The sequence below is a fragment of the Macrobrachium nipponense genome, chromosome 20 (assembly GCF_015104395.2).
Source record: "Macrobrachium nipponense isolate FS-2020 chromosome 20, ASM1510439v2, whole genome shotgun sequence".
Taxonomy (NCBI): domain Eukaryota; kingdom Metazoa; phylum Arthropoda; class Malacostraca; order Decapoda; family Palaemonidae; genus Macrobrachium; species Macrobrachium nipponense.
The window spans coordinates 21,773,450-21,842,537 of record NC_061089.1 but is presented as its reverse complement, the minus strand read 5'-3'; the positions used below and the strand labels follow the sequence as shown (position 1 = coordinate 21,842,537).

Sequence of the window (69,088 nt, the reverse complement as noted above, 5' to 3'; positions counted from 1 at the left end):
ATAAAAATATAATATGTAATGAGATGCAAAAGTCGCTCTTTCTCTAGTAAGATAACGTCTTCCCTGAAAGTCTCCATACAGAATAGATTTCGATTTCTAAACTTGATCCTAGAAATATAGTCCTTGACATTAGGATGAGAAAATACATTGAATAAATACAATCCGTCATGAATTCATTTCAGTTACAGACTAGAATCTTAATGAGAGAATATTTAACCTTGTGCAGCCTTGGCAGCCTGCTCTGCAGCAGCCTTCAGTTCTTCTGGTGTTGGGTACTGAAGGGTGGCACCTGGCTGGCACTCGTACACGGGGCAGCAGGCTGGGTATGGCTTAGCTTGGTCGGCTTCGTTCTTGACTCTGCAGCCGGGAGATGGCTTGGGCTCAAAGCCACAGTCTTCCACCTTTTCGAAGAGTTTGCCTTCATGTTGAATGCAGGTGGCTCTTCCACAGAAGGGAGCCAGGGGCCACGACTGGCCAACAGGGAAGGCCTTTTTGGCAGTGAATCCGTAGCATTGACCTGGAGCCTCTGTTAGAACATAAAGATATAAAGAATGTTTCAGAAGAATATCCATTAATTTAATAAGGACCGCATTTTTTTTATACTCGTTGAATGAAGTGACTAGTCAATTTATAAATCGAATGAATAATTACTCAGTGATTTCGCTTAACTAATGATTATATTTCCATATAAAGGGAAGTATGTATTTCTTAATACAAGATTGATTTGGTTGAAACTGACCTTTGCGGACTTCAGCAGGCAGATTTCGAACATTTGGTTTTGGCTGAATCACATTCTGGCTGAGAGCAACTGCCACGCAGAATGAGGCGACGATGAAGAATTTCATTTTGGCTGCAACAGAAAGACATTAGTGATTATTAGGTGGAAATTCATGAAATCGTATGGTTGTCAGCTGTGGTTATTCATTAAAAATGTCTTCATATCGAAAATATACTTTTGCGAAACGTAACAAGTAGAGTTCACAACGAGAACTTGCCAAATAAGCTGGCAACAAAATTTCTTCCAAAAGTTTTATCAGAAACAAATAATGGAATCGTTGGGCTTTCGAATGCTCACCTCAGTTGACTGTAGTGTTGATGCTACACTGAAGGACGTTGGGTGTGATCTGTGCTGACCGACGTTCCTGTGACTTTATATCTGATGAGCGAAGATCTTGAGAGATGCCAGATACACCAATCTTTACGCTTTTCCTAAATTCCCAGGAATCTTAGTGACGAAACTGTCGAACTAACCTAAGTCGGAAGGTGGAGCAAAATATTATGTTGGCAAAACAGGTCTAGTTGCTCCCTCCCCGCCTGCCCTAGCACCCCTCCATTCCTTACCTGGCGTGGCCCGTAAAAAGTTGAGTGGTCTTGCGTTATGGGAAATTGTCGCGGAAATTCGAACTTTCTTCATATCTGTTAGGTGATTCACTTTATTGGCTTTCAGATATTCTACCTTCAGTTACATGCAGTTCTCAAGTTGAAATGAAATGGGTACAAGAAAAGCTACAAGAGTCGTACCTAGTTAAATGAGAAGTGTTAGATTGGATGGTAGTCATGAGTGCCCTTTGGAATATATGCAAGAAAAAAAAAACAGCCCCTTTGCATTACTCGTGTTGAAGGCGACGATGATGACAATGATGCTGATAACTTAATACATACGTGCACGTACATACACACATTATATATAAATATATATATGATATATATCTATATATATATATAATATTGTATAATATATATATATATATCTTACATTACCGCTGGTGTATATATATTTCATGAAGTTTATTTCCATGGGATATTATTATTATTTATTAATAGGTGTTAGTTTTTTCCAGACCTCTGAGTCTCAAAAGTAAGACTCTTCTCCGGGCTGGGACCGCAGATGTTATTGTATTTCGATGTCTCATTACCTCATGAATCATAATTGTGAATGCGATTGAGTCTTTTATTCTCGTCGTTAATGTACTAATCTAGTAGCCGGGTGTCACCTTTGCAAAGGAACAGATTTAAAATCTCTGCAAATATTATTAAAAATTATATACCGATCATCTTCAAGAATTGAACTGACGAATTTCGTATCGCGATTCAAATGCCAAAAATAGAGGATATCTTAAGTTATCCGTCGGTATGACGAACACCCATCTTTCCAGACGTCTTTCTCCCCTTCTACAGGAGGACATATATTTAAACAATTCAGAGAAAAACATCAAAACAGCTTGGGCCTCATACACCATTAAAGTAAAGTCACTTGAGATCTTAGTTGCTACCTGTGACCACCATAGTGCATAGAGTCACTGAATATACAAAATTTACCTCCGACAATGAGAATGAAGGATAAAATTCTCGCCCATCCTTCCGTTTCCCGACTGCAGTAAGCGGCGCAGTATCTGACGAGAGGAATATGTCACTTTCTCTGCATCTCCTAATCATGAAGGTAAAAGAAGAGGGCACATCGCCTTCCACGTAGCCGAGCTGAAGCAATTGTTCCATTTCAGAAGCCGTCACCAAGAAATGGTTTAGTGGGTCGAGTCGTACAACCCATCGACTTTGGAGATTTCGTACACAAGTTTTAGACCTGCCACAGAGCTATCCCGTACGCATTCTGTAACATAAACTTTATATACGTCCAGTGTAAATGATTATCAACTGTAGATGAATAACATCATATAAATATATGAAATTCGGAGTTCTACCAGCGCCACCATCCACGTCGATTATTGCCCATGATTCACGTACAGTAAAATCGAAATTTTGTGGAACACATATTTTTCTTTCTTTTTTCACTGAAGGAAACGAAAGCGGGAAATGTCACGGAAGAAGCAGCTGATGAACTTCTGGAGGAGTTTGTGGGAAAATACAGTTGAAGAAATTTTCACTTGATATTATAATCAATATGAAACAAAAGCCTTCTCTAACAGTCATATTTCTCTCAATGTTTTCCTTTTTATCCTTTTCTTCTTCTCACACCGAATGTAAAACCTCTCTCTTCATTTTACCGTCCTTATCCTTACTCTTGACCTTCCCTGATTCCGAAAAGTGATGCAATGATACACTTTTTTAATGATGGGAGATCAATCAAAATTATTCTGAAGAATTCTTCATTTTTTTTCTTTTACTGAGATCTTGGACAATTTTGTGATACACAATCAGTAACCCATAAACCTTGAAGTACTCACATTATTGTTGTTAATGAAGCCATTTACTACTACTATTGTTGACTATGCCATGAAATCGCTGGCATTTGTCACTAACCCTCAAACTTTTCACCGTAATAGATATATCTCGTCTGTTATGTATGTGTAAGACATAGGGTTTTGATTAATAATATATTGTTCGTGCATTCTCTGTAACCTGTGGAATGTGGAGGACAGGGCAGAGTAACGACCTGAGAATAGCTGATGAATGAGTTTCTAGGGGATGGCGTGAGATAAAAGTGCTTAGTTCAGGAAGTCAATGTACGACAGTTTATGAACTCTTCCCAAAGTGCCTTTGTGAAACTAGATGCAGCTAGAACCGCGAGGTGCTAGCGAACTGTGTGTTCGTATGTGCGTGTGCGCCTCTTTCTGTTAAAAGCGTTCATACCCAAGCCTATGGGAGGGATTTTGACAGAGGGCTTCGAGTCATAGGCAAAGATGCCGTGGCGTTCGCCGGGGGAGTTTTTTGTGACATAGTGTTTGGTGTCCGGTTGGAAATGGGTAAGTGTTACCTTTACTTTAGCTAAAGGGGTGGCTTGTTTGATATCTTGTAAGATGTTCCATTTTATTAACTTTGTCTTTAAACTTGTGTGTGTACTTACCGGGATGTGTTCTGTATCTTTGGCAGACGGTTCTGGATTTCGGTGGGACAGAGTTCCCAGGGAAAGGTGTGGACCTTTTGGGGTGACTTGACAATGAGTAGTTTTAAGTTAGTCTGTAAGACTGGATTACTTAGTTAATTGATTTATTCTTGTAAATAAACGTTATGTTATGATGCAACTCTCTCATTTTCATTACCTGTTAGAATGGAGAGAGAGAGAGAGAGAGAGAGAGAGAGATGGGGTGATTGCCGGGAGAGAGAGAGAGAGAGAGTTGTGTGTGTAATGGAGTTATGGGGTCTGCCTTCCGTTTCGTGTCCACGCTTACCTTATGAATGACTGGAGGGATAATCCCCCCATGTTTATATATGCATATTGCCATAAAGTCTTAATATACTTTCAAAAGATTTGTAAATATATTTGATATAAAGAAATGCTTTTGGGTGATAACTATTCATTCTTCTGTATCATCGAAGCAAAATATTTTGTTTTTAATGATTTTTGGTAATAATAAAAAAATTACTTGAAATGATCGCAAAATATTCGGTATAAAATTTCACTTTCTTACTCAGTTCCATTACATTGGAATTCGAAAATTTTGAAATAAATATTGTATTATAACTTAAAAATTATTGTTATAGGGAAGGGTCGCAGTGATGCTATGATAATTATCAAATGAAAGAGAGGGTTTCACGACCCACCACTATGCCCTTCGCTAACTTCATACGTAGTGCATCAAATTCTCAGACCTGCAGCACATCCACAATTCGGTAGTTAACTTATAATTGTGCGTGTGTACTGAGAAGTGGCGTTATATTCATATAAACTTGTTGCCAAGAGTTTTGGAACACGTTTTCTTTATATATGGTAACAAAAGTACTTTTTTTTTCATATGCCCTCTTGCTAGTTTGTCATTTGGTTAAATGATCAGAAAAACTCAAAAGTCAATAACAGTTTCTTTTTATTTTCATAAATGTATAAAAATATATATAATGAGATGCAAAATTCACTCTTTCACTAATAAAATCATTTCTTCCTTGAAAGTGCCTTTACAGAACTGATTTTGATTTTTAATTTCATCGAAGAAATATAATCCTTGACATTAGGATGAGAAAATACATTGAAAGAATACTTTACGTCATGAATTCATTTCATTTACAGTCTAGAACCTTTACGAGAGAATGTTTAACCTTGTGCAGCCTTGGCAGCCTGCTCTGCAGCAGCCTTCAGTTCTTCTGGTGTTGGGTACTGGAGGGTGGCACCTGGCTGGCACTCGTACACGGGGCAGCAGGCTGGGTAGGGCTTAGCTTGGTCGGCTTCGTTCTTGACTCTGCAGCCGGGTGATGGCTTGGGCTCAAAGCCACAGTCTTCCACCTTTTCAAAGAGTTTGCCTTCATGTTGAATGCAGGTGGCTCTTCCACAGAAGGGAGCCAGAGGCCAAGACTGGCCCACAGGGAAGGCCTTTTTGGCAGTGAATCCGTAGCATTGACCTGGAGCCTCTGTTAGAATGCAAAGATATGCATGAATGTTTCAGAAAATTTTCCATCAATCTAATGAGGATCGTATTTTTTTTATCTTCCTTAAATGAAATGACTATATTCTGTTTTTTTTATCTGTCCATCCGTCTGTGGTGTTTTTGTATGGCAACACTGCGTCCCAGGCTTTAGATAATTACGCTATGTGTAAGTTTTAGGTAAATAAAAGGATATCTGGGCGTACGTTTGCAACTGAAAAGGGTTTTAATGATTTACTGTATGTGAATTACACCGTTAATATTCGAAATAGGATGTTACTATAATCGTTGAATGTAAGCTGAATACAACTATCTAAAGCCCGGGACGCAGTGTTACCATACAAAAACACCATAGGCGGATGGACAGATGGAAAAAAAACAGAGTATAGTCAGTTTATAAATCGAATGATTATCTTTCCGTATAAAGGAAAGAATGTATTTCTTAACACACGACAGATCTTGATGATACCTACCTTTGCGGACTTCAGCAGGTAGATTTCGAACATTTGGTTTTGGCTGAATCACACCCTGGCTGAGAGCAACTGCTACGCAGAATGAGGCGATGATGAAGAATTTCATTTTGGCTGCAAGAAAAGAGAATGGTAATTATTAGAATGAAATTTTCGAAATAGTATCGTTATCAGCAGTGGTTATTCATCAGAAATGTCTTCATTTTGTTATACTCTTTTAAGAAATATTCCATAATGAAATGTTACACTTTCTGACTTTATTACAAATAATTTACATGATATGGAATTTGTGAAACGTAATAAGAAGAATTCACAACGAGAACTTGCCATTTAAGTTGCCCTTAAAATGTCTTCCAGAAGTTTTATCGGTAACAAATAACGGCATTGTTTGGTCTATGGAATACTCACCTTAGGAGACTGTAGTGGTGATGCTACACTGAAGGGCGATCTCTTTCTTCTGTGGTGAACAACGTTCCTATGACTGTTTATATCCAGTGGGAGAAGATCTAGAGAGATGCCAGACACCCCAATGTTTACGCTTTTCCAAATTCCCACGAATCCTAGTGACGAAATGTCTCGACTTTAAAACCGGTAGGTGGCGTGCTTGCAAAAAATAGGACTACTAGTTGCTCCCTCCCCGAAGTCTACCCGTTAAAAAGTTGATTTGGTTTTCGTTTCGGGAACATTTGCGTGGAAATTTGAACTTCTTTAATATTTGTCAGGTGATTCAGCTGACAGACAACCTTTCATGAATTCTGTTTTCAGCTTCATGCTTTACTTAAGTTCAAATGATATGGGTACCAGAAGAGTTGCAAGATTCTTGCATACTTCCATATGGAACTATTAGAACATTAGATGGATATAAGTAATTTATGGTACACAAAGTAAAAGAAAGGGAGGAGACTTTCCCTTTGTATCATATGGCGTTTGAGGCGAGTATAAAGATAATGATAACGATAAGTATAAATATGTATATACATATGTACACACACATACATACATACATAAATACATATATATATATATATATATATATATATACATATATATATATATATATATATGTATATATATATATATATATATATATATATATATATATGTGTGTGTGTGTGTGTGTGTGTGTGTGTACTATGTATTTTGAAATTTCTTTCTATAGGATAAGTATAAATTAACACTCCATAGAAAAAAATACAAGCAATGTAAAATCTACTAACGATTTGTTTTTGTTTCTTACAGTTCATTGTGGTTTTTTATTAATAATCTGAAGGGGATTGGGTCTTTACTATCGTTGTTAACTGATATAGTCAACTGATATAGTTGTAAAAGTAGCAGATTTAAGATATCTACAAATATTATATAATAGAATATATTCTTCCGCTCTTCCCGAAGATTTGAAGATTCGACTGTCGTAGTAATTTCAATGCCAAAAACAAAGGATACCTTCAATCATACATCGGGATGACGACAACTCGTCTCTCCAGATGTTTCTCTTTTCATTTATAGGAGGATCCAAAATGAAGCAATTCAGGGAAAAACATCGGAACAACTTGGGCTTTATACACAGTTGCAGTCACTTGAAATCTTAGATGTCACCTTGACACTATAGCTACAGTTCTTAGACGCTGAGAATATACAGAATTAACCACCGACGATGAACACAAATGACGAAATTCTTACTCATCCTTACGTCTCTACAGCAAAACGCGACGTTAGACACATGAGCAGATCTCTCCTAGATAAGGGGTGAGCGAAGATGACACGCCCCCTCCCACCCGAGGCCAGCTAAAGCAAAGCAGAAGTCGATTCCAAGAAATGGTTTAGCGGGCCGTTGCACCCACCCAAAGACACTAGAGAATACATTCTAGTGTAAGTCATTGTGAACTGTAGCTGAATAATATTGTATAAAATATCTGAAGTCAAAAGTTCCACAAGTGCCATCATCTACGTCACCATTATTTTTCTGTTTCTCTTTTTCTCGTGAATAATGGTATTGTTTTCGTATTGTTTGCGTAACTAACCCTTAAACTTTTAATCTTTTATGTGTACTGTTCCATAGTCTTAATATACTTTCAATAGATTTACAAATATGTTGGATATGAAGAAATGCCTTTGGGTGATAGTTATTCGTCCTTTTGCTTCATCGAAGCAAGGTTTCCTTTTTAATGATTTTGGGTAATAACCAAAAGATTCCTTAAAATCATAGAAAAATATATCCTACGAAATCTCATTTCCTTATTCAGTGGCTTTATATCAGATTATATTTCCTTTAAAATAATTATTGATATTATAAATTAAAAATCTTAGTTATTGTAAGATTTACTGTGATGATATACTAATTTTCAAATGAAAGAAAGTAGATAAAGAAATAAGAGGAAAGGTGTAAGACGAGTCATTTAATTAAAAAAATTCTCAGTTAATTATAAGCATTTATTTCATAATGAAATGTTTTTCAATGTTTTGCCTTTGCAAATCAATTTTAGATCGTTGATAATCTTGAATTTCATAAACATTTCTAAATAAAGTGATTTGTAATAAAGGATTTAGAAAAAGGTGATTAATTTGAGTATCTTTTTTATTTTCATTATTAATACAAATATATATTCTCTGTTTCGTAATCGTAAATGCCTGTTCTCTTTCGAAGGTAATTTTTCTTTTCATTCATTTTCAGGACATGCTTACTGGCACTTCATTTATTCATAACTCCTCGAATTCTTGTTAAGTTATACATTTATTCATAAATTATTACGACGGATTTCTCTTTGGTAAGTGGACTGGATCGACTCTGAGAGACCTCTTATCCCTGGGCGCCTTGTGCAGCCTTGGCAGCCTGCTGTGCCGCAGCCCTCAGTTCTTCTGGAGTTGGGTACTGGAGTGTGGCACCTGGCTGGCACTGGTACACGGGGCAGCAGGCTGGGTATGGCTTAGCTTGGTCGGCTTCGTTCTTGACTCTGCAGCCAGGAGATGGCTTGGGCTCAAAGCCACAGTCTTCCACCTTTTCGAAGAGTTTGCCTTCATGTTGAATGCAGGTGGCTCTTCCACAGAATGGAGCCAAGGACCAAGACTGGCCAACAGGGAAGGCCTTTTTGGCTGTGAATCCGTAGCATTGACCTTGAGCCTCTGTTCAATAGGAAAATTAATCATTAGTATACGATAATTGTAGACATTAATTTTCTATCTTTGACTGCAACATAACCAAATGTTGATTCACTATTTAGGAATAAAAAGCTAATTGCATTTGATTAATAATGATATTCCTATTTATGTTAAAAATAAATTTATTTTAAAAATTAGATATTGCTGATAGATACGAACCTGGACGGACTTCAGCAGGTAAATTTCGAACATTTGGTTTTGGCTGAACCACGTTCTGGCTAAGAGCCACAGCAACGCAGAGGGAGGCTACAATCAGGAATTTCATTTTGGCTGTAACAGAAAAGGAAAAATCTTTACTAATGAATGATTTAGCTTCATATTGTAATCGTTGGCAAATTATAATGTTACTTCTGAATGTTTCTCATCCCTATTGAAGTACTCAGTAAACTCATTTCTATACAATATTATTGAATGAAGACGGTCAGAAATGTCTATTATAATTTCCATGATATCAAGAGTAGTTGCTCAGAATCATCAGGTAACAATGTTTTCAAATATAGAATAAAATAAATGTATATTCTGAACATATTAATTGTTTAGGGTTGAAACAATATATGAAAACAAATATTCAAAACTTCTGAATTTAACTACCTATTAGCGATCCTTTTGACTACCTACCTAGGGTCACCGTAATGTTGATGCTACACTGAAGGGTAGTTGTCTTGTTCTGTAACGACTAAGGATCCTGCGACTGTTTATATCCCATGTTGGACGATCTTGGGAGATGCCAGATACTCCTAAGTTCACTCTTTTTCTTACGCCATCTGTGCATCCATGTCCAGTTCATATCAGAGCTTGAGAAATTTTTCATTCATTTTGTAATGCAGTATACAAACAGTTGGATTAATGCATTAGGTGTTATTAAAGACAAGCTTTTCACGAAGTAGAAATTAACGACGTTTCGGCTCCAGCAACGTTCAGTAAATTCCCAAGACCGTCAGTTACGAAATAGCATACAGAAATGCAAGTCAAAGTCCCACTGGCAAGAGCTTGCAAAAACCGGCAGAGGAGCTGCCTCCCTGCCCACTAGTCTTATCACCGTACCGCATGCCCCAGTAGAAGAATCTTTTCCTAGAATGACTAAAGTTTTTATTTTCTATCTTAAAATCAAAATCTTCGACTGATTCATTCTAATAGCAAATTATAATAAATTTTGGTGCACTCTCTTTACAACGTATGAATGTAATACTTCATATTATATTATAATATATATATATATATATATATATATAGATATATTTTATATATATATATTGTATATATAATATATAATATTAATATATAATATATAATTTATATTATCTTCATATATATATATTTATATATATATATATATACGTATATATATATATATACGTTATATATATTATATATATATAAATATATATATATATATATATATATATATATATATATATATATATATATTCATCGCAGTAAGAAGTGATATATGATAATTTGCTAAAATATCAGTGGCACATATACCAAATCACACTAAAAGTAACATATCTGGGATTTGCTTGACTAAGGTTGGTTATCTAAGGGGCGTTGATGGACAAAGCACTTTTTCGTATCCAAGAACCTTACTCTTTTACTCTTATAACCATTAACATTTGCTAACCATATATAGATACTATATATATATATATATATATATATATATATATATGTATAATGTATATATGTGTGTGTGTGTGTGTTTGTGTTTGTGTGTGTGTATAAAATACACACACACACACACACATATATATATATATACATACATACATACATAGTATATTAGGAAAAATATTCAGTAACTTACACTGTGATAGCTGTCTTTGTTATCGTAACATTACCCTCTTATCATTCGAGTTTTTTAAACATATAATTTTTAATTCACGTTCAAGCGAAAGTATTTCAGACAAGCTTTCTTATCCTTTAATTTCGCGATAACAAAACTATAGACCAAATGTTGTTGAAGAAATTCATGAATAATTCGGGTAAATCTGATGGCAAAATTCCAAATTTTAAATCAAGTGCCTCAAAGTAATATCATCGCTAAACCAGTTCAATTCGTCTCGTTCTTAAGATCAACATATTTCTTTTTTAAGACCAATAAGGATAAACAACTAAGGTACGTTACTCTCTTCAAGGACAAATAAACAAGATCTGGACTACCCTTCGGTTACGCTATCAATTGTTGCAAAGAAAGGTATTACTAGTCAACTGGCATCGAGACTATGCAAAAAAAAAAAAAAAAAGCGTCAAGTGCCCAGAGCTAAACGAGTTCAGTTCCAATGACGCAAGACCTTATGAGACAGTTGCCACATGAGACAATATCCATATCAAGGATTCTACTAGATAAAATACATAGGGATATCTTATCATAGTTGTGATTGAACTATATAATAGAACAAATGAAATTAGAGAGTTATTTACGCTCTTCCTCTGTTATGCTTTAAGATCAATCGTTCCGGAAATAATAACAACCGTATATATGAAGTAACAAGAAGCAGAACAGCCTCTAGCAAAACCGGGCTTCCTTTTATAGTGTATGCACTGATCCCTTCGTTATCAACAAGAAGTATATCGCAGACTTGGAAATTCAAATGATTCATTTAAGGCGATGTCAGGTATTTCCGTATGAATGAGAATTCCTGACAGCTGACGTCCGCGATAGACATTTAATAAGCGCTCACAGGATTGATACCTAGGACCAATAAGTTAATATTCCATTTGATTTTATTGCAAAGCATTTACAAAAGTGTGAGGATGGGCGTGAGCGTGTTTAAGGCTGCTTAAAGAAAAACATTGTATATTATCTTTAAGAAAAGTGGGAGGGATGAGCTATCCAAAGCCGTTTTCATTCAGTATATAAAACACTTTATGCTTCTTCTTATCCTCCTTCTCTGTTATACTTATCGCTCGTACTTGGTACCTTGTACACCATGCAGCATAGTGAGGATGCTGTTCGTACGGAGAGTATGCTGTTCATTTTATTTACCGTTGGTTGCTTTGGTCCTCAGGAGAAGTGCTTTATTTACCATTGAAGTGACATTTACTCCTGCAAAAATATTTATACCCAAAAACGTGGCACTTGCTATGGCAGCGATATTCTGATCATGTCACTTCTACCACTACAAGAAAAGTCCTCTTTAAAATGACATATATTGTTGTTGTTGGTCTCCAGAAAGAGAGACTCATATGCCACTTGTAGGTCATTTTTTTTTCACTAGGGGTTCACGACCCACCACTATGCCCTTCTCCAACTTCTGAAGTAGTGCATCAAATTCTCAGACCTTCAGCACATCCACAATTCGGTAATAAATGAATAATTGTACGTGTGTACTGAGAAGTGGGGTTATATTGACATAAATTTATTGCCAAGAGTTTAGAAACACATTTTCTTTATATATGCGCTCAACAATGCTATTTCCATGTTCCTCCTTCATAGTTTGTCATTTGGTTAAATGGATCAGAAAAACTCAACAGTCCGTAACAATTTCTTTTTATTTTCAAATATGTATAAAAATATAATATATAATGAGATGCAAAATTCCCTCATTCTCTAGTAAGATCATTTCTATCTCAGAAAGTTCCTTTACAGAATTGATTTTGATTTTTAAACTTGTTTGCAGAATTGTAGTCCTTGACATTAGGATGAGAAAATGCTTTGAATAAATACGCTCTGTCATGAATTCATTTCAGTTATAGACTAGAACCTTTATGAGAGAATATTTAACCTTGTGCAGCCTTGGCAGCCTGCTCTGCAGCAGCCCTCAGTTCCTCTGGTGTTGGGTACTGGAGGGTGGCACCTGGCTGGCACTCGTACACGGGGCAGCAGGCTGGGTATGGCTTAGCTTGGTCGGCTTCGTTCTTGACTCTGCAGCCGGGAGATGGCTTGGGCTCAAAGCCACAGTCTTCCACCTTTTCGAAGAGTTTGCCTTCATGTTGAATGCAGGTGGCTCTTCCACAGAAGGGACCCAGGGGCCACGACTGGCCAACGGCGAAGGCCTTTTTGGCAGTAAATCCGTAGCATTGACCTGGAGCCTCTGTTAGAACATAAAGTTATAAAGAATATCTCAGAAAAATATCCATTAATTTGATAATGACCTCATTTTTTTATATTCCTTGAATGACGTGACTAGTGAATTCATAAATCTAATGAATAATTACTCAATGATTTCGCTTAACTAATGATTATCTTTCCATATAAAGGGAAGAATGTATTTCTTAATACAAGATTGATCTGGGTGATACCCACCTTTGCGGACTTCAGCAGGCAGATTTCGAACATCTGGTTTTGGCTGAATCACATTCTGGCTAAGAGCAACTGCCACGCAGAATGAGGCGACAATGAAGAATTTCATTTTGGCTGCAACAGAAAGACATTAGTGATTATTAGGTGGAAATTTACGAAATCGCACCGTTGTCAGGTGTGGTTATTTACATGGCAGAAATACACTTTTGTGAAACGTAACAAGTAGAATTCACAACGAGAACTTGCCAAATAAGCTGCCAATAAAATATCTTCTAAAAATTTATGTAAAACAAATAATGGAATCGTTTGGGCTTTCGAATGCTCACCTCAGCTGACTGTAGTGTTGATGCTACACTGAATGAAGTTATGTGTGATCTGTGCTGACCGACGTTCCTGTGACTGTTTATATCTGATGAGCGAAGATCTTGAGAGATGCCAGATACACCAATATTTACGCATTTCCTAAATTCCCAGGAATCTTAGTGACGAAACTGTAGGACTAACTTGAGCCGGTAGGTGGAGCAAAATATTATGTTGGCAAAATAGGTCTAGTTGTTCCCTCCCAGCATGCTCTTGGAGCCCTCCAGTCCTTGCTTGGGCTGGCCCGCAAAAAAGTTGAGTGGTATTGCGTTATGGGAAATTGTCGTGGAAATTCGAACTTTCTCCATATCTGTCAGGTGATTCACTATATTAGCTTTCAAATATTCTACCTTCAGTTACATGCAATACTCAAGATGAAATGAAATGGGTGCAAGAAAAGTTACAAGAGTCATACCTAGTAAAATGTGCAAGGGCAAGCAGGAAAAAGGAAAAGCAGCAGTACCTAGCGCTTTCGTGTATTCTTGATACACCTCATCAGGGTACAATATATAAAAGAATGAAAATTAGCTTCGAATATCAAAGGTAAACATAAAAACAAAAAAGTAAAATACAGAACAATCAAAGTGTAATTCTAGGCTGTGGACCATTTGATTCTTGACTAGGCTGTTTGATTGCTCTGTATTTTACTTTTTTGTTTTTTGTTTACCTTTCATATTTCGAAGCTATTTTTCATTCTTTTATATATTGTACTCTGATGAGGTGTATCAAGAATACACGAAAGCGCTAGGTACTGCTGCTTTTCATTTTTCCTGCTGGCTCTTGATATACAATCTTCACGTGTTACTTATGATCGTATAAAACACACACATACACACACACACACACACACACACACACACACACACACACACACACACACATATATATATATATATAATATATATATATATATATATATATATATATATATATATGTTACGCAAAATGTGGATAATTGCCAAATGTGTACATTTTGCAATTAATTTTGCCTATTGTGTACAATTTGCAGCGCTTGGTCCCGATTGTGCACAATAGGCAAAATTGAATGCAAAATGTACACAATTGGCAGTTTTTCTACTTTTTGCAAGGACATTTTGCTAAATGTTAACACGATTTTGCAACAGTATTTTGCCAAATGTTAACAGATTTTGAGCAGAAGATTCGAAATTCTCAGACTAAGACAGACTAATATGAAACACTTCTTGTGTACGAGCTGAAATCGTGCAGTTGGGCAAGGAGGAGGGCACTTAAACCAGATCTACCAGCTCAGTAGCAACTACCGTCTCGCCCACTCATCTTCCCTGCTACAACAGAGGTCTGTCCTACCAACTCACAAGTGTCATGTCGGATTTTAAAGAGCAGTTTGAGCAGAAGTTGGACAACTTATTACAGTCTAAGAATGGCAATGTGGTCATTCCTCGGAAAGAGAAACGTGCACAGTGGATAGCTCAGCTACTTAAAATTGAAAAGGAAGGGCCTAAAACCATCGATGACTATAATATGAAAAAAAAGATTCGAAATTCTCAGAGTTGGTGACGATGACCGACTTATTCGGAAGCGTAAAGGATGGAAACTGAATTTAAGTTTATAGTGTGCTTTGAGGAAGTTCATCAGGTCATTTCGGTCCGCGCATTCAGTTGTGGGTCATGTCGGTGAAAAGAAAACTTTCAAAGGACAAAAGAAGTGGGCTAATTTGACTATGCAGTGCTGCTAGATGTTCATAAGTTTTTGCATTGAGTGTCAAGAGAAGAAAAAACGTAGAGTACATAATGGTCTGGTGGTGAAGCCTGTTAGAAGCGAGACTATTTTTTCTCGATGCCAAATTGACTTGATCAATTTTCAAACATTACCTGATGGGGAATTTAAATATATTCTGACCTTCATCAACCATTTCAGGAAGTTTTGTGTGCTGCGGCCCCTTACATCAAAACGAGCTGAGGAGGTTGCTAACACGCTTCTCCCAATATTTTTCACCTTTGGCGCTCCCGTTATCCTGCACTCGGATAAGCCTGAACTTAAGCTCGTCACTGGTCGGCCGCGCCACCCACAAAGCCAAGGTGCAGTTGAAAGATTGAATGGAGTCATTCAAGACAAATTAAAAATTTGGATGCACGAAAACAAGTCCAGCATGTGGATGGTTGGGGTCCACTTTGTCCAGTGGCAAATAAACATTTCGGAACATGAAACCATAAAAACAAGTCCGTTTAAAGTCATGTTCGGGATCGAACCCAAGGTAGGCCTATCATCCACTGTTATTCCACCTAATATGCTCGGCAATATAAGAACTGAAGAATATTTAGACACCATCCTCCAAAATGAAGCCGAAGGGGCGGCTGATGAAGAGGAACAAGAAGGAGAGGAGGAACAGGAAGGAGAAGAGGAACGAGATGGAGAAGAGGCGCTGCAATTCGCTGAAGCTCGGCAACTGGCTGCAGCCGGCCAAGAAAAAACCGCACTTAGAATGACAAGGAAGACAAAACACCTCTTAAGTGCCCTACAAGTGGGTGACAACGCGACGCTGAAAGTTCCCGAGTTTGATCGTGGGCCGAGTGACAGCAGGAACCTCCTGGTTGCGGTACTGCAGAGAGACGAGGACCTGTACCAGGTAGGCTGCAGAGAAGGACGCATAACCACCCGGTACACGGCAGCTGACATGGACCCCGTTAAGGAGAAGCTCCTCACCCCAGATGAGGTTCCCGACGTTGAAATGGCTTTGAGAACCGCTGTAACCAGGTACACAGGAGGCCAAGGGTATGTGATGTGTGCCTGTAAAACAAATTGCACAGCTTCCAGATGCTCCTGCACAAATAAGCTGTTAAAATGTAACTCTCGTTGCCACCCTGGTCGTTCTTGTAGCAATATTTAAGTGTTAAAGTAGTGTCAATCCCTTTTAGTTTGAACAATAAATACTAATAAATACTATATAATTTTAGTTTGAACAATAAATACTAATTCTCTTTGATTCTTGTTTCATTCTGCCTATTGTGTACAATCGGGCAAAATGCCGTTGCTTTTTTTTAAAATATGGCAAAATTTTGCCATATGTGGAGATAATTATCTACATTTGGCAAGCACAATTTCCAAATGTGTACATTTTGCAACTTTCTCGCAAAAGGTACACATTTGGCAATTATCCACATTTTGCGTAACATATATATATATATATATATATATATATATATATATATATATATATATATATATGTATGTATTTATAGTATATATATATATATATATATATATATATATATATATATATATATATATATATATATTATATAGCTTACATTGCCTCTGGTGTATATATATTTCATGAAGTTTATTTCCATGCGATAGACGCAAATTAACACTCTATAGAAAGGACTATAAGCAATCTAAAAACATTAACAATAAATGCTCGTTCATGCCAGAAATGTTATTGTATTCGTTGTCTCATTAACTCATGAATCATAATTGTGAATGCGATTGAGTCTTTTATTCTCGTCGTTAACGTACTACTCTAGTAGCCGGGTGTCACCTTTGCAAAGGAACAGATTTAAAATCTCTGCAAATATTATTAAAAATAATATGCTGATCATCTATAAGATTTGAACTGACGAATGTCGTATCGCGATTCAAATGCCAAAAATAGAGGATATCTTAAGTTATCCGTCGGTATGACGAACACCCATCTTTCCAGACGTCTTTCTTCCCTTCTACAGGAGGACATATATTTAAACAATTCAGAGAAAAACATCAAAACAGCTTGGGCCTCATACACCATTAAAGTCACTGGAGATCTTAGTTGCTACCTGTGACCACCATAGTGCATAGAGTCCCTGAATATACAAAATTTACCACCGACAATGAGAACGAAGGATGAAATTCTCGCCCATCCTTCCGTTTCCCGACAGCAGTAGTATCTGACGTGAGGAATATTTCTTTCCCTGCCTCTCCTAATCATGAAGGTAAAAGAAGAGGGCACATCGCCTTCCACGTAGCCGAGCTGAAGCAATTGTTCCATTTCAGAAGTCGTCACCAAGAAATGGTTTAGTGGGTCGAGTCGTACAACCCATCGACTTTGGAGATTTCGTACACAAGTTTTAGACCTGACACAGAACTATCCCGTACGCATTCTGTAACACAAACTTTATATCCTTCCAGCGTAAATGACTATCAACTGTAGATGAATAATATCATATAAATACATGAAGTGTGGAGTTCTACCAGCGCCACCATCCACGTCGATTATTGCCCATGATTCACGTACAGAAAAATCGAAATTTTGTGGAACACTTATTTCTTTTTTGACTGAAGGAAACGAAAGCGGGAGACGTCTGGGAAGAAGCAACTGATGAAGTTCAGGAGGAGTTTGTGAGAAAATACAGTTGCTGTAATTTTCACTGATATTAAAATTAATAAAAAAAAAAAACTGGCTCTGACAATCATATTTCTCTCAATGTTTTCCTTTTTATTCTTTTCTTTGCCTCACAACGAAAAGTGACGCAGTGATAAACATTTTTAATGATGAGAGATCTATCAAAATTATTCTGAAGAATTTTTATTTTTTTATTTTTTTTTATTTTACTGAGATTCGGACAATTTTGTGATACACAATCAGGAACCCATAAACCTGGAAGGACTCACATTATTGTTGTTAATGAAGCCATTTACTACTATCGTTGACTATGCCATGAAATCGCGGCATTTGTCACTAACCCTCAAGCTTTAACCCGTAATAGATATATCTCGTCTCTTATGTATGCATATTGCCATAAATTCTTAATATACTTTCAAAAGATTTGTAAATATATTTGATATAAAGAAATGCCTTTGGGTGATAACTATTCATTCTTCTGTATCATCGAAGCAAAATATTTTGTTTTTAATGATTTTGGGTAGTAATAAAAAAATACTTGAAATTATCGCAAAATATTCGGTATAAAATTTCACTTTCTTATTAAGCTCCTTTACATCGGAATTTAAATTTTGCAATAAATATTATTATAAATAAAAAATCATTCATATAGGTAAGAGTCACAGTGATTCTATGATAATCATCGAATGAAAGAGAGGGTTTCACGACCCACCAATATGTCCTTTCCTAACTTCTGACATAGTGCATCAAATTCTCAGACCTTTAGCACATCCACAATTCGGTAGTAACGCATAATTATGAGTGTGTACTGAGAAGTGGCATTATATTGATATAAACGTGTTGACAAGAGTTTTGGAACACGTTTTCTTTATATATGGTAACAAAAGTACTATTTTTTCATATTCCTTCTTCATAGTTATCATTTGTTTAAATGGATCAGAAAAACTCAAAAGTCCATTAACAATTTCTTTTTATTTTCAAATATGTATAAAAATATAATATATAATGAGATGCAAAATTCACTCTTTCACTAATAAAATCCTTTCTTTCCTAAAGTCCATTTGCAGAATTGATTTTGTTTTCTAAACTTGATCGCAGATATATAGTCCTTGGCATTAGGATGAGAAAATACATTGAATAAATACAATCCATCATGAATTCATTTCAGTTACAGACTAGAACCTTTATAAGAGAATATTTAACCTTGTGCAGCCTTGGCAGCCTGCTCTGCAGCAGCCCTCAGTTCTTCTGGTGTTGGGTACTGGAGAGTGGCACCAGGCTGGCACTCGTACACGGGGCAGCAGGCTGGGTAGGGCTTAGCTTGGTCGGCTTCGTTCTTGACTCTGCAGCCGGGAGATGGCTTGGGCTCAAAGCCACAGTCTTCCACCTTTTCGAAGAGTTTGCCTTCATGTTGAATGCAGGTGGCTCTTCCACAGAATGGAGCCAGGGGCCAAGACTGGCCCACAGGGAAGGCCTTTTTGGCAGTGAATCCGTAGCATTGACCAGGAGCCTCTGTTAGAATGCAAAGATATGCATGAATGTTTTAGAAAATTTTCCATTAATTTAATGAGGATCGTATTTTTTTTATTTCCTTTGAATGAAGTGACTAGTCAGTTTATAAATCTAATGAATAATTACTCAATGATTTCGTTAACTAATGATTATCTTTCCGTATGAAGGGATAATGTATTTCTTAACACAAGACTGATCTAGGTGATACCTACCTTTGCGGACTTCAGCAGGCAGATTTCGAACATTTGGTTTTGGCTGAATCACACCCTGGCTGAGAGCAACTGCTACGCAGAATGAGGCAATGATGAAGAATTTCATTTTGGCTGTAAGAGAAAGACAATAGTGATTATTAGATGGAAATTTTCGAAATAGTATCGTTATTTAGCAGTGGCTGTTCATCAGAAATGTCTTCATTTCGGTAATACTCTTTTCAGAAATATTCCATAATGAAATGTTACACTTTCCTACTATATTACAAATAATTCACATGATATGGAATTTGTGAAACGTAATAAGTAGAATTCACAATGAGAACTTGCCATCTAAGTTGCCTTTAAAATTTCTTCCAAAAGTTTTATCGGTAACAAATAACGGCATTGTTTGGTCTATGGAATACTCACCTTAGGAGACTGTAGTGGTGATGCTACACTGAAGGGCGATCGGTGTGTTCTGTGCTAAACAATGTTCCTATGATTGTTTATATCCAGTAGGTGAAGATCTAGAGAGATGCCAGACACCCCCATGTTTACGCTTTTCCAGTTTCCCAGGAATCCTAGTGACGAAATGGTGTGACTCAAAACCAGTAGGTGGCGCAAAATAGCGTCCGTCCAAAAAACAGGTCCAGTTGCTCACTCCCCGGAGTCTGCCCTGGGAGACATCCAGGCCTTGCTGAGCATGGCGCGGTAAAAAGTTGCTTAGTTTTTCGTTTTGGGAAAATTTGCACGTAAATTTGAATTTTCTTCATATTTGTCAGGTGATTCAGCTGACAACCTTTCATGTATTCTACTTTCAGCTACATGCTTTACTTAAGTTTCAAATGATATGGGTACCAGAAGAGTTGCAAGATTCTTGTATACTTCCTTGAGAAGCGTTAGAATATAAGATGGATATGAATGATTTATGGTATATACAGCAAAAGAAAGGCATGAAACCTTCCTTTTTTACCACCTGGCGTTGGAGACGGCTGTAAAGATAATAATGACGATAATTATGCATACTTATATATATATATATATATATATATATATATATATATATATATATATATATATATATATATATATATACTATGGATTATGAAGTTTCTTTCCATGGGATAGACACAAATTAACACTCCATTGAAAAAAATATGAGCAATCTAAAATCTACTTACGATTTCTTTTGTTTCCTCCAGCTCATTATTTCATGAATAATAATCTGAAGGTGATTGGGTCTTTACTATCATTATTAACTGATATAGTTAACTGATATAGTTGTAAAAGTAGCAGATTTAAAATATTCTTCCGCTCTTCCCCAATATTTGAAGATTCGAATGTCGTAGTGATTTCAATGCCGAAAAGAAAGGATATCTTCAGTTATACGCCATGATGAGGACAACTCGTCTTCCCTGATGTTTCTCTTCTCATCTATAGGAGAGCTCAATATTGAAGCAATTCAAGAAAAACATTAGAAAAACTTAGGCCTGATACATTATTGCAGTCACTTGAAATCTTAGATGCTACCTTGACGTCATAGCTACAGTTCTAGGCGCAGAGAATATACAGAATTAACTACCGACGATGAACAAAAAAGGACGAAATTCTTCCCATCCTTCCGTGTGCTACAGCAATCCACGGTGTAATTAATAATTGAGAGCAGGAATATAACTCCTCCCCCCACCCCCGTGTCTCTCTCTCTCTCTCTCTCTCTCTCTCTCTCTCTCTCTCTCTCTCTTCATATCACAGGGCTAAGCGAAGATGACACACCCCTCCCATCCAAGCACAGCTGAAGCGACAAAGTAGTCAATTCTAGGAAATGGTTTAGCGGGCCATAGCGTCCACCAGTGTTTCCATTGAGCTATTCCTTGCGCATTCTGTTATATAAACCTAATATTCTTCAAATATAAGTCATTATTAACTGTAGCTGAATAATATTATATGAATGTCTGAATTCAGAAGTTCCAGAAGTGCCATCGTCCACGTCACTATTGTTTTTCTGTTTATCGTGAATAATGGTATTGTTTTCGTTTGCAGAATAAAATCGTTAGCTTCTCAGTGACGGAAACTTATAAGAACACGAAAGCAGGGAAAGATGTGAGGAAAGAGGCAGTTGAAGAACTTCTTTAGGAGTTTGGTGGGAAATAGAATTGAAGGAATTTTCGTAGATATTAAAAATCAATATAGAAAGCCTTCTTTGACATTCTTTTTTTTTATTCTCTCCTATACGTACTCTTGACCTTTCCTTGATTTCGAAAAGTGACAAAAAGATTATTATTTTTAATTATGAAAGCTCAAATAAGTCGTTCCTGAATTTCAAAATTTTTGTGCGGAATTTAAAAAAGATTTATTTATTATTATTTTTTTTACTGATGTTGCGAACAATTCTTGGATACAAACAGCAAACCCATAAACCTGGAACAACTCACAACCTTACTGCTATGGAGGACGTTCATTTACTACCATAGCTGCCTATCATGAAATAAATTGTTTGCGTAACTAATCCTTAAACTTTTAATCTTTTGTGTGTGCTGTATCATAGTCTTATCATACTTTCAATAGGTTTACAAATACATTGGACATAAATAAATGCCATTGGGTTATAGTTATTTCTCCATTTGCCTCATCAAATGATTGTGGTTAATAACCCAAAAATTATTTTAAATTATCGCAAACTATAAGCTAGAAATTTCCTTTCCTTTATATCGGATTATATTCCTTTTGAAATAATTATTTTTATAAATTCAGTGATGATATACTAATTTTCAAATGAAAAAAGTTGTTAAAGAAACAAGAGGAAAGGTGAAAGACAAGTCATTCAATACAAAAAAAAATCTCAGATACTTATATGCATCTATTTCATTACGAAATGTTTTTTTATATTTGCTTTGCAAATGAGTTTTAGATCGTTGATAAACTTAAAATTCATAGATATTTCTAAATAAAGTGATTTGTAATAAAAGGTTTAGAAAAAGGTGATTAATTTGAGTATTATCTTTTATTTTCTTTATTAATACAAATATAAATTCTCTGTTTAGTAATCGTAAATGCCTACGATCTTTCGAAGGTAATTTTTCTTTCCATTCATTTTCATGATATGCTTACTGGCACTTCATTCATTCATAACTCCTTGAATTCTTGTCAAGTTATACAGTAATTGATAAATGATTTCGTTGGATTTTTTGGTGGGTAACTGGACTAGATCGATTCTGAGAGACCTCTTATCCCTGGGCGCCTTGTGCAGCCTTGGCAGCCTGCTGTGCGGCAGCCCTCAGTTCTTCTGGAGTTGGGTACCGGAGTGTGGCACCTGGCTGGCACTCGTACACGGGGCAGCAGGCTGGGTATGGCTTAGCTTGGTCGGCTTCGTTCTTGACTCTGCAGCCGGGAGATGGCTTGGGCTCAAAGCCACAGTCTTCCACCTTTTCGAAGAGTTTACCTTCATGTTGAATGCAGGTGGCTCTTCCACAGAATGGAGCCAAGGACCAAGACTGGCCAACGGCGAAGGCCTTTTTGGCTGTGAATCCGTAGCATTGACCTTGAGCCTCTGTTCAATAGGAAAAGAAATCATTAGCATACGTTAATTGCTGAGGTTAATTTTTTATCTTTGACTGTTAGCAACATAGCAAAATCGTGATTCACTATTTAAGAATAAAAAACTAATTGCATTTGATTAATAATAATATCCCTATTTATTTTAAGACATATTTTAAGCATTAAAAATTGTTGATAGATACTAACCTGGGCGGACTTCAGCAGGCAAATTTCGGACATTTGGTTTTGGCTGAACCACGTTCTGACTAAGAGCCACAGCAACGCAGAGGGAGGCTACAATTAGGAATTTCATTTTGGCTGGAACAGAAAGGGAAAAAATCTTTACCTATGGATAATTTATTTTCCTACTGAAATTGTTGGCAGATTTAAATGTTACTTCTGATTGAGGGTAATTATAAGATTCTTCGTCCTTATTGAAATACTCAGAATAAAATCTTATTTTTATACAATTTTATTGAATGAAGACGGTCCAATATCAAAAGTAGTTGCTCAGAACCATCATTTAACAATGTTTGCCAACATAGAATAAAAAAATATATATACTGAACATATTCATTGTTCAGGGTTGAAACAGTACATGAAAACGTAAATATTCATAACTTCTTCTGAATTTAACTATCTATTAACCATCCTTTTGACTACCTACCTTGGGTCACTGTAGTTTTGATGCTACACTGAAGGGTAGTAGATGTATTCTGTACCGAGCAAAGATCCTGCGACTGTTTATATCCCATGTTGGACGATCTTGGAAGATGCCAGATACTCCAATGTTCTCTCTTCTTCTTACGCCATCTTGGCATCCATGTCCCGTTCTTATCAGAGATTGATAATTTTTCAATTCATTTCGTAATTGGACAAATAACCAGTTTAAGTAAAAGATAACTTGCTATTAAAGATGAACTTTTCACTAAGCAGAAAATAATTGTTTTTCGGCACCAGCAACGTTCAGTAAATTCCCAGAAACGTCAGTTACAAAATCGCATCCCTAAACCATGTCGAAGTCCGCTGGCAAGAGCTTGCAAAAACCGGCAGAAGACCAGCTGCCTTCTTACCCGCTAGTCTAATCAGCTTACCACATACCACTGTGGAAGAATCTTTTCCTAGAATGGCTAAAGCTTTTGTGTTCTCTCTTATTATCAAATGATTTGACTCATTTACATTGAGACCAAAATATAATCTATTTTGGTGCACCACTCCACAATCTTATATATACGAATATATATATATATATATATATATATATATATATATATATATATATATATATATATATATATATATATATACCCTACATGGAGCGGACACACACACACATATTATGTTATATTATATTTTATATATATATATATATATATATATATATATATATATATATATATATATATATATAATATATATGTGTGTGTGTCCGCTCCATGTAGGGTAAAGTAAATGGCACCTATAAGACCAATACTAGAAATTATGTATCTGACATTTGCTTGATTAAGGTGGTTCATGTATGGTGCTTTGAAGGGCATAGAGCTTGCTTAGATTCGGAAAACCTACTCTGATTAATCCTGTTGTAGTACGATTTCAATGGCCACTGGCTTATATATATATATATATATATATATATATATATATATATACATATTTACATATAAATATATATATATATATATATATATATATATATATATATATATATATATGCATATATATACATATATAAACCGAAGGGGAAGCCTCAAACGGGATACATAGCGGTAAGGGTTTAAAGGGAGACGTCTGTTTCATATTGGTGTTTATTCGAGGCAACGTTTCAGGGACCAGCCGATTTTCAAGCTGAAAATTACAATAATAAAATAAAATGAAAATAATTGCTCATCTAAAAAACACACAATTACAATATATAAAGCGAATTACAATAACACCATAGAAACTCTAGTACCATTTCCAGTAGAGGAAGGAAGACGAGTGACTACAAAACAAAAACAAAACAGGAAGGTATCTCTGTTGTTAACGCCAAGTACAGAGGGGTGGAGGTTTTTTGGTTGTTCAGTTTCGGAACAATCGTTTTTATAAAGGAATGCAGAGGCAATATTGAATGCAGCAGCTGGTGGTCTTCGAATCGCTCTTTATAAAAACGATGGTTTGGTTTTTTATTTTTAGTCACTCGAATTCCTTCCTGTACTGGAAATGGTACATGAGTTTCGTTGGTGTTCTTGTAATTTGCTTTATATATTGTAATTGTGTTTTTTAGATGAGTAATTATTTTTATTTTATTTTATTATCGTAATTTTCAGCTTAAAAAATGGGCTGGTCCCAGAAACGTTGCCTTGAATAAGCGCCAATATGAAACAGACGTCTCCATTTAAACCTTACCGCTATATATATATATATATTATATATATATATATATATATATATATATATATATATATATATATATATATATATATTTGCTAGCAGCTGTACCCGTCCTTTGGACGTGTCATCGAACTCACATTCACTTCTATATGACGTAGACGTACATCTTTCCGCAGCCAATGCCCCTGCGTCACTAACCGGCTCAGTCAGGCACTGCCAGCCGACGGCAGGCGCATACATGTTACGAAAGGTTGCTCGGGAAAGGTTTTCATAGTGAGGCCTCCCTTAAGCGGCTCTTGATGAAACTCAGCCTATAGTTAAACTCTGATATTGATGTTAAAAGTGTTTGTAGTCATCTATCTTAACTCATGGTACCAAATTTGGGCCCTAATTCTCAAAGGGGCCTGTGTCCCCCTACTATCAAGGTCATGGCTAGTAGGCTACAACCCCCTTCTCCCATGGTCAGTAAGTCGAAAGGGCACAGGCCTCCTGCCTCTAATATAGTGGAATACCCTCGGGCCCTTTTTCCCAGGAGGTGTTGCCCTCCTTACTACTGAGGGTGCCCTATGGCCACATATTCTGGGGAGCCTGTTTGTAACTATAGAAACACTTCTACATAGATGTCAACTCCGAAAGTTGTAAAAAATGAGGGGTACAAAAAAGAGGGGTTATGACAACCTTAGGAACAGCCCCTCGAATTTCGGATTTGACTAAAACCTTCCTGGAGGGGAGGGAAAGGGGAGGGGAGGGGAGGGGAGGGGAGTCTGTGGTAAATATTTGGTAGCTCAGCTGTTAACATATAAAGTTGTTAAAAATGAAGGGGTATGGTAAAGAGGGGTTATGACCCCCGTAGAAACGGCCCTCGAATTTTGGCTTTTGAGTAAAACCTTCCTTGGGGAGAGGGAAGTCTATGGTGAAAATTTGGTAGCCTCAGTTTTCATAGTCTGGGCGTGCATAGCGAACAAACAAACCAACGGACAGAAATTTCATTATATATAAAACAAAACTTTTAATTCTCTTTAAAAGATTTCAGATACATTTTCTTATCACTTAGCTTCACAATAACAAAACGACAGACCCTACGCTGTTGAGAAACTCAAAAAAAATGTTAAATCAAACGGCAAAATTCTCAAGTTTAAATCTGGTGGGCTAAAGGAACTATTCGTAAAACCAGTTCCATCTCTCTCTTTCCAGAGATCATCGTTCGCACTTCTTTTCAAGACAAAGTTATAAAAAGCTGAGGTTCGTTACTCTCTTGAAGGACAAATGCAACAACCAAATACGGACTTCCCTCCGGTTACGTTATAAATGACTGCAACGGAAACTATTATACGTCATCTCGCTCTGAGGCTGTGCAGAAAAAAAAGTAAAAAAACAGCGCCTAGTGCCCGGAGGTAAGCAAGTTCACCTCCAGTGACGCAAGAGCGTTTTTGGCAGATGCCAGATACCGCGATATTCCTATCAAGGATTCTATGAGATTAAATTAGGTATGTTGAATTATAACTATGATATGATAGGATAAATGAAACCAGTGTTACTTATGCCTTTCCTTTAATGTTCTTTTAGACCAGTCGATCAGGAAATAATAACAGCTGTAGATATGAAGTAACTCTATAATCCAGAACAACTTCCTGTAGCATATCAGAGTTTCCTCTCATTGGGTATGCACTGATTCTTCAGTAACCAATAAGAAGTATATCGATGACTTGGGAATTCAAATGATTCAGTCAAAACGAGATCTGGTCTTTGCGTATGAATGAGAGTTCCTGACAGATGACGTCCTTGACAGTGTTTCAGCGCTCATAGGCTTGGCATCTTGGACCAATCGATTTTTTATATTCCATTTGATTTTATTGTGGCAAATTTTTCAAATCGTCCTTCTTGGCACGCGTGCATGTATTTCCATTCTTGATATTGTCTCTAAGGTAACTAACTTTAATATTTGCAGACTTGTAAAATCATAGATTTAAGTCGTATAAAAGAATTGTTGTTATTGCATTTTCTGTAGTTTTTAAAAGGTAACTTTTTTTCTGATATATGATCATAATTTCCTCAAGTTAACAGAACTTCTGTCAATATTGTGCATGATAATATCAATCAGTTTTATCAATATACACTTTTTGCATTTATATATGCCCGTAGATTAGTGTGTAAATGTTCTTGGGTTACTTCGATCAAAGTAAAATACATTGAAAATCCCACTTTTACATTTTATGCAGGAAAAAAGTGTGAGGGGTGAGGAGCTAGTACACACACACACACACACATACATATATATACATACATACATGCATACATGCATATATATATATATATATATATATATATATATATATGAATAACTTGATCACGAAATATATAAAATGTGATGCTATGTATAGATAAAGGTGGTGCCACGAAGGAAAATGAAAAGACGAGAATTCCCGAAAGATATCGGCATTTCTCGTCTTTTCATTTTCCTCCGTGGCATTACTTTTATTTACATACATACACACACACACATATATATATTTACGTATATATGCATATATATGTATGTATATACTATATATACATGTGCGTGTGTGTTGAGAAATTTCGCTTTTAATTCTTAGCGGTATAGTTCACTTTGCATTCATAAAAACCATTATTTGTCTGTTGTGTGGTAATAAATCTGTTAATTGCAGACATTTTTGCAAATTTTTTTTAAAGCTCAGGTATAGTACACTTAACCTCAGATGCTGATTCTTTCTCATTTTCAAAGTATACGGAAATAATTGTCATAATGGTGACTGGGAATCTTCTACAACCAACATGTTTCATGAATAGTGATACGTGAATTAGGTTGAGTATACTTGTATATTATTATATAACTATTTATCTAAGAATGACGAGCGTTTATCCACCTCGTATTACCATGTTCGCTTGGTCAAAGTATCATTCCATCTTTGTGAAGAAAGTTTGAGCACAAAGATTATAGACAATAATTCATTTACATTACTTCATGAAATACGTTTTCTTATACATGGTTTTGGAAAGTTAGTTATTAATAAGTTTTCTTGAAAAACTGGTATTTCCATTGAACGGATCAGAGAAACTCAGAAGATAGTTATGATTTTCTATATTTTCAAAATGAGTATAAAAATATAATACATATTGAGATCCATATTGATCCTCTTCAGGTAAGATTATTTTTCCTTTCCATTTTCCTTCTTGATTTAAAAACATTCAAAAACTTGATCGGAAAATATGGTCCTTGACAAAAGGATGAGAAAATACATTTAATAAATATGTCCTGTCATTCATTCTACTAAGATTCTCATCTCAGTTGTAGACAAGAAATTCTCTGGGTGACCAATTATCCCTGGGCACCTTGTGCAGCTTTGGCAGCCTGCTCTGCAGCAGCCCTCAGCTCTTGCTCAGTTGGGTACTGAAGGGTGGCACCTGGCTGGCACTGGTACACGGGGCAGCAGGTTGGGTATGGCTTAGCTTGGTCGGCTTCGTTCACGACTCTGCAGCCAGGAGATGGCTTGGGCTCAAAGCCACAGTCTTCTACCTTTTCGAACAGCTGGCTTCCTTGTTGAAGGCAGGTAGCTCTGCCACAGAAGGGAGCCAGGGACCAAGACTGGCCCACAGGGAAAGCCTTTTTGGCGGTGAATCCGTAGCATTGTCCTGGAGCCTCTGTTTAACCAGAAAATGTTCATTAATGATAGATGTAATCAAATTAGATTTGATAAATCAACAAATAGCTCAATAATCTATAAAGCTAAAGTGTGTAGATATTTAACATTAATGAACTGATAATAGATTCTTAAGTCACATTTGAGTTAATCCTATGCAAGAAACAGAATACATCCAGTGGATTAACTTTTGTACTTCACTAATGATTCTAGTTAAGACAAATTATAGCCTGTCCCGACAATTTCTCAGTCATAAAAGAATTATGAAAAATACTAACCTTTGCGGACTTCAGCAGGCAAAGTTCGGACGTTTGGTTTTGGTTGAATCGTGTTCTGCCCGAAAGCCACTGCCACGCAGAATGAGGCTACAATTAGGTATTTCATTTTGGCTGAAATGAAAAGGAAAGGAAACATTTAGATGGAAATTTGTCACAATGATCAACTAAAACAGTAAGCACATACTTGCTTTTATATATGCAAAAATATTCTTAAGCAATCTACCTGGAGCATTATTATTTTTTTTTTTTTATCAATTTTAGTCGAAAACAGAAAATAATTCCAGGGATGGTATATCAAACCGAGTACCTGAGTTAACTTTTTATTTACAAGAAGAAAATAATGAATTTTAATAATGTTTTCATTGACGTAAAATAAGTTCCAAAAACCTCTTTTAAACAACTGAAGCTTTTCTTAAATTCCATAAAACAATAAAAACAGAGGACATATTCATCTCTTTAAAATATATGACTGGATGAATATAATATCATAATATGGAGCATTACAAATGAAATCAAAACTGTTATATCGAATTCTCTATCTTCTGAATCCCCATTTTCAAACAGTTAACAGCAGGTATTGAACCAAAGGGTTTCAATGTCAGGAGTAATAGAATGATCTCCAGAGTTTTAAAAACATGGGCGGAATAGAGCTACAGGATGAATAACCTCTCAGTAATTTCTCTTAGATTTGCCAGAAACAAATTTAATGAAATCTTGTCTAAAATGCTCAGATGCATAGGCAAAGAATTATATGATTATGTAATTATCCCTTGTCTGAATTCTTACCTGTGCTCGTTAAAACGTTGTTGCTTCTCTGACGAACAAACTATGTCTATGATACAGACAAGCGATACCGAGATGTTTATATCCTATGAGGAAGGAAGATCGGGTGAGATACCACTTACCCAATTCTTTATTCATTTTCTCCTGAGTCGCCTGAGAGAGCTCATTTTATCATATTTTATCGTCTTTGCTCCAAAACTGGGAACAACAATCGATTAAGATATACGATTATTTAATGTTATGACTAAGACATTCCGTTACGAAGTATTAAATTACTTGGCACCTGCAAAACTGCGAATTCCCAAGAATCATGTAGCTGGAATTCCATGGATTGCGCAAGTGGGCCTGGTTGCGAAAGAGCGCCAGGTCCAGTCATTCACATCCATTAACGTGCCCCCCAGCCCCCGCCCCGTACCCATCGTCATACCCCGTGCAGCACGGGAGAAGAAGAAGCGTACGTGAGATCTGCCGAACGTTTCTAGGAAAATTGTATTTTTCTTATTTTTCCTCCGATGTAAGATTAATTAACAAGCAGATACTTGAATTTAACGTTAGCTTTGCACACACCCACACACACACACATATATATATAATGATATATATACATATACATATAATATATAATATATATGATATATAGACATCATAGTTATAATATATATCTTATATATATATAATATATATATATATCATATATATCATATCATATCTCAAGTATAAAACCCTCTGGTTTAAAACTAAGGACTATATTTCGGTGGACCACCGAAGTATAGTCAGTTTTAAACCGGTGTGTTTTAATGGGCCTTTTGTAATTGAGACGTATCCTGTTTTAACAGAAGAATTATTTACATATATATATATATATATATATATAATATATATATATATATATTCCATAATTGCTGAATAGTGCATGGAACCCATTGCAAAAAAGTTCCATAACTGGAACTTCTTCATACACAGCAGCATCATCTTCTATGCGTCGAGCCCTGCCTGCATGAACTCTTATTATTCTGTGTTAAAATCCCTTAGTTTCTAATGTTGATTACACTAAATCTATGTAGTCATCTCCAGGTCAACCGGTCCTCTTAATTAACACCTTTACAACCACCTAGTACACCTTTTCACCGACCTCTTATCCGCCAGTCTTTCCAAATGACGGAACACTATCAAATCACTGTGATCCATCCTTTCAACTACGGAATCCTCTCCATAACTACTACTTATTCGAAGATCCCTCGACCTTGAAATTCAACTCACGGAACATATACTTTGGTAACTATTTAGTTATCTCAACAGCTTTAGGCTTATTCTCCTTCTTTTGCGTTTAACGAGTATATTTCGCTACTGATAAAGACTTTGTTTATCAGTTCCTTCATTTAATTGCGTCAAAGCCTCTGCAGACGCTCCAACTCTTCCCCATCTTTAGCTAGCAGCTCCTGGTAATTCCCCGAAATGGCCGAGCAAAGATAAATATGCACGGTAGGCAATGATCTCAAAGTAGGGGTAAAATCAACTCTCTCTCTCTCTCTCTCTCTCTCTCCCTCAACGACGTTGAGTCACCGGGAATAAACATTGTCTTCCTTGGGGCGAAGAAATCGTTTATTTTTTATTGGCTTTTTCCTGTGGTCAGTTTCTGAAGGTGGGGCGAAGAGTCTCTGAGGTTTCTCTGGCACAAAACTAGTTTTAGTCGGAGTTGCGTAGGATTTATGTAAAATTTTCGTTATTTTTTTTTAATTAAAACTTAATTTTGTTAACTCTTTGCAATCAAGCTTCTCAGGTTAGCTATAACTCCTAAATATAAAGGTCCATTATGCCCTCCTCTGTCAAACACGAATTAGTTAGAATGAATTAGACTTTAATAATCCTCAACCAGGAATGACAGAGGAATTGGGCCTGCAACCCAATCCGAGGAAGATACAAGACCAGTTAACAAACGTCTTTATTCTGTTGTTAATACTCAAGTCTTTGCTCGAGGGGAGCGGTAGATGGCTAATTGCTATTTAGAATTAATATTGGCTCGAGGAGCCAAACGGCAAACAAATAAAGCAGTATTTTTCGTCGTTATAATTTTTTTCAGAAAATAACCTTATTTTACCAATTTTATCTTACTTGTGGAGTAAGCCTGCAAGCTAATTTGTTGTTGTTGATCTTGTTTGGGGTTAGGAAAGGTCTATGGAAGAGACTAAAAAGGTCTGAAAAAGTTGTTTCGAGTTGAGTTAAGATACAGGAATTTTAGGTTAGGATATCTATGAGTTTTTTATTAGAATTAAAATGTAAAATAAAATACTGTGCATGTTAAGCAGTACAGAAAAATGATTTCCAATGAAATAAAGCTTATTTATCTTAATTTTCGTTGGTGAAATAAGGCTATTTGACTGTAGACATTAGCACGTTTTGATTTACGTTAAAAGTTAGGAATATAATGTTTATAACTTATATGTAAGGGGAAAATATTACACGCGCCCGAGTAAGCTGGAAGTTGGATCAAGCCTTGTTTAATTAAATGCTAGTGCTATTGTCATTATTTGCAACATTGAATCGGTGGAGTAATAATGGAACATGTAAGGATTTTGCTAAATTTAAATTAATGCATACTTTACACAAAAAAAAAAAATCCTTTCTCAAGGTGACGTTTGAATTACTGTAATAAACATAGATCCATTCTTTAAATTTGACCATCTAACAATTGGTCTCTAGTCAAGTAGGGTGAAAAGATAAAGCCTGAAAAAAGGTCACAAATTACAACTCCTCGAGTCAAGGTCATTGGAGTCTTGATTGCAGTAAGAGCTGGACAACCAACCACCCCCCCCCCTCCACCCTCGAAATAACCGGGCTAAGATGAACGTGGTGGCGGGCAACTATCCTAATGATGGGGGAAAAAAATCCTCTCACGACGTTGAGTCACTGGGGATAAACGTTGCCTTTCTTGGTTAGGAATATTTTTTTTTTTTTTTTTTTTTTTTTTTTTTTGGAGGTGTAACGAAGACCATTCAGGTTTCTATCGCGAGCGTCGGATGTAGTTAAAAGGTATTTTTTGTCTATATTATAAGAACGATTAATTAATTACTTATATTGAAAATTCAACAAGAGCAGGTACTCAGTAGCCAGGTTCTCTTGGGTCCCCGTTGCGTCTTCTTGCTTTAAGCCACGAATTAACTACCTAAGTAGTTAGTCGATAAAATGGACAGCCACCACAGTAATACTTGCATAAAGAGACAGTCATCACAGTAATACCTGGATAAAAGAAGCAGAAAGCACAGTAATGCTTGGATAAACGGGACAGTCACAACAGTAACACCTGGAGGTCAGTCACTACATTAATGTCTGGATAAAATGGACTGTTACTACAGTAATACTTGGATAAAAGGCAAAGTCACCATAGTAATAGCTGATTCAAGGTGACAGACACCACAGTAATGCATGGATAAATGAGACAGTCGCCACAGTAATACCTGCATAAACGGAACTGCCACCACAATAATAACTGGATTGATGGGACAGTTACTACAGTAATGACCGCCAATACAGTAATACCTCGATAAATGAGACAGCTCAGTCATACCTGAATCAGAGTCACCCCAGGAATTCCTGATTAAAAGAAACAACCAGTACAAGGAGGTGTAGGAAATTCTTTCTGAGTCCTTCAGAGCTTTCCCAAGTAGCACCGGGTTGGTCAGCTATATATACACACATATATATATATATATATATATATATATATATATATATGTATATATATATGTATGTATGTATGTATGATGTATGTATGTATTGTATGTATATATGTATTATCTATATATATATATATGTATATATATATTTATATATCTATATATGTATATATATATATATCTTTTTGTATGCTCTCCATCGTCATGTTCGCCCTTGTATCCATTACTATTTTGTAAAATTTCTAGATTTGATCTCAAGGAATCTAAAAATCTATTGCAATTATAGTGTTTTTCGTTGAATTATGTAATTGTATAGTAGGTTATCTATTGATCAGTTAACGAACCAAAATAGTTGCTTTTATTTTTCTGAGAATATAGGGACGCCTTCAGTAGTTCCCCTCCCAATTGAGAAGTTTAATTGTTTGGAAAGGATTTCGTAAAACAATGAAATGAGGAAAAAAATCTCTTTATTAATTACGTCTGAAAAATATGTTTTAACAATAAAAGTAACATTTTTAGAAAAAACCTTCAACAATTTCCTCTAACGCGCTAGTATGGTAGGATCAAGTTCTTAAACATTACACAAGCTATTGAAAATGCGATAAGAACGTTTTTGACGAATATTTCTTGAATAGATTATCCAAGGCTTGTTGTACTTATTGAAATTAGTTAGTCCTCTGAGAGATGAAGAATCTGTATAAATTAACTGTTTTGGTAATAAACTGTACACACTTTGTACATTAAGGCTCAGTTATAGTCCTGCTCATTGAAAACTGACGCTCTCTGACCGAGTGATTATTCTTGTGCACCCTGTGCAGCTTGAGCATTTTGCTGAGCAGCAGCTCTCAGTTCTTGCTCAGTTGGGTATTGAAGGGTGGCACCTGGCTGGCACTCGTACACGGGGCAGCAGGCTGGGTATGGCTTAGCTTGGTCGGCTTCGTTCTTGACTCTGCAGCCGGGAGATGGCTTGGGCTCAAAGCCACAGTCTTCCACCTTTTCGAACAGCTGGTTTCCTTGTTGAAGGCAGGTGGCTCTACCACAGAAGGGAGCCAGTTGCCAAGACTGGCCCACAGGGAAGGCCCTTCTGGCAGTGAATCCGTAGCATTGACCAGGAGCCTCTGTTTGACGAGAAAATATTCATTAATGCTTTAGATAAGCACATTTAGATAGTGGATGAAATTATGTTGTGATTTAGAAAGTTCATTTAATATAGATATTAAATCATTTTACCTTCTATATTTTAGATGCAACCCAAGAGTAGGTTGTTTCATGGAATAAGCTTTGGAAGGTACAGGGACGATTTATTCAAGACTAATTATTTGTCTTTCTTTATAATTTTTCAATTATAGAAACAATTTTGAAAAATACTAACCTTTGCGGACTTCAGCAGGCAGATTTCGCACGTTTGGATTTGACTGAATCACATTCTGGCCAAGAGCCACAGCAACGCAGAAGGAGGCTACAATTAGGAACTTCATGTTAGCTGTAATGAAAAGGAAAGGAAATGTTTAGTTAGAAATGTTCTGTTTTCACTTTGTTATGGAATTCATGTATTACAATGAACTATTGTGTTTATGACACATGCTTGTCTGAAGCGTCTTTGTAAGCGCACTGATTCCTGCAGCAATAATGTTTCCTGTCGTTTATTGTCCAAAATAACCAAACACTTTCTAGTGTAATATAATAAACAATATCCGAATTCAACAGTTATTTTAGTAATGTAAGATCAGTAAGTTTTAAGATCAGAAAATTATCATTTCTATTGATGTAAAAGAGAAATTCGAAGCCCCTCTCTTAAACAGTGAAATATCTTACTGAAATTCCATAATACACTCCGAAAGAGGACATTTAGCTTCCTTGAATAACAACAGAATTAATCTTCTGCGTTCCCATTTATAAACAGCTAATAGTAGGAATATTAACCATAGAATTCAGTGTCAGCAAAAGTGAAAACAAACGTGTTTCTAAATAACTACATGGACTTTTTATTGCCATGGAGTAGTTATATGTATTCATATTTTCAAGTGGAAAGATATCACAACGTGAATAAAAAATGTTAAGACTCGGGAAAATAACTTTTATAGAATATTGATCTATGATAAACATGTAATGAATTAGTTGATTAACATCGTCTAAGAAGGTCAGGAACATGGGACAATGACCTCACGATTCTTAGTTGTCTCAACTCTTACCTCAGCTCGTTTTCACGTTGTTGCTTCTCTGAAGAACGAACGGTGTCTTTGATACAGACAGACGATGCCCGGTTGTTTATATCCTGAGACGAAAGAAAGATCGGGCGAGATGCCACATACCCAATTTTTTTACTCTATTGTTCTCACGCAGCCAGAAAGAACAGTCTGTCGTATTTTATCGTCTTTGTTCCGTAACTAGGAACAATGATCGATGAAGAAATGCAATTAGTTATTATTGTTATGAATTACAGTTCGGTACGAAATATGAGAATATAATTTGGCACCTGCAAAGCTGTAAATTCCCAAGAATCTTACGGCTGGGATTCCAAGCATTATACAAGTGGGCTTGGTTGCGAAAGAGCGGCAGGTCCACTCAGTCACCCTCCGGTAGGTACCCCTCAGTACCCCACCCTAATACCTCTCTTAGCAAGAGGAGAAGAAGAAGCGTACGTGGGATCAGCCAAACGTTTGTAGGAAAATTGTAATTTCTTAGTTTTTTGTCAGTAATGAAATCAATTGACGCACTGGTACTTTAGATTAACTGACAATATATATATATATATATAATATATATATATATATATATATATAGATATATATATATATATGATTATAATATAAAAATATATATAATTATGAAAGGCCTAGGGTTTTTGATTAATAATATATTGCCAATATGTTCACTGTGACCTATGGAATGTGGAGAAGCAACGACCCGAGGAAAGCTGACGAATAGTTTCTGTGGGTGGCGTGAGATAAAACTGCATAGTTAGACAAGTCAATGTACTCAGTTCGTGAACTCTTCTCAAAGTGCCTTTGTGAAACTGGTTGCGGCCAGTAATTGTGAGGCGCTAACGAAGTGTGCGTTCGTATGTGCGTGTGCACCTCTTCTATTGAAAATGTTAGATACCCAAGTCTATGGGGGATCTTGATAGAGGCGTCTTTGGAAGAAAGGCAAGATGCCGTGGTGCTCACCGGGAGTCTTTTTATAATATAGTGCTTTAAATAGTCTGGCTGCATGAGTGAGTTAAATTACTTTAGCCAAAGGGGTGGCTTGTTATCTGTTTGACATTTATGTGAGGATATTCAATCTTTAATCTCTGATTGTTAAACTTGTGTGTGTACTTACGAGTGTGTTTCTCGTGTCTTTGAAACAGACGGTTCTGGCAAAGGGGGACCGAGAGTCTTAGGGGGACAGAGAGTCCCCGATGGATAATAGACATTTTGGTGTGACTATATTTACTGTTTAGACATTTTGATAGTGGGGTAACTTGAATTAAGTTAGTCTGTGAGACTTGATTTAGACTTGATTTACTGTCTTTCCATTGTTAAATAAATGGTTATTTTTTATATAACTTGACTGTCATTTTGATTACCTGACAGAATGGAGAGAAAGAGATTGTCGGAGAGAGAGAGAGAGAGAGGAGTTGCGGAGAGAGAGAGAGAGAGAGCTGTGTGTATTAGTTTGCCTTGACGCTCGAGTTACACGTTTACCAAATGAATAATGAGGAAATAACCTCATTACAGGGTTTTGGTGGCAGCTTGTGAGAAAGGGGTATAAAAGTTTTTTTTTTTATGCCTGGGAACGCCAATGAAGAGATAGGTGACCAGTTAGAAAATAAAGGGGTTATGGCTTAGCGATAGTTTTCGAACGACAAAGCCTTTGTGGGATTGTAGAAAGTTGTTAAACTGTTAGTTTTCAGTTACTAGTGAGAAAAAATGAGAAATATCTATCTGTTAACTGCGCAAAGGGGAGTGGGAAGGATTTTATTGGACTCAGCATTTGGCCCATGCAGTCTGCCTACTAGTTGCAGCAGCACTCAGTATGACTTCTGTGTGTAATGTCGAGTGCATCCCGAGATACCCGTGCGGGTGTTGTTATTAGTGCATTACGTGAATTCCGAGTTCTTTTTGTTCCCATTATGGAGTGGTGAGTGTTAAAAACTATGGTTTTGTGGGGGAGGGTTTTTTTTTAAATATTTCAGGGTTATGGGATTGGTTTAAGAGGTAAAAAAAAAAAAAATTTGTTTTTTCTTTGCCCATAGTAGCAGAAGTGACGTGTTTTCTTTATTTGCACGTGTTTATAATAGACGTATTCGTCTTTGTTTAATACAAGGGTGTATAAAGATGTTTTTTTTCATGCATGTGAACTGTGCTTGGATAGCATATTTCGCTTGGAGACAGAACGGCCACACAATTTTATGGGCTCAGCACATTTCTGCTAACTGGCGCAGGAAGGCATTGCATGGCGGGTACTGCTTGCCTAAGGGATAGTGCATGCGAGGGGACTACTGGCCTCCCTAAGAGGGGATTGCAAGGAGAGGGGACAACTGGCATGCCTCAGGTTGTTCTGTCCCTTGACTGAGGGATGTTTCAATGCTCATTGGGGGGGAGAAACTTTTTTTTTCTCAGTGGGTGAACTCCTCCTTTCTTTTTTTTTCTTTGTCGGGCTGTTGAAGACAAGTCTGGCCTTGACAATGAATACTAAGACATCAGCTGATTGATTAGTTGATGAAGTGAAACGCCCGTAGAGTCTTTCTTTTAGAAAAGATATTTTTCTCTCTTGGATGAAGAGAAAAGGAAATAAAAAGAGAATTGAAATGCATTGTATGGGTGTACGTTTTCCTTATGCCTTGGAAGACACAAATATAATGGGGATACACATATTATTATTATTTTTTTTATTGTGTTGGAGAGATTACTTTGAAAATGGTGCCGAGTGGTGATGTATGGTGATGCCCGATGCCGTGAATGGTGTTGTGTCTGTGTGGGTGTGGCAATGGTGGTATATCATGGTGTTGCATCTGGAGAAATTGTGTGTCATGAGGTTCAGCATTACTGTTGTGTGCTATTTTGAATTACACCCTTACTTGAGATCTTTGCAAGAGAATTATTGCTGTGGAGAATTATTATTATTATTAATAATTATTATACTTGAGATGTGTCACGGGAGGGTTGCTTAAGTATAATTATCATTACGGGAGACTTGTTTTACGAGAGATTTGAGATATTTCATGGGAGATTATTTTATAATTATTACAGATAATTATTCATGGAGAATTATTACGATGAATTAATGGGAAAAGTTTTATCTTAATTATTTGTTGAGTTTTTGTAACTTTGGAGAATATTTTGGTCATTCACGAGGATGAGTTTTGCTGAATCTTGATGAATCTGGCTGAATCTTGGTGAATTGTGTTGAATCTTGCTGAACTTTTGCTGAATTTTTTTGCTGAATTTTTGGAGAATGGACAAGCATTAACATTGGTGATATTTTTTTTTATACTGATACTGGTGATTTTGATAATAGGAATTTATTGGTGATTTTGTGATAATGATATTTCTGATACTGATTTTTTTTATACTAATACGTGGGTGTTGTAATGCTATCAAGGGAGGTGAAATCTTTTTTTGAATTTGGGAGGAACTAACAACACATTATTTTTGTTTTTTCTTTTTTTTATGAGTTCAGCAGATAATTGCTTGACATCTAGTGAGTTACGAGAGATAGTTAATAATGCCGTAGATTTTTCTTTTCTCCTTTTTTGGAAGTTAGCCATCGCTCACACAAGTTTTCTTTACCAAGGGTGAATTTGAATTTATTTTTTCTCTCCAGTTGGTGTGAATATTTTCTAATATCTCAGTTCGTGACTTAGAGTCATTATTCGGGAACATGTTTGTGTTTCAGCTATTTGATGCTGCAGTGAGATTTACGGGAGAATTCTTGCATGTTTTGAATGCATACGTAATGGCACTATTTTTTCTCTGGATATTTGTGTTCCAGAAATTGTGAGTTTTCTTGCACAATACCTTTATTGTATTTGTGACAACTTTGTGAGAGATAGGAAACTTGGTTAAGTTTTCTAATGGCCTATGTCGTAGTGCATATGGAGAAGTCTTGGCTAAGACACTTTGAATTTGGAGTTCTGTTATAATGAGTTGTGGCACATTGGTGATTTTTTCTAGAATTTTCTAGACAGTTTTTATTTGCCGAGTTTTTGCCCTTTTTTAGCAATTATGCTAAACGGAAAGAGTTTTATAGTTTTTTACTATAATATTGAGTTATTCCCAGGAGAATTGAGGTATATTATTTTGGAGTTATAATTTGAGATATAATATATTGGAGATATATTTTTGGCCATTTTGATATTTGCCAATGGTGATGAGAGCTATGTTTAGTTCAATTATTTTGCAGCCATCTTTGTTGCAAATGGAGACACATATTTGGAGATTATGGGGCAATATTTGTGAGTGTGTGAGCTAGTTGCCTTGAGTGCACATTTTTTTTGGAGATAGGATTTAATTTTTTTATATTCCTTTTTGGAGATATATTTTTTGGAGCCTTGTTTTATTCCACATGGAGTATTGGGGAAATAGAGGTAAATATTTTGTATTTGCCGAAATAGAGGTGATTATTCTTTATTCCTGGAGTGGTGTTTTTTTATTAACATATGGCTATCGGAGAAATAAGAGAAAAATATATGTGGATGTGGTTTTTAACCAAATGGAGGAAATATTTCTTTTTCACCGGAGTGCTCTTCTTATTAATATGGTGTCACATAATTATATATGGAGTTGGAATTAATCTTTGGCGGGTGACCCTTTTTTGTGGTTATGGAGTTTTTTTTCGAGCCAAGAGAAGATTTCTGTGGTTCTTTCTCTTTGATTTCGTGACTATTTAGAGGCGAGTGGCATTACTGCATTACGAGTCCTATGGAGATGGGTGCATTTTTTATGTTCACAAGTATATTATTTTTGGAGGCATATAATTGGGCTGTGTCATGTTGAGAGTTAAGTCTTTAAGACAAATGTTTGAACACATTAGTCATATCCTGGAGTTAATTCTGTGAAATACATTAGATAGACCTTTTTCTATAGAATCATGAGTTTCCAAACTTGTGTGTCTGACTAGACATTTTTTGTGCTGCTGTTTGAGTACACGTCCACAGGTGGATTTTTCTGCTGACAAGCGATTTGATGAGCCGTGTGCTGACTCTTTTCCTTTAGTGGCGACTGATCAAAGTTTTTGCAATATCTGGAAATGTTGACAATAGCATTTCATGAAAGCGCATGGGTAAGAGTTTGCTTTCTGGCCTTGTTGGTCGATAGAGTTGCGATGTCGAGAAATTCCGTAACTTTACATGGGACATTTCTTGGGAAAAACGCGGGGGGTTATGCATATTATACATGTACTATGTATTTTGTGATTGGGGAAATCTACTTGTGGTTATCTTTATTTTTTTTTCTTCCTTTTCCTATGAGAGATGTAATTGGGGATTGAGCTTAAATAGCATTTCTTTTTGGACGGGAGATGTAATTTTTCGGGAGTTGCTACTTACGTTAATGGGAGTTTGACAATAAGTCTCATTGTGATTAATTGTATGGGCAGTAAAGGGGTTTTTGCTGTTAAACATTGGAGATTTTTACTGATTTTGTGGGTTGTTCAAATATCAGAGCTTGAGAGAACATTTTTTGGGTCTGGGCTTGTTACGTGATTCTTTTTTTTTCCTTGGGCTCATTATTTTCTTTTTTCTTTTTTTTACTTATGATAACATTCAAGTTTGAAATGTGAGTGCAGAAGTCCGTGGAGTTGCTGTGATTTTTGGGTTGTGTGTGTGCTGATGTGTGAGTTTGGAGAATTGAGTTGGAGAACTTGATGTTTTTTTTTTCTTTGAGAGTTATGATAATGACTTATGATTTAGCAGTCATATTAAAGGAGTTTTCTGACCTTTTGAGATCATTGTTTGATAGAAGTAGTATTTCTGGGTTAATTTTCTTAGGTTGACCAGTGACTTGACTGACATACTAACACACCAAAAAGTCATTTCCCAACACTAGCAAGACGTCCACCAGCCGTGCAGAGAGGTTGCTGTCGTTTTGTCCGTAGTGATTACAAGAGTTTCCACGATGGTGATCACGAGAGTCTACAGAATCCTACAGCGTGTCTTTTGGGGATCTGCAGAAGTCGTTAGAGGTCTTCTACAATGAGGGAGGCATTCCGTCTTCCTACAGCTGCTACAGCCTGCTACTGTCTGTTCAGCTAGTTGCTGACAAAGAGGGATATTCAAGAACCCGAAGAGAGAAAATTCTAGTGTTATTTGGAGATAAAAGCGTAACAGTCTTTATTTTATAATGCCAGAGACGTGCAGTTATTACTTATATTTTATTTATGCCGGCCAATGTGTTTTATATTATAGAAGCTATTTTATTTAACAATTTTGCTAGGCGGGGGCTAGCATTGGTTAGGTGGCCGAGCGGTGAAAGGCGTAGGGTTTTTGATTAATAATATATTGCCAATATGTTTTCGCTGTGACCTATGGAATGTGGAGAAGCAACGACCCGAGGAAAGCTGACGAATAGTTTCTGTGGGTGGCGTGAGATAAAACTTCATAGTTAGACAAGTCAATGTACTCAGCTCGTGAACTCTTCTCAAAGTGCCTTTGTGAAACCGGTTGCGGCCAGTAATTGTGAGGCGCTAACGAAGTGTGCGTTCGTATGTGCGTGTGCGCCTCTTCTATTGAAAATGTTGGATACCCAAGTCTATGGGGGATCTTGATAGAGGCGTCTTTGGAAGAAAGGCAAGATGCCGTGGTGCTCACCGGGAGTCTTTTTATAATATAGTGTTTTAAATAGTCCGGCTGCATGGGTGAGTTAAATTACTTTAGCCAAAGGGGTGGCTTGTTATCTGTTTGACATTTTTGTGAGGATATTCAATCTTTAATCTCTGATTGTTAAACTTGTGTGTGTACTTACGAGTGTGTTTCTCGTGTCTTTGAAACAGACGGTTCTGGCAAAGGGGGACCGAGAGTCTTAGGGGGACAGAGAGTCCCCGATGGATAATAGACATTTTGGTGTGACTATATTTACTGTTTAGACATTTTGATAGTGGGGTAACTTGAATTAAGTTAGTCTGTGAGACTTGATTTAGACTTGATTTACTATCTTTCCAATGTTAAATAAATGGTTATTTTTTATATAACTTGACTGTCATTTTGATTACCTGACAGAATGGAGAGAAAGAGATTGTCGAGAGAGAGAGAGAGGAGTTGCCGAGAGAGAGAGAGAGAGAGAGAGGGGGGGGGGGGGCTGTGTGTATTAGTTTGCCTTGACGCTCGAGTTACACGTTTACCAAATGAATAATGAGGAAATAACCTCATTACATATATATATATATATATATATATTATATATATATATATATATATATATATCCTACGTAAACATTTGCTTCATAAATTTTTTTATCATTTCCATCATAAGAACTGTTCTTGATTTATAAATCAACATGATTTGTGGACTGCAATAAACCCCGAATTGTTCTTCAAACAGTTTAAATCAATGCAGCTGTCGTATCGCTTCACCTCAATGCAATCAACATATGTCACAGCCTTACCATTCAGTAACTGGTTTAAAATCCATAAGGGTGATAAGGTACACAAGGCTACAAACTACAAGCACTCGAGCCATGGTATTTGAATTCTGAATTGCAGTAATTGCCGGTAGTTTTTGGTAAATCCCCTGGACACACCCCCGAAATGGCTGGGCAAAGATAAATCTGCTTGGCGGGCAATTAACCCAAAAAAGGACAAAAATCAACTGCCTTATATGGCGACGTCGAAGTACTGGGAATAAACGTACCCTCCTTTGGGGGCGGAGGATTTTTTTTTTTTCACTTTTTTCATTTGCGTTTATTTCATGACCAGTTTCTCAAGGTTAGACTAAGATACTTTGAGACTTCTTTCGCATAGAACTCGGCGTTGTTTCGGAAGTTATTAAAATGTATGTTATTTTCTGTTCTAATATCGATTAGTTATTTACTCACCATCAAACTTCACGTGAGCAAGAATTCTGTAGTATGGTTTTCTTAGGTCAAGTTGCATCTCTCTTGATTTCAGCCACGAGTTAATTACCTAGTAGTTGGTCGACTGTAGTGGATTATAATGATGACGGGTAAGAGCATGGGGCTTGCAACTCCATCCCAGAAAAGTTCTTAGAAACCATAAGTCAAAGGAAGGTACGAGAGTAGTGAAGAAACGTCTTTAATTTATTGTTAGTGTTTAAGTTAGGTCGAGAGAGGGGTAGATGACTGATTGCTCTTTAGAATTAATATAGGCTGGGTCGAAGAGCATACCAGCGAAAAACAAAACAGCATTCGTTAGGGTGATGGGTGATTTATTGAGTTTAGATCTTTTCTTTCACGCATCACCTTTGACACACACACACACGCACACACTTACACACACATATATATATATATATATATATATATATATATATATATATATATATATATATATATATATATTTATATACATGGTTACTTGCGACAAACGCACTACAAGGTTAACATGATAGAGGTGGGTTGATATCGACTCTAATTAGAAAACCTGAGTTCAGTTCGATATTGATTTACAGGTGGGACTCGATATCACCTTATACCTCCCTTCTTCTCCGAGTCGTTTAATTAAGGCGTCACTGCAGTCCTGAGTTCTTCTCTATGCATTAGTTCAATCCCACGAGACGATGAACTTATTATCAACCAAAAAAATTCCCCTTCGGTTAACAGATATGAAAATATATTATTTCCAAGGTAGAGCGAATTGGATATTATAGGACATTTGTAGCTTAATGGTTGTATATGAATCACGGTGATGTGATAAAATTCATATATATATATTATTATATATATGTCTATATATATATTATATTATATATATTATTATATATATTGTATAATATATATATATGTATATTATAATATATAGATATATATATATATATATATGTATATATATATAAAATATATATATATATATATATATATATATATATGTATATTATATTTATGTATATATATATAATATATACTATATATATATATATATACCACCCATATATATATATATATATATATATATATACATATATATATACACCATAATATTTATATATATATTTATATATATATATAATTAAATATATATATATATCATATATATATATATATATATATATATATATATATATTTATATTTATATCTATATATATATATATATATTTATATATATATTATATATATATGATAATTTAAGTCCTCATGGGCTCAGTGTTATCTACCTAAAGCCATCCATGGAGCAGTTCCTGATATTCCATTTATTACTAATAAACTGGGAAGTGCATTATTTACCTTATAGGTTAAGTCAACTGAATTGTGAGTAAGGTGAAGGTGGTAGGTATCTAGAGGATCTTATGGAACTAGCAACTTTACAACAATAAAGTTTTGATGAAATCGGAGGGTAAATGTCATCTAGAACCACCCGGTTTAACGGTAAAAATAGGTAATAGCAATCATATGTGTTATATATATATATATATATATATATATATATATATATATATATATATATATATATATATATATATATATATATATTGTTAAGATTTTCAATCGTCAAGATGACGTGATTCTCACACTCTTGGTCCTATTCGCCCTTGTATTTAATTTGTGGTAAACAATATTTTACATTTTAAGGTGAAGTTCCATAAATCTAAGGTAATGCGCGATTTTTAGTCGAAGTGTGTGTATGTGTGTGTGTGTGTGTGTGTAAATGTATTATTGATATTCCATAAGTTTTTCTAAGCACTTTGCAACAATCCCAGTAATTTCTCTCCATATTCGTAAGCTTGAATATTTAAAAAGGGTTTCATGAAACATAAAATTAAGAGAAGGAATTTCCTTTATTAATGTATGAAAAATATATTTTCCAGACTATGCTAAATGCATTTTTACAACATTTCTTTCAACAATCAACTCTAATGCATCAGTATGGTAGGATTATGTTCTGAAACATTATATTAGTTAGAAAAGATTACAGAAATGCTTTCGATGAATGCTCCTTGAATAAAATACCCAAGGCTTATTGTGCTATTGAAATTAGTTAGTCCTTTGAAGAATGAAGATTCTGTGCAAATTAACTGTTTTGGTCATAAAAGTTACACTCTTGGTACATTGAAGCTCCTTGAAGACTGACTTTTTGTGACCGAGTAATTATCCTTGTGCACCCTGTGCAGCTTGAGCATTTTGCTGAGCAGCAGCCCTCAGTTCTTGCTCAGTTGGGTACTGAAGGGTGGCACCTGGCTGGCATTGGTACGCGGGGCAGCAGGCTGGGTATGGCTTAGCTTGGTCGGCTTCGTTCACGACTCGGCAGCCAGGAGATGGCTTGGGCTCAAAGCCGCAGTCTTCCACCTTTTCGAACAGCTGGTTCCCTTGCTGGAGGCAAGTGGCTCTGCCACAGAAGGGAGTCAGTTGCCAAGACTGACCCACAGGGAAGGCCCTTCTGGCAGTGAATCCGTAGCATTGACCCGGAGCCTCTGTTCGACGAGATAATATTCATTAATGATTTAGATAAGCACATTCGTCCTGATAATACACGAAACTGTGCCATTATTTAGACAGTTCATGAAATATAGATATTCAATTACTTTACTTTACATATTTTGGAAACAACCCAAGAACAGAGGTTGTTTCATGGAGGAAGCTATGAAATGAACAGGGACGATTAATTCAAGGCTTATTGTAATGTATTTCTTGACAATTTATCAATTATAGAAACAATTATGAAAAATACTAACGTGGACGGACGTCTGCAGGCAGATTTCTAACATTTGGTTTTGACTGAATCACATTCTGGCCAAGAGCCACAGCAACGCAGAAGGAGGCTACAATTAGGAACTTCATCTTTGCTGTAATGGAAAAGATAGGAAATGTTTAGTTGGAAATGTTCTGTTTTCACTTGTCAAAGAACTTGGAGGAATATATCTGTTTTAGCGTCTAGTTGGAAATAGCGAAACTATTCTCGGGATAATATACCAAACCGTATATCCGAATATTTCTGTTATTTTTCCGAGAGTAAAATTATGAATTTTTAAAATTCTCAATAAATTCTCAATAAATTTTCTTCATTGATGCGCAAGAATTTACTATGAGATTCAGGGCCTCTGTAACACGGTTTTTTCGCAATAACTTTTTATCTATGCATTTCATAAATATAACTCTTATTCAGAATACATATTATACAACACATAAATTTTGAGTGTATTCTGCACTACGTAGGTTGAATAAATTTGGTACTTATAATGTAAAAGTGACCTTTTTTGAAAACGGGCCAACTTACTCAGAGAAAAGGTTTCGAACGCACTCGTTACGTAACTTATTACATCATTTCTTCCCTCTTTCTCGATGGATGATTGGCTATACGTAACGAAGGCTAAACCTCTGGCAACAATGACATACAAATTTAAATACAAGCAAAGCAGTACACCTTTATGAACTCTGGAACCTCTCCACTGATAATTGTCATAATGAACAAACCAACAAAATATGTTAATAAATACAAAAACACTTCGATTATTAGTCTAACTCCCAAAATAAGTTTCAAAAGAAATTACAGTCTACTTTATAGGTCACAATCAGATTGACAAGATGTAGGGAATAGTTGGTAATTACCAAAAATATAGTAGACAAGCTTGATTTGATAACTGCTATATCCAATGTCAAGCAATTTTTATTTATTGGCTATCTACCTATTTACTGAAGGAAAATAGCCGTTACCGTATATTGGCTTTAAACCTTCACCAATAATTATCGTCAGAATGATAACCATGAGGCTCCACCCACTTTCGCCTCGTTATAATTCAGGATAACACTGAAGGCTACCATGGGTATTGTTGGATTAGAAAATTTAACTTCTGGCTATAAAAACTAATTTTTCGAGTAGTTGTAAGAAGTGCTAAATGATCCTCAAGGATCCCAGCAGTTGGTCTAAACGTTTAATTCATATATATTACTGCTATACTGTTGCGGCACTACTGCTACAGTAGTATTACTATGCTAGCACTGATACCCCACCCACATCTATGTATCGTTCCGCCATTCATAAAGTCTTTGGGTTTCAGAGCCGATGGAATTTCTGTCTGGTGGATGGGCGGGGCAACATTTAGTCAAAAGGTGTTTGTTTACCTTGCTTACGTAATGAATGTTTTTCGACTCTTGGCTCGTAATCATTGGCCATGGCGTCGGCTGGATCATTTTTACTCTATAAAAATTAAAACTATCGGGTTTAGGTTATTGATAATGCTGACAAAATTTGTGTGTGGTTGTAAAATATACATATGTCAACTTTCAGCTACATCCGATGCTTTGACAAGTAGCAAAGTCCAAAAAACCGTGTTACAGAGACCCTGAATCTCATAGTAGGAGAAATTTTCTTAAAAAATGAAAAATCTCACTTAAAATCCATAAACAACACGGTAAGACGACATTTCACTCTCTTTAACATGATACGTTAAGAATAAAAGAAAATAAGAAGCATAGAAACAGGACTGAAACGGATGTAATATCTAATTTCAATCTTCTTCATTCACATTTTTAAGCAGTCAAAAGAATTTTTTAGAATCGATGGGGTTTAGTGTCAGCGGGTAATATAATAATCTCAGAAGTACTGAAATGGCTTTAAATGCCTTAAAGTATGTCAAATTATGTTCATTTTCAAGTGGAAAATATCACATTGTAAATACAAGTTTTATTGATCAACAATTTATATTAAATATGCGATGAACGTGTTTAATTAAATCTCGTCTAAGAAGCTCAGAAATACTGAACAGTAACCATGTGATTTTTTGTTGTCTCAATTCTTACCTCAAGTCGTCTTCACGTTGTTGCTGCTATTGAGAACAAGAAGGTCTTTGATACAGACAGACGATGTCGAGTTGTTTATATCCTGAGACGGAAACCAGACAGGGTGAGATGCCACTTACCCAATTGTTTATTCTTTTTCTTCTACGCAGGTCAAGAGAGCACATTCTATCGTATTGCATCGACTCTGTTCTAGAACTGGGAGCAATAATATGTGATGAAGAAATGCTGTAAATTATTACCATCGTGCAGTACATTTCGATACGAAATAGGAAAATATAATTTAGCACCTGCAAAACTGTAAATTCCCAGGAATCTTACGGTTGGAATTCCATAGATTGCGTAAGTGGGCCAGACTGCGAACGAGCAGCAGGTCCACTCATATGCCGGCAGTAACCAACCCCCTCCCCCCCACCACAACTCTCTTATCCCATCATCATGCCCCATTTGCTCATAGCAACTGGAGAAGAAGCGAACGTGAGATCTGCCACTTGGTTGTTGGAGAATCGTTTCTCCCTATCTTTTTTTTTTATGAATTATATGATATCACATATATATACTTATAAAAATAATATTTTATATAATATAATATATATATTATATTATAATGGTAATATATCTAATAATATATAACTATTATAAAAAAATATATATATCTATATAATATATATATATATATATATATATATATATATATCATATATATAATATATTATATATATATATATTATATTAATATTATATATATATATATAATATATATATATATATATATTAATTAGTATATATATATATATATATATATATTTCATTTCCACTCAAGAGTTTGATGAATAAACAACACAAAATCACTGCCGCATTCATAACTTAGCTATTGAATCATGCCTGAAGCCCATGGCCTTCCAATGATAATATATCGTATTTTATTCCTAGTTTTACTATCTACTTCATGATTAATGGTGAAGATAATAGCAACAAGTAGGTTTGAAATCTTCGAATGTTATCACGGTCAATCTAATAGGGTGATAGTTCTCTTTTAGAAAAGTAAAACTGAATATATTAAGTCTTTATTTGAAGTGAACTGCAATATTTTTATTTTTAGAGTACTTCGTTCACAGTTAAAAGAAAGTAAATGCACGCATGAGAATGTTATCCTTTTATTTTTCTTCACGATTTTTTATTAAAAATTACTTCATTCCCTAACACGCATGTACACATTTATATTTCATTCGTAACGTAGTTTTGAAAAAAAATTTTACAATCTTCGTCGTAGTTATTAATGTTCTAGATAAGATTATTTTTGCTATAGTGTGAATCTGTTCCGACCGCGGAATAGTTTTATATAATTCGTTAATTATTTTCATCATTCACAGCTCAAAATCGGAAAGGTAAGTACGAAATATTTTATATATTTTCATTTTCTTTTACATTTCAATTTAACACATTTATCACAATCGGGGACTTTATTACGCATAAATGTGTCTTTTAAACAATCAAAATTCTTGCTATCATGGTATTGCTTCACTTCAACGCAATCGAAATACCTCACGGCTTGACCATACAATATATGGTTTATAATCCAGAGGGCTGAAAGGATAAATGTTGCAAAAAGGTATCATTTACAGGTACTCGACCCGAAATATTTAGGCCATAATTACAGTCATAGATGGTAGTCCCTGGTAAATCCCCTGGACAGCCCCCTGAAATGGCCGGGCTAAGACTACCCTGCTTTGTGGGCAAAGGTCCTCAAGAGGGGAAAAAAAATCCTCTCACTCTTATACAACGACGTTGGGTCACTGAGGGCAAACGTTTATGTCGTCTTCCTCTGGGGCGGAGGAACCTTTTTTTATTTCTATTTTTTTATCTCCTTTTTTTATTACGACCAGTTTCGCAAGGCGTGACGGAGACTCGGAGGCTTCTGTTGCGTAGACTAGACCTGGTTCAAATCTTGTGGCGTCATATGTCATCAAAATATATTTCATTTTGCTTACTCGGAGAGTAAGCCTACAAATTACTTTGTTGTTGTTGTGGAGGTGGGGTGGGTGGCTGGTAGGAAAGTCTCAAAAAGGGTCTGAACAAAGTGTTTCACGTTGAGTTAAAGATACAGGAATTTCAGGATAGGATATTTATGATTTATTTATTAGAATGAAAATGTAAAAAATTAATAATGCGCATATTAAACAGTAAAAACAAATTATAATAAAATATATCGTATTTTTTTATTTTCGTTCGTGAAACAACGGCCTATCCGTCAGCAGATTTTAGCGTGTTTTAATTTATTTGATTTACTGAATTTAGAGGCTATATATCCGTTCAATTAATTTCGTGTTTCCACTCATAACTGAGAATATATGAACTTGTTTAATTTGTGTCCTTTTTATTTGATCCTTATTGCTAGTATGAGTAGGACAAAAATTTATCACTGGTAGTTAATCGACTATGATGTGTCATAACTAAGACGGAGAGGGGCATGGGGCTCACATACCCATCCTATAAGATTTCCTGAGAAGCGGAAGGAATTGTCTCTTGTTGAATTCCGGAAGCATCTAGAATAAAGTGAGTACATTTTTTTTCAGTTTTCAGTAAGGGAAACTATTGAGAGGGCTTTGTCTGTCAGTCCACACTTTTCTGTCCCTATTTTTCCGTCTGCCCTTAGGTCTTCAAAACTACTGAGACTAAAGGGCTGCAAATTGGTATGTTGATCATCCACCCTCCAATCATCAAGCATACCAAATTGCAGCCCTCTAGCCTCCGTAGTTTTTATTTCATTTAAGGTTAAAATTAGCCATGGCTGAAAGTTTCATTAACCGTAGTTCTTACAGCATTATACGCTATACAGAAAACACGGTTGTGTCGAAGAAGCTTTGGCCCGTTTTTTACTTGTCGTTCTGTTGTTGACACTTAAGTTTTTGTTCGGGCTGCAGGAGACTTTGTGGGGGTGGGTTGGGGGGGGGGGGGGGGGGGGGTGGAGCGGGGAGTGGGGGGGTGGGGGGAGGTTGGGGTGTGGGATGAGAGGGGGTGGGGGGGTAGGGGGGGTGTGAGAGGTGAGGGGTGGGGTTGGGGAGTGGGGGGGTGTGAGGGGAGGTGGGTGGTGGTAGTGTGGATGGATGGGTGGTGGGGAGGTGAGGAGTGGGGGGGGGGGGGAGTGGGGTTACATAATATCTTAAGATACGTTGTCTCTCTGCTCTTGCATTTTTACCAATTGAAGATGTGTCTACAGGTTTTGAGGAACTTTCGGAGGATGAGGATATCCCTTCAGAATTTCTCTCGTATTTTGAGGTAAATTACATCGGAGTCATCAGAGGAAGAGGTGGAAATCGCAGAAAAGCTAGTCCATTATTTCCAATTTCCCACTGGAATATGAACCTAAAAACTCAACGGTCTATTCCCAGGCGGACAATTTCCATACGGACAACTTCCATGCGGACAACTGCCAGTATGGACGGTTGCCAGGCTGACATTTGCCATCCGGACAATTGCCATTGGTTCGAAAATATATTGGTTAAAATGAAGACAAAAGTTATTGATTTTCTGGCCATTTCTTTTAGGATTTTCTCGCCGTTTCTTTCAGAATAAGTTAATTTTTTTCTTTGGCTATTTTTTTTTTTTTTTCAGAATAACAGCTTAATTGTTGTTTGGGTGGTTCTTTCACGATTACTTTTCATTTACTAAATCACTTATAGTTTATAAAAGGAAAATAACAAAGGTAAAGCAGTATCAAAATAAATGTTCCAAAAAACTTTTATTTATAAACATCACATTTAGTTTTAAAAAATGAATGCTAATAACAGATGAAAAAAAAAATTATCTAAAAAATCGCATTCAATTAGTAAAAATTTATGTAAAGAGTTTTATTTAAAACATCACATTCAATTAGAAAAAATAAACGGGGATAAAATGTGGTTAATCAGATTATAAAACTTCAGAATATATGTAAGTTATAGGCAATGAAACGTAGAAAAATAATTTTATCGTTAGGATTATAGCGCGTGACTACCTGCTGTAAGCGTTTGTTTATGTTCTTATACTTAGTGGTGGTAGATCTCTCATCTCCTCTTTCCATGTGAAGCACTTTTGTTTGGGACAAAACTTCCTCCTTCATGAGACGATCTATGAGTTTCCATAGGTTAGGGTGAGGTTGTTGAGCATTATTTGAGAGCACTATGAAATCCTTCGAGACTGTGGTTTGTTCGAGGCATAGACCGTTAAGTTCTTAGGTTCATATTCCAGTGGGAAATTGGAAATAATGGACTAGCTTTTCTGCGATTTCCACCTCTTCCTCTGATGACTCCGATGTAATTTACCTCAAAATAAGAGAGAAATTCTGAAGGGATATCCTCATCCTCCGAAAGTTCCTCAAAACCTGTAGACACATCTTCAATTGGTAAAAATGCAAGAGCAGAGAGACAACGTATCTTAAGACAAAATTCGGCATCATTGTGGTATCAAACTTTATACCCCAAATCAACAATTTTCCTGTAATATGCTTGGCAGAAGTGGAAGAAACATCCACTCACATCAGTGTCAGGAAAAGTACATTTAATTGCGTTAAATGATCCGTTTTCAAAGTCACTCATTATAGTTAATGGATTTTGTTGAAGCAATTCTTGAATTTTTTTGTAAAGCATTTTATAAGTTTCCTCTGTTTTGTTTGGAAGAAGGGCATAAATACCAGGAAAACTAAACTTCTCTACTTGGACATGGATGGTAAAAAGTTTATAGAAAATTGCTGGTGACAACTTAAAGGTGCAATCAACAGCCCAGTTTCTGTACCTCCTTAAATGTTCAAACCCTACATCAGTAGCAAATATCAGAATGCGATTATGGTCATCGGCTCTTGAATCATACTGTATAAACTTTTCCCCTGATGAAAGATGTTGAAATTCTGTTGGAATGCAAAACTCTGACCTTTCCATAGGGATTGCAGGAGCACAGAAGTTCTGCTGCCTCCATCGACGAGGTACTTCAGCTCGTGTGCAAACATCCAACGGCGACAAGCAGCTTGAAACTAACGATCTTGTAGATAAATTTTTCGAGGAGACATCTTCCTTTAGCTTTGCAACAGCACTTTTTGCTTCAACTGTACTTTTAGAGGCTGCATGATTATGTTCGCTGTAGGTCTTTATCAACTCGCAGTTTTCTTCTTTTGATTTTGTCTAAACTCTAGCTTTACACGATTTCTGTTTCCTCTGGGTACACTCCCAGTAAATTACGGATTTGTCACTATTGTATCCATTTCGATGATACATGTACTGAAGATCATCCACTAAAATATCGTTGCCACGTTCACTCTTAATAGTTGAAGCCATTTCTGAGGGGTGTAGAAAATGAAAGAAATGTTCGCTATCCAAGTCTCTTGAAGTTAGTACAACAACAGAGGGAACCCCTAAAGTAATAAAGTATTGGCTATGAACTTTCCTTCAATTCACCTAGCTGAATATCATCTAAACGAGTAATTTTCCAAAACAACTAATTTCTAATACTTTCCCAAAACAACTAATTTTGGATATTTTCGAAAACAAGTAATTTCGGGTAGTTTCCAAAGCAACTAATTTAGAAAGGAACAAATTTTTCGAAACAATGGCAATCGTCCGAATGGCAATTGTCAGCCTGGGAATTGTCCATACTAGCAATTGTCCGCATGGAAGTTGTCCGCCTGGGGATTGTCCGCACACGGTGGTGGAAGAACTGAGCAGTCAACAAGACAGTTAATTTCTGCGTGTGACTTAATGTTTAGGAATCTTAGCTCTGACGTTTCTCGTTTGATATAGTTCACACATTATTTGATTTATTTGACTTCATATTTCTTTATCCCGGTTGCAAATTCCTGAGATGTATACTGGTATTGTACCATATATACCCCTATATATATATATATATATATATATATATATATATATATGTGTGTGTGTGTGTGTGTGTGTGTGTGTGTGTGTGTGTGTGTGTGTGTGTGTGTGTGTTTATATACTTCACACCAGCATGTTTATGTATGTTAACATAAGAAGTTGGTCCCCAAATTTCCTATAGCTTTGTGCAAATATGTGTGCAACCCTAAGGGGTGCCTAAAATTTCTTCGGCAGTTGTATCAGTGTTTAAATTCAATTGATCATTTGGTAAATCAAATTCGTTTCTATTAATTTTATAAGTATGTTGATGATATTCCAATAGAGTTCCTGTTGAAGATTTAATTATTCAAAAAGGACCAAAGAAAGCTGTAAGAATAAGATAAATAATTTTATTTATTTGTATATGAAAAAATATATATTTTTTAACAATCCAAACAAAGACCTTTCTGCAACATTTCTTTAGAAATATGGCAGTAACATTCTCCAGAACAATGAATAAGTTAAAGAATCGTAAGGGAATGCTTCAGATGAATATTTCTTGACTACTGATTGAGTAATTATCCCTGTGCACCTTGTGCAGCCTGAGCATTCTGCTGTGCAGCAGCCCTCAGCTCTTGCTCAGTTGGATACTGGAGTGTGGCACCTGGCTGGCATGCATACACGGGGCAGCAGGCTGGGTATGGCTTAGCTTGGTCGGCTTCGTTCACGACTCGACAGCCGGGAGATGGCTTGGGCTCAAAGCCACAGTCTTCCACCTTTTCGAGCAGCTGGTTCCCTTGCTGGAGGCAGGTGGCTCTGCCACAGAAGGGAGTCAGTTGCCAAGACTGACCCACAGGGAAGGCCCTTCTGGCAGTGAATCCGTAGCATTGACCCGGAGCCTCTGTTTGAAGGGAAAATATTCATTAATGATGTTAGAAATCAAATTTGGCTTGTAAATGCAGCAAAATTCCCGGTAATTTATAACTTTAAAGTTATTTATATAATATTACTAAGCTAATAACAGAATCTTTACTTATATTTGAAACAGTCCTCCTAAAAAATATATTTGACAGTCATTGAATGAATATTTACTGAAGAATCTTTAAATAAATTAGCATAATAAAAAATACTAACCTTTGCGGGCTTCAGCAGGTAAAGTTCGGACGTTTGGTCTTGGCTGAATCACATTTTGACCAAGAGCCATTGCCACGCAGAATGAAGCTACAATCAGGAATTTCATCTTGGCTGAAATGAAAAAGGAATAAATATATTTCAATGGAAATGTTATATGTTGTCTTTATGTGGAATTTCATCATAATGAACAATTATATTTGAAAATGCATAATTTTCAATAGCTTTTTTTATATTTGTGCAAAAACTTCTTTAGGAAATTTTCTACGTCAAATGTTTCTTCTCTCCGGATTAAGTCAGAAATTGCCAAAAAAATCTAGTAATGACTCAGTATAGAAGGCTTAAGACATGTGTAGGATCTATAAACTTAGAGACTGCAAATAGTATGAAATTTAACACATTAAAGGAATCAATCAAATTTATACTGTGAGACAGTTCTTCAAATTCTAATTTATGATGAAAAAACCATGACTCTTGTTATAAAAAACATTCACATCTTTGTATTTTCTGCTTAATATATCAAAATTTTGTTGTAGAGGCTACTAATAAATAACATTAAGACATACTGAGTACTAAACATATGATATTTTGCTATGCAAACCCATACCTAAGTTAGCTTTAGCGTCGTTGTTACTCTTGAAGATAACTTGGAGTGTTTGATACCCACCGACCGTGGAGTAGTGTTTATATGATATGAAGATAGGGTCTTTGAGGTGCCAAATACTCCATTTTGAACTATTTCTCTTACCTCGCTTGAGTGAACACAACTAACATTATGTACGTCTTGCTTACCCACTCACCATACCTCTCCATTGTCTTGTTACTGAAAACAGTAATTCATAGATAAATAAGTTGTGATATTGTTACGTAAGTTTCAATAAGGAATAGGAATGCAATTTGGCACCAGCAAAAATCGGTAAATTCCCAGGAATCTTATTGCTCGAATTCCAGGAGCAAGAGCAGGTAGATTGCCCAAGAGGGACTGGTTGCGAAAAAGCGTCAGGTCCACTCATCCCCCAACAGAACACCCAACGACCCCACCCCTGTACCCGCGGCCCATGCTTTCATAGAAGATGGGAAGACCAAGAAGCGTACGAGAACTGTAAACGTTTTAACGAGGACGTTTTCTTTTCATAGGGAGGTTTCACGAAGCTATTTATCCCACGATCACTCGATTAATTTACGAGTTTTTACATGTACTTGAAATGACTTCAGTTTATTGCGTGTTCCAGATTATGGATAATTATAATACCTTGAGTTTACCAAATGTTGAAGAGTATAGATAATTATATGGCTTATATCTATCAGAGAAACTTTAAACTGAATATTTTTTTTTAATACGGAACGAAAGAGGAAAGCTGGAGACTACGCAATAATAAAAATAGAAATTGCTTATGCTAGCAGTTATTTACGCGTGTTTATGTACAAAAGCCTTCTCCTAGTGCACATTCAAAGAGGCAGTTAAGTTTATTTTCCTTTTAGAATTGCTAGGAAGCATGGTTATATATCATAGGTATAAATGTCGTTTAAAATTACATATATCTTAGGATTTCAACATTTGGCATTTTCTATGGTAAAACTTTATGAACAATAAAAAAAATCCTGATTTAAAAATTATATATATATATATATATATATATATATATATATGTGTGTGTGTGTGTGAGTATGTATATATATATATATATGATATATATATTATATCATATATATATATATAAAATCCTCACTACTGGGAAGCATAGTTGGGTGTCAGGTGTAAGCCACCAGGTTTTGGATGTCTTCATGCTTATGAAGTGAAAGAACAGCTATAAAAAATATCTAGAAAGCAAAATGTGTGAGTGATGATCCGGCAAAGGTCCTTTCCAGCAGAATGAAAACGTAATTAAAGGTCCCTTTTCGTGGCACTGACCTAACAAGCGTTGAGAAGTTTATAAAGAGTTTAATTTAGGCTACAATGGAAATGCAGTTTCGAAATCTTCTAATCTCCCAGTGCTTAGCGAGTACATTTTTTTCTGTTTTCTGACGTCTGTGAATTCAGGTGTATAGGATTTATTCTCTGTTCCTTCTTATCTATTGCTCTATCACCTTTTCCGATATCTTATCTCTCTCTGCAGCTGATTCCCCTCTGGAACCCTTTAGGGTTTATAGGCTTTTGACTGTCAATAGGAATTTTCAGCTGAAGATTTACAGAAAGAAAGAAAGTCCTTAAGGAATTCATGAAGAAATTGAAAGGAGAAACAGTACGGAAATCTACCGAATAACCTGTCTCTGAAATTTCCTGGTGCAATGGAAGGTCATTACAAAGAGTTCACAATTCTCAATATGGGATTTCAGTTGGTGGGCAACACGCTTGTCCTTTCTTAGCAACAGCTGAAGAAAATAAAACAAACCACAAAGAAATTTCTTGCATCAAGTACATATACATACATACATATATATATACATATATATATATATATATATATATATATATATATATATATATGTGTGTGTGTGTGTGTGTGTGTGTGTGTGTGTGTGTGCGTGTGTGTTCATATATATGTACAATACACATGTATACGAAGATCAGCTGCCCTCTCACCAACTGAGTGCATAGATTTTTTTAATGGTACATTCTTAGCTTCTTCCTTTGTCTTTTGTTAATGGAACCTATCAATTTGGAACTCATTTTGAAAGCGAAATCGCACAATAATTTTTAATTCTGGTTTCTTTTAATGAATCGAAGTTAATCTAATCCATCAGAAAATCAATCCATCGAACCACCCAAAGAAAATGTTGAAATAAAAGCTTCCATAGAAAGCTTTTCACAATGTTCCTCAGCCCATCTGTTGCCGGAGGACGGAGCGAGAGGACTGGATACGGAGGGTGGCGTTAGCGGGAGGAGCGACCCTAGCGCTATTTAGCAACCAGGCTCTGATGCGTCATCGACCCGTTCTCAATCATGGAATTCCGTAGGTGAGATTCACGGGGGGTTTTCCCGAACCTTGCAATAGCCAAAGTTTTCTTCCTGTTGTGTTGTAAAATATACATGGCAACAATGATGTATCGCATTTCATCACCGGCTGTTATGTCCAGTTATAGAATAAATAAATTTGCCTTTGTGGGGTCGAATCCTGTCATGGGGGGAAGGGCTTCCACATCCATTCCCTAATTCGGATTGAGCAAGTACATATGAGCTAATAGAAAATAGTATAGACACAACTGAATTCAGAAGATGTCGAATTTAAATATTGAGAGATCAGAAGATTCCACTATTGCCCCAGTCAGACAATTCCACTATTCAGTCGTAGCCAAAATAAAACTCTTATCAAACTCTCAACGCCTGTTAGGTTATTGCAACGTAAAGAAACCTTTCATTACTTTTCGATTTACTGGAATGACTATTTTGCTTGGAGATATTTTCCCTATCGATATTTTAGTACTGAGGCATGAGGAAACTTAAAACATGTTGACTAACGTACAAATGATACCTAAATATGCTTCCCATAAATTCTGAAAGGAAATATAAACCTGACTGTCTCCTTGCTTGAGCATGGGGATATTTATAAATTCAATGTCTATGACAGATTTTCTATAGAAAATGCTAGATACTGAAGTTATGAAATATAATAGGAGATCTTAATTAATCAACTTGATGCTTAGAGTCTGTCAAAATCCTGTAATCAAGCAATACCTTAGTCATATTCACTGAATAAATACGAGAAACTTCCTTGCATAATGTAGCAAGGCTAAGGCTTTTTGCTTCCAGTTATATGTATATATATACGTATATATATATATATATATATATATATATATATACATATATATATATAATTATCTAAATTATATATATATAATATATATATATATATATATGTATTATATATATATATATATATATATACAATTAGTAAATAACAAAATAACACATATACGAGTATGCACAACTACCTGCTTACACGGACAACTTCTATTTTTTTACTATGTAATTTCCAATGTTCTTCTTTTATTTCTTTCATTTTATAAAATATGGCCAATCTTAAGTTTCTCTTTTAGAATTCAGTTGAATAATCATCTGTACTCTTGAAGATGCAATAATCTCAAGTTATTGTAAAGTCAGATGATCTCGGAATAAATATGAAAAGAAATCGTCCCAATAAAAACGTTTGATACATTTCATGTACGCTCCTTGGTGTTCCCCATCTGCAAGGTCTGGCTAAATTGAGGGTAAGAAGTTCGGGGGTCGGGGGTTGGGTGGGGGGATGAGTGGACCTGGCGCTTTTTCGCAACCAGTCCCTCTTGGGCAAATGCCGGTTATCGCTCTCGGAATTCGAGCGCTAAAATTCCTGGGAATTTACCGATTTTTGCAGGTGCCAAATTGCATTCCTAATCCTATTGAAATACACATAGCAACGATAAAGCTACTCATTTGTTTATTAAATATTGTTTCCAGTAAATAAGCAATGGAGAGTAGTACAGATGGGTAGGTAAGAGATTCATTTGGTAAGCCAAGGTCACTCAGGGCGAATAAGAGAAAAAGCGTTCAAAATGGAGTATTTGGCATCTCACCGGCTCGATTTTCAAACAATATAAACATCACGGTACTTTCATTGGGCATCAAACACTCCTGGTTGTCTTCGAGATTAGCAGCAACGCTAAAGAAAACTTAGGTAAGAGTTTAGACATAAACAATTTTTTGCTTTGTTAAATATTCTTCTGAATGCTGTTTATTATTAGCTTCTACAACGAAATTTTCATATGTTATATTGGAATGACTAAGAAATGAAGGTTTTTCCAACCACTTAAGAATTTGCAGCAATTGTCATGATTTTTTTTTTAGTCATAAATAAGAATTTGAGTTGTTTCACAGTAAGAAATTCTTTTTTTTTCTTGTGTGTGTGAGCATCATCATAGTATTTTCGATATCTAAGTTTATGTATACTAAGATTATTAAAAGCATTTAAGCAACTTAAGGAGAGAGGATTGAGATTGAGGGTATTTTTATGAGATTTTTAACTAATTCCTGACAGGATTCGATTAAAAGAAATCACTTGATTTAGAAAATGTTCAAAATAAGTTTTTGATAATGATGCATTTCCAAATGCAATTTTTCCTTATCATAAAGAAATCCAACAAAAAGACAGTATATAACATTTCCATTTAAATATATTCATTCCTTTTTCATTTCAGCCAAGATGAAATTCCTGATTGTGGCCTCATTCTGCGTGGCTGTGGCTCTTGGTCAAAATGTGGTTCAGCCAAGACCAAACGTCCGAACTTTGCCTGCTGAAGTCCGCAAAGGTTAGTAATTTTTATCATTTATTTCACAGAATTTATAGTAAATACTTCGTAACTTTTCTTAACTCCAAAACTTCATTCAATTAATGTCAAATATGTTTTTTTTTCTTTTGGTAAGACAGTTTCAAATATAAGTAAAGATTCTGTTTCAGCTTAGTAATATTAAATAAATGAATATACTTTAAGGTTATAAATTACCGAGAATTTTGATGCATTTGCAAGTCGAAGTTGATTAACATCATTAATGAATATTTTCCCTTCAAACAGAGGCTCCGGGTCAATGCTACGGATTCACTGCCAGAAGGGCCTTCCCTGTGGGCCAGTCTTGGCAACTGACTCCCTTCTGTGGTAGAGCCACCTGCCTCCAGCAAGGGAACCAGCTGCTCGAAAAGGTGGAAGACTGTGGCTTTGAGCCCAAGCCATCTCCCGGCTGTCGAGTCGTGAACGAAGCCGACCAAGCTAAGTCATACCCAGCCTGCTGCCCCGTCTATGCATGCCAGCCAGGTGCCACACTCCAGTACCCAACTGAGCAAGAACTGAGGGCTGCTGCTCAGCAGAATGCTCAGGCTGCACAAGGTGCACAGGGATAATTTCTCAGTCAAAAAAAATAAAGTCTACGTTGAATAACAAAAAAACCATGAACGCAAAACATACCAAATATTTTAGATTTACACTTCAGAAGTATGAATAGTCTCTCAAAGTGCGATGACTTTTGGGTACTTTTAACTAAAATCATCCATCGAAAGCACTCATATGACTGTCTTTTAACTTATTTAATGTCCATGAACATGTTACTACCATTCTGAAGATTTTGATATCATTATTGAAGAAATGTTTCAAAACGTTCTCAGCTAGATCGTTAAAAAAAGGGATTTATTTTTTCATGTGTAAATAAATAAAGATATTTTTCTTCATTACTTTGTTTCATGCAACCTGTATATATATATATATATATATATATATATATATATATATATATATATATATATATATATAATATATATATATATATATATATATACGTATTTGCTGCCTTATGTATCCCGGACGTAAACCCACAAATCACAAAAATTAGATTATATATTGCTGCTCGCCAACAGCATCTGTATTCTATAAGAAAAACAAAGATGTTTGTCCGTGAGTCCATGGGATGATGTATGATGTAGTTGACAGAAACGTCATTGAATTTTCCCTTCATCAAGGTGATCTTGATACTTTGGCATTTAAAAGGTTACTGGTAAATAAAAACACGTAACTTAGGATTGAGATTGATATAAGTTACATCCTTATATCTGTTATAACCTGGTTTTCTTCTTTCGCATTTCTTAAGTACCTTCGACAATTGATTAAGATATGCGATAGTGTTTATATTTTATGTTTTTCCGATAAATAATTTTTGAGACATTTTTTTTTTCTTATCCCTTTTACGTGACGACAAACAAATGCGCTTGATGCTGAATGTCTGGGTGTTTTTTTTATTTCTTAGTGCGTGTCCTTCGCCTTTACTGGGACGCATTTACCTCCCAGATCTTTCTTAGTGCGCACGCACTCACGTGCACACACACACACACACACACACACACACTCACGGAGTCATGTCTGCCCCTCTACTCTTTGTAGTCAGAACACGAGAGTGTTACCCTCCAACATATCTTTTTTTTATTGATTTTTTTTTTACTTCCATCAGACCAGGTTGTGGTCATACCTTAGGTAGACTAATTACTATATTCACAAAAACATCTATTTAATCACTTTTTAAAGACTTATCATCCTTCTCATTCTGTCTTACCTTGCAGTGAGAACTTGAATAGCAATTCTGAAGGGATGAGGCAAAATCAAGTACTCGTATTGACAAAGAAATTTCCCTTAATTTTGTGCCAGTTCCCTGTAATTTTCAAGAATATAAGAGTGTGTCCCTTTCGTTGTTAGAAATCTCCAAGCAAAAACGAGATTTTTCTAGATATTTCAATTCTTAAAGCGGTAAATAGAATCGAGCTAAACTGAATTAGGCGGAACATTTAGGTGTCTATTATCTAGAGTATTTACGCGTAGATATTCATTAGCACTTAATGCCGCAAAAACGCATAATTAAGCAAATCATAACATGCCTAGCGTCATCCAAGCAGAGAATTGTTTATATATTATATATATATATATTTATATTATATATATTTATATATATATATATATATATATATTGTGTGTGTGTGTGTGTGTGTGTGTGTGTGTGTGTGTGCTGTGTGTGTATATATACATATTATATATATATATATATATATATATATATATATATATATTATATATATATATATATATATATTTATATATATATATATATATATAGTATATATATATATATATATATATATATATATATATATATATATACCTACTGCATCCAGGAGAAATAGATATTCAAGTCGCTTTACGTACAATGACTTTCATTACATCACTTAAAGATGGCAGAAGTTGTCTTTTCAGTTATTATATTGAAAAGCATTGGGATGATAAAAAGAGCTTTTTTCATGTCCGTTTTCATTTTTACCAATTAGTCATATCCAGTTCCCTAACGAAATATATTTCGTATGGTAGTGACGTAGTAATGCTTCGGTCATATCCTGATTAATTACCATTTTGGTTGAGGGGATTAAAAAATTGCAAATTCGTACATAATTCTTTTTCGCTTTCAGTGTAAATATTCATAGAATTATTTTTTGCATTAAAAAGTTCTTCCTAATCTTTCCCTTTTTGTATTATTACTGTCATTGGACATAAATGTAAAAGAAATATTCCCAAGACTTTATTCCAACTTCTATGAAAATCCTCTTTGAGTCTTCGACTACAAGCATCCTGAGTGATCGGTGATTATCCTTGGGCACCTTGTGCTGCCTGAGCGTTCCTCTGCGCAGCAACCCTCAGTTCTTCTGGAGTTGGGTACAGAAGGGTAGCACCTGGCTGGCACTCGTACACCGGGCAGCAAGCTGGGTATGGCTTAGCTTGGTCGGCTTCGTTCTTGACTCTGCAGCCGGGAGATGGCTTGGGCTCAAAGCCACAGTCTTCCACCTTTTCGAAGAGTTTGCCTTCATGTTGAATGCAGGTGGCTCTTCCACAGAAGGGAGCCAGTGACCAAGACTTTCCTACGGCCTGGGGTTGTTTCAGAGTGAATGCAATGCACTGGCCTGGAGCGTCTGTTAAAAACATTATTATGAAATATATTGCTTACAGTTAAGCTTTAATTATTCTACTTCAAAAAACAAATAATCTCTCCTTCTTTTGAAAAGCTACGTAAAATTCTTTGATGAAGAGGGAGATCATTCACTTTAGACCAAGGCTCTTTAAATTTTACGAAATATACCAATGGGACAAGTACTAACCTTTGTGGATTTCAGCAGGTAAATTGCGAACGTTTGGTTTTGGCTGAATCACCGTCTGACTGAGAGCCACGGCCACGCAGAATGAGGCGACGATGACGAATTTCATTTTGGCTGTAATGGGAAAGAAGGAAAAATCTTAAATTGGACGTTTTGACTTTGATGCCGACATGATTGGTGAATCTTATGAAATTTAGACTGTCAAGACAACCACTGGGGGCACTTTTGGCCACTTGGTGCTAAATACAGTGTAAAGAGAGAGCTGCAGTGGCTGGAAGTGACAAGGAGATCCAGAAAATTAAAGGGATACCGTACAAGGATCTAAAGGTGGAACACGGAGAAAACTCCACAGACACTAAGACGTAATAATTATTAGAGAGACTACACAGCACGATCGAAGAAAGTATGTTTGATAGCAGTGTTTGTGCCATAATAAAAAGGCAATGATTAGGGCCATTCATCAATGTATATGCTATTCATTACTTGGGGCCAGGTGTTGTTATCTTGTTTTCTAAAGCCATGTTAAATTCAGGTACTAAAAACAATTCTTGTATATTAGTCTCAAGGTCTAAAGACCTTGATTAGTCTAGTGCCGATCCAAAAACCTGAATTTACTTAGTAAAAAAATTATTTTTGCTGTAGTAAGTTAAACGTATCTACTGTTTTACATTTTTCTAAACGTCAATCATTAAAGGTTTTTAAAACGAAGAAAATATCTAAATATAATTTTTATTTTATTCAGAAAGAAATATAGTCGATTAGACTTATAATGAAATATGGACAAAATACGAATGTAATACGAAAACGGACTTCAACAAAGTTATAGCAATTTTGTCGCAGATGGTGACATAATATGATATAATTAATAAAATCGTAGGATTAAAAGAATCGGAGCTTCTTTTCATGACTCCATATAATTTGGTAAGAGTAACTGTCACATCTTCTCAATTACGTGAAACACCTAAAACTTGAATGAAAAACCTTGTTAAGGAACAGCAGTGAATTTTCATTAACACTGAACAATAAACATACGTTTGTGTTGTCATCTTAATCCTTACCTTAGGTCACTTTGTGCTGATGCTTTCAGAAGGACTGCTCGTCTTCAATGGTATGGCTGGCAATCCTGGGACGGTTTATATCCTGCGAAAGGGGTTGAAAATGGCGAGTTGCAAGGCCGTGCTTTATTTACCCTTTTTCTTTTGCAAATAAACAACCTCAACCTTGAGTAATGGTTTGGTTAAAATCATTGCAGCCGCACCACTTTTTTTCGACTCAGTAGTCATAGAAAATGAAACGCATATATGTTAAATTACTGCTATTGGCATTCCCTTTTAGAAAAGGGGTATATGTTAATTTTGGGCAGTGGAAATTGTAGCAAAAGTCCCAGGGCATGACTGCGACGAAACGCCACGACTAACGGCGAAAATTGGGTTCGAAGCCCTGGCAAAAACAGGTTTATTCTTCTTACCTTCCTCGTCGTACCCTCCGGAACCTATCATTGAATCCCCTTACCCCAAAAAGAAGAAGAATCAGATGAAAAAAGATGAACATTTTACGACAAGGCTTTTTTTTTTTTTTTTGTAGATATTTTTTATGTTCCCTAATTGATATTACTGCCGTTCACATCTTTTAAATAGTCATCCTTAATTACAAACATCTCGTTCATCATGACATTAAAAATTACAGAGGGAAACTAAAACTTTTCTGACTTTGGTGCAGTAGATCAGATACTATGAAATCAGCTCTCTCTGTTCCCCTGTATGATGGTAGTGTCGTCAGTGCACTTGTGGCGCACTGTAGGCATTACTCAAGGCTGTTTTCAGCGTCCCTTCGTCCCATCGCTGAGCCCGCTTTTTAACCTTTTACTTTACCTCTGCTCCCACTTCCTTTGTCCTTCTTCTTTCCACCTATAGTCAGAAGGCCAAGCGCTGGGACATGTTTGGTCATCCAGCGCTAAAAGGAAAACTAAAAGGTTACAAAGGTGTAACAGGAGGCAAACCTCTCAGTTCCACCTTGAAACAGTTGTTAGAAAAGAGTGAAAAGTAAGATGGAAGAGAAAATATGAACGGAGATACAATAAAAGGAATGAAAGTGGTTGCAACTATGGGCCCAAGAGACTTTTGAAGAACCTTAAGTAATGCCTACAGTGCACCGTGCGTGAGGTGCAATGACGGTACTATCCCCTTACGATATCCAGTGCCAGGACTTACAGGCAAATCGGCTCTATATTCTCATTCTTGGCTTTTAATTAGAAAACAATCGTCGTTGCTGCTTAGGAGCTAAATAATTCGAAATCTTCAAACGTAATCCAACAATTCGTAATTAATTAATAGGACAAATTTCACGGATTAGATTTTTGGAAGCATTAAAAAACACTTAATATTCCCTATTTTAACACGCACACACACATTCGCAAACACACGCACGCATGTATCCAAGAAGTGTGGAATAACTGAAAAGTTAAGAGGGCATTGGCTTATGGTTATTACTATATATATATATATATATATATATATATATATATATATATATAATTATATATGTGTGTGTGTGTGTGTGTGTGTGTGTGTGTGTGTGTGTGTGTATATATATATATATATATACCTATATAGTCATATGTATATGCATATATACATTTATACATACAAATAGGTAGATAGATTAATGGACAGAATGGTATTTAATTGTAACACTATGCCTTTAAGTCCAAAATCAAATTCAATTTCGCAACGCAGAAAATATCCCCGAACGTTGGTGTACTGTAATCACCGGTTTTGGGTGGCACGCTAAAGACCAGAACAAGACACGCGATTGGACGACTGAACCCACAAGAAAAAAAGAGCAAATTCCCAAACAGCAAGACGACTTCGCCTCGCTCTAAATAGAGCTGACGTAGATTCAAGCAAACTGGTCCTCTCCTCATCTTTTAGTTTTTGTTCGCAGTATCAGCACTGGACACCATTAAAAAATTCTAGACGATTTTTGACTGGCGTGGAGACGTTGACGTTATTGGTAAATCCTACATTAAATTGTCAAAACCTTAAGGTCTTATTCTGCCAAATGAAATCAAAGCTCTGAACGTAATCTGGTAAATCCGTTGTGTTTCCGTTGACTTAATCATTGAACTATATGCTTGGTATTGAGATGATTGTAGAGGACTGCAACCAAAGTGAAGAAAGATAATGACACTACCTCTTCCCGTCACTTCGTCCAAAGAATATTTCAGTCATGAAGACATAGGATACCCTTGTCTAAGACACGGTTTTTGCACTTAAACTATTGCTTTGCGTTTGCACATTCTCACATAGGTACTGGTTTCATTGCAACTCTGTCCATTTTGAGATTTCTGTTCACCTTTTTCCCTTTTAAATTATTCAACATTTCATCGAACTTTAATGATGAGCACGACTTTCTCAGCTGATACTGATCATGCTCTTTAGAAGTATATTGCATAGTGTTCTACCTGTGTAAAACGCTCCATTCACCTACTATTGGTTAAGTTGGAAAATTGCTCCTTTCATTCTTTAGAACATTTACTTCTAAGCATTCTGTACATTATTTAATTAGCACCACGATGCTAATTACACCTGTAAATCTTTTTATGTCCTGTCATCTCTCCATTATTCTAATTCCTGTTCGTCCTTCTTTTGTTTCTACTCTTCAATCACTTAGAGCTTACACTTCAGCTGTTTACCTGGCAAAACCTTTCATTTACTTGCTCCATCACCATTGGACAGGATGCTTTGAGATAGCATTTCCCTCGTTTTATATAAAAAAAATCGGTTGATCGTTAACCTTTCTCTGTGTTGACATCCCTCATGTAAAAACGTTTGTCAAACTAAAATATTTATTCAAACTCTCTCTCTCTCTCTCTCTCTCTCTCTCTCTCTCTCTCTCTCTCTCTCTCTCTCTCTCTCCTTATTTTGCTCTTAATTTTCATTGATCCATTTACCTATCCGCTCACACTACCTATAGAATTTTGTCCTCTGTCCTGTAGCATCTGTTGAAACGTTTTGTTGATTTTTTTGATAAACCTCTCATCTTATCATCCTACTATTTACTTATTTTACCCCTCATTTCTATTGGCCTTTACAACACTCAGTGCTCCCTATTTGAATTTCATTTACTCCTCATACATATCTTTCAGTTAGGTATCATAGATCCCAAGCCATTTCCTTGCATGGAATAATTGATAGTCTATTTTTTTTTTTAATCAAACTCACTTGTCTTGGTTACATTTACAGCCTTCTGGACTCTTCTCTTCTCCCCACCTTCCCAACTCCCCTCCACCCTACCTTTCACCTCCTCCCTTTCTCTGTTGTAACTACTTTCCATTTTGACTTTAGCTTTAAGCAAGTAGTGACAAGACCAGCTTCCTGTCACTCGTCAGCTCGTCGTGTCCATCAAATAAGTTTCCTCTTTGCACGAACACACACACATGTACTATATATGCGTATACATGTACACACAAACATGTGTGTTTCTGCGTGTTTAAGTCAGGCTACAAAAGTACGAAAGTACAATGACCCATTCATTAAGCAACCTAATAAGTTAATGACTCGTATAATTCATTCGAAACATGATCAGCAGTTCTCTTGCAAATTTACTGAATACATTTTTAGTAACCTTCGTAAAGCTGAGAGAGCTTAGCCACCATTGGTTAAAGAGTGCCCGGATAAACGTAAAATATTA

The 69,088-nt window shown here is 35.9% G+C and overlaps 13 protein-coding genes across 13 annotated transcripts in view; 2 read left to right on the top strand and 11 right to left on the bottom strand.

Moving 5' to 3' along the window:
• LOC135220834 (uncharacterized) overlaps positions 1 to 1,207 on the bottom strand; it is a 1,240-nt gene extending 33 nt beyond the window's left edge. Inside the window, exons 1-3 of the mRNA XM_064258388.1 lie at positions 1,076 to 1,207; positions 740 to 850; positions 1 to 526 (exon numbers count right to left, since the gene is read on the bottom strand). The exon at positions 1 to 526 is cut by the window's left edge and continues 33 nt beyond it. Coding sequence (XP_064114458.1) covers positions 213 to 526; positions 740 to 845 — 420 coding nt within the window. The 5' untranslated portion in view covers positions 846 to 850; positions 1,076 to 1,207 and the 3' untranslated portion in view covers positions 1 to 212. The remainder of the gene's footprint in view (positions 527 to 739; positions 851 to 1,075) is intronic.
• Positions 1,208 to 4,743: 3,536 nt separating this feature from the next.
• LOC135220827 (uncharacterized) lies at positions 4,744 to 6,304 on the bottom strand. The gene is made up of 3 exons (XM_064258374.1): positions 6,191 to 6,304; positions 5,786 to 5,896; positions 4,744 to 5,298 (listed from the first exon to the last, which is right to left on the bottom strand). Exons 2-3 carry the CDS (start codon positions 5,889 to 5,891, stop codon positions 4,985 to 4,987), a joined length of 420 nt encoding a protein of 139 aa, XP_064114444.1. The 5' UTR covers positions 5,892 to 5,896; positions 6,191 to 6,304; the 3' UTR covers positions 4,744 to 4,984.
• A 2,035-nt stretch (positions 6,305 to 8,339) lies between these two features.
• On the bottom strand, positions 8,340 to 9,674 carry LOC135220820 (uncharacterized). The gene is made up of 3 exons (XM_064258361.1): positions 9,557 to 9,674; positions 9,098 to 9,208; positions 8,340 to 8,902 (listed from the first exon to the last, which is right to left on the bottom strand). Exons 2-3 carry the CDS (start codon positions 9,201 to 9,203, stop codon positions 8,580 to 8,582), a joined length of 429 nt encoding a protein of 142 aa, XP_064114431.1. The 5' UTR covers positions 9,204 to 9,208; positions 9,557 to 9,674; the 3' UTR covers positions 8,340 to 8,579.
• A 2,738-nt stretch (positions 9,675 to 12,412) lies between these two features.
• LOC135220815 (uncharacterized) lies at positions 12,413 to 13,651 on the bottom strand. The gene is made up of 3 exons (XM_064258346.1): positions 13,508 to 13,651; positions 13,185 to 13,295; positions 12,413 to 12,972 (listed from the first exon to the last, which is right to left on the bottom strand). Exons 2-3 carry the CDS (start codon positions 13,288 to 13,290, stop codon positions 12,659 to 12,661), a joined length of 420 nt encoding a protein of 139 aa, XP_064114416.1. The 5' UTR covers positions 13,291 to 13,295; positions 13,508 to 13,651; the 3' UTR covers positions 12,413 to 12,658.
• Positions 13,652 to 15,255: 1,604 nt separating this feature from the next.
• Positions 15,256 to 16,407, top strand: LOC135219843 (KRAB-A domain-containing protein 2-like). Its single transcript, XM_064256958.1, has one exon. The coding sequence runs from the start codon at positions 15,256 to 15,258 to the stop codon at positions 16,405 to 16,407; it is 1,152 nt and encodes a 383-aa protein (XP_064113028.1).
• Positions 16,408 to 18,851: 2,444 nt separating this feature from the next.
• On the bottom strand, positions 18,852 to 20,168 carry LOC135220813 (uncharacterized). Its single transcript, XM_064258331.1, has 3 exons — positions 20,031 to 20,168; positions 19,623 to 19,733; positions 18,852 to 19,410 (listed from the first exon to the last, which is right to left on the bottom strand). The coding sequence occupies exons 2-3, from the start codon at positions 19,726 to 19,728 to the stop codon at positions 19,097 to 19,099; spliced, it is 420 nt and encodes a 139-aa protein (XP_064114401.1). The 5' UTR covers positions 19,729 to 19,733; positions 20,031 to 20,168; the 3' UTR covers positions 18,852 to 19,096.
• Positions 20,169 to 22,587: 2,419 nt separating this feature from the next.
• LOC135220804 (uncharacterized) lies at positions 22,588 to 23,952 on the bottom strand. The gene is made up of 3 exons (XM_064258318.1): positions 23,803 to 23,952; positions 23,343 to 23,453; positions 22,588 to 23,148 (listed from the first exon to the last, which is right to left on the bottom strand). The coding sequence occupies exons 1-3, from the start codon at positions 23,888 to 23,890 to the stop codon at positions 22,826 to 22,828; spliced, it is 522 nt and encodes a 173-aa protein (XP_064114388.1). The 5' UTR covers positions 23,891 to 23,952; the 3' UTR covers positions 22,588 to 22,825.
• Positions 23,953 to 28,590: 4,638 nt separating this feature from the next.
• LOC135220797 (uncharacterized) lies at positions 28,591 to 30,302 on the bottom strand. Its single transcript, XM_064258305.1, has 3 exons — positions 30,229 to 30,302; positions 29,443 to 29,553; positions 28,591 to 29,165 (listed from the first exon to the last, which is right to left on the bottom strand). Exons 2-3 carry the CDS (start codon positions 29,546 to 29,548, stop codon positions 28,843 to 28,845), a joined length of 429 nt encoding a protein of 142 aa, XP_064114375.1. The 5' UTR covers positions 29,549 to 29,553; positions 30,229 to 30,302; the 3' UTR covers positions 28,591 to 28,842.
• A 4,047-nt stretch (positions 30,303 to 34,349) lies between these two features.
• LOC135220791 (uncharacterized) lies at positions 34,350 to 36,145 on the bottom strand. The gene is made up of 3 exons (XM_064258291.1): positions 36,092 to 36,145; positions 35,272 to 35,382; positions 34,350 to 35,017 (listed from the first exon to the last, which is right to left on the bottom strand). Exons 2-3 carry the CDS (start codon positions 35,375 to 35,377, stop codon positions 34,695 to 34,697), a joined length of 429 nt encoding a protein of 142 aa, XP_064114361.1. The 5' UTR covers positions 35,378 to 35,382; positions 36,092 to 36,145; the 3' UTR covers positions 34,350 to 34,694.
• A 9,681-nt stretch (positions 36,146 to 45,826) lies between these two features.
• Positions 45,827 to 48,845, bottom strand: LOC135220789 (uncharacterized). Its single transcript, XM_064258279.1, has 3 exons — positions 48,790 to 48,845; positions 46,725 to 46,835; positions 45,827 to 46,463 (listed from the first exon to the last, which is right to left on the bottom strand). The coding sequence occupies exons 2-3, from the start codon at positions 46,828 to 46,830 to the stop codon at positions 46,141 to 46,143; spliced, it is 429 nt and encodes a 142-aa protein (XP_064114349.1). The 5' UTR covers positions 46,831 to 46,835; positions 48,790 to 48,845; the 3' UTR covers positions 45,827 to 46,140.
• A 6,161-nt stretch (positions 48,846 to 55,006) lies between these two features.
• LOC135219834 (uncharacterized) lies at positions 55,007 to 56,555 on the bottom strand. The gene is made up of 4 exons (XM_064256946.1): positions 56,543 to 56,555; positions 56,350 to 56,448; positions 55,746 to 55,856; positions 55,007 to 55,512 (listed from the first exon to the last, which is right to left on the bottom strand). Exons 1-4 carry the CDS (start codon positions 56,553 to 56,555, stop codon positions 55,190 to 55,192), a joined length of 546 nt encoding a protein of 181 aa, XP_064113016.1. The 3' UTR covers positions 55,007 to 55,189.
• Positions 56,556 to 60,337: 3,782 nt separating this feature from the next.
• LOC135220783 (uncharacterized) lies at positions 60,338 to 61,939 on the top strand. The gene is made up of 3 exons (XM_064258264.1): positions 60,338 to 60,397; positions 60,918 to 61,028; positions 61,293 to 61,939. The coding sequence occupies exons 2-3, from the start codon at positions 60,923 to 60,925 to the stop codon at positions 61,613 to 61,615; spliced, it is 429 nt and encodes a 142-aa protein (XP_064114334.1). The 5' UTR covers positions 60,338 to 60,397; positions 60,918 to 60,922; the 3' UTR covers positions 61,616 to 61,939.
• A 1,748-nt stretch (positions 61,940 to 63,687) lies between these two features.
• Positions 63,688 to 65,576, bottom strand: LOC135223112 (uncharacterized). Its single transcript, XM_064261620.1, has 3 exons — positions 65,455 to 65,576; positions 64,400 to 64,510; positions 63,688 to 64,213 (listed from the first exon to the last, which is right to left on the bottom strand). The coding sequence occupies exons 2-3, from the start codon at positions 64,503 to 64,505 to the stop codon at positions 63,891 to 63,893; spliced, it is 429 nt and encodes a 142-aa protein (XP_064117690.1). The 5' UTR covers positions 64,506 to 64,510; positions 65,455 to 65,576; the 3' UTR covers positions 63,688 to 63,890.
• Between the last annotated feature and the right edge of the window lie 3,512 nt (positions 65,577 to 69,088).

Excerpts from the sequence above, each read along its gene's own strand:
- LOC135219834 (XM_064256946.1), bottom strand. Across the intron at positions 55,857-56,349 it reads CGACGCTAAAGCTAACTTAG|CCAAGATGAAATTCCTGATT; the intron begins GTATGGGTTTGC and ends TTTTCATTTCAG. Across the intron at positions 55,513-55,745 it reads ACCTGCTGAAGCCCGCAAAG|AGGCTCCGGGTCAATGCTAC; the intron begins GTTAGTATTTTT and ends CCCTTCAAACAG.
- LOC135220813 (XM_064258331.1), bottom strand. The coding sequence starts at position 19,728 with ATGAAATTCTTCATCATTGCCTCATTCTGCGTAGCAGTTGCTCTCAGC. Across the intron at positions 19,411-19,622 it reads GCCTGCTGAAGTCCGCAAAG|AGGCTCCTGGTCAATGCTAC; the intron begins GTAGGTATCACC and ends GCATTCTAACAG.
- LOC135220797 (XM_064258305.1), bottom strand. The coding sequence starts at position 29,548 with ATGAAATACCTAATTGTAGCCTCATTCTGCGTGGCAGTGGCTTTCGGG. Across the intron at positions 29,166-29,442 it reads GCCTGCTGAAGTCCGCAAAG|AGGCTCCAGGACAATGCTAC; the intron begins GTTAGTATTTTT and ends CTGGTTAAACAG.
- LOC135223112 (XM_064261620.1), bottom strand. The coding sequence starts at position 64,505 with ATGAAATTCGTCATCGTCGCCTCATTCTGCGTGGCCGTGGCTCTCAGT. Across the intron at positions 64,214-64,399 it reads ACCTGCTGAAATCCACAAAG|ACGCTCCAGGCCAGTGCATT; the intron begins GTTAGTACTTGT and ends TGTTTTTAACAG.
- LOC135219843 (XM_064256958.1), top strand. The coding sequence starts at position 15,256 with ATGTTCATAAGTTTTTGCATTGAGTGTCAAGAGAAGAAAAAACGTAGA.
- LOC135220791 (XM_064258291.1), bottom strand. The coding sequence starts at position 35,377 with ATGAAGTTCCTAATTGTAGCCTCCTTCTGCGTTGCTGTGGCTCTTGGC. Across the intron at positions 35,018-35,271 it reads GCCTGCTGAAGTCCGCAAAG|AGGCTCCTGGTCAATGCTAC; the intron begins GTTAGTATTTTT and ends CTCGTCAAACAG.
- LOC135220827 (XM_064258374.1), bottom strand. The coding sequence starts at position 5,891 with ATGAAATTCTTCATCATCGCCTCATTCTGCGTAGCAGTTGCTCTCAGC. Across the intron at positions 5,299-5,785 it reads ACCTGCTGAAGTCCGCAAAG|AGGCTCCAGGTCAATGCTAC; the intron begins GTAGGTATCATC and ends GCATTCTAACAG.
- LOC135220820 (XM_064258361.1), bottom strand. The coding sequence starts at position 9,203 with ATGAAATTCCTGATTGTAGCCTCCCTCTGCGTTGCTGTGGCTCTTAGC. Across the intron at positions 8,903-9,097 it reads ACCTGCTGAAGTCCGTCCAG|AGGCTCAAGGTCAATGCTAC; the intron begins GTTCGTATCTAT and ends CCTATTGAACAG.
- LOC135220804 (XM_064258318.1), bottom strand. The coding sequence starts at position 23,890 with ATGGGATATAAACAGTCGCAGGATCTTTGCTCGGTACAGAATACATCT. Across the intron at positions 23,454-23,802 it reads CAAAACTACAGTGACCCAAG|CCAAAATGAAATTCCTAATT; the intron begins GTAGGTAGTCAA and ends TTTCTGTTCCAG. Across the intron at positions 23,149-23,342 it reads GCCTGCTGAAGTCCGCCCAG|AGGCTCAAGGTCAATGCTAC; the intron begins GTTAGTATCTAT and ends CCTATTGAACAG.
- LOC135220783 (XM_064258264.1), top strand. The coding sequence starts at position 60,923 with ATGAAATTCCTGATTGTGGCCTCATTCTGCGTGGCTGTGGCTCTTGGT. Across the intron at positions 61,029-61,292 it reads GCCTGCTGAAGTCCGCAAAG|AGGCTCCGGGTCAATGCTAC; the intron begins GTTAGTAATTTT and ends CCCTTCAAACAG.
- LOC135220789 (XM_064258279.1), bottom strand. The coding sequence starts at position 46,830 with ATGAAGTTCCTAATTGTAGCCTCCTTCTGCGTTGCTGTGGCTCTTGGC. Across the intron at positions 46,464-46,724 it reads GCCTGCAGACGTCCGTCCAC|AGGCTCCGGGTCAATGCTAC; the intron begins GTTAGTATTTTT and ends CTCGTCGAACAG.
- LOC135220815 (XM_064258346.1), bottom strand. The coding sequence starts at position 13,290 with ATGAAATTCTTCATTGTCGCCTCATTCTGCGTGGCAGTTGCTCTTAGC. Across the intron at positions 12,973-13,184 it reads GCCTGCTGAAGTCCGCAAAG|AGGCTCCAGGTCAATGCTAC; the intron begins GTGGGTATCACC and ends ATGTTCTAACAG.